Source organism: Cricetulus griseus, chromosome 5 (genome assembly GCF_003668045.3).
Source record: "Cricetulus griseus strain 17A/GY chromosome 5, alternate assembly CriGri-PICRH-1.0, whole genome shotgun sequence".
NCBI lineage: Eukaryota > Metazoa > Chordata > Mammalia > Rodentia > Cricetidae > Cricetulus > Cricetulus griseus.
Genome location: NC_048598.1, coordinates 178,886,866 through 178,958,954, shown reverse-complemented (window position 1 = coordinate 178,958,954; position 72,089 = coordinate 178,886,866). Strand labels below are relative to the sequence as shown.

The 72,089-nt window shown below is 41.9% G+C and overlaps 2 protein-coding genes, 1 pseudogene and 3 gene segments (V, D, J or C); all 6 read right to left on the bottom strand.

Annotated features, from left to right (window-relative positions):
• Positions 1-6,768: 6,768 nt before the first annotated feature.
• On the bottom strand, positions 6,769-13,679 carry LOC113838431 (signal-regulatory protein beta-2-like). The gene is made up of 4 exons (XM_035445902.1): positions 13,637-13,679; positions 13,146-13,554; positions 11,489-11,499; positions 6,769-7,148 (listed from the first exon to the last, which is right to left on the bottom strand). Exons 1-4 carry the CDS (start codon positions 13,677-13,679, stop codon positions 6,769-6,771), a joined length of 843 nt encoding a protein of 280 aa, XP_035301793.1.
• A 6,311-nt stretch (positions 13,680-19,990) lies between these two features.
• On the bottom strand, positions 19,991-20,438 carry LOC103164419 (the record flags this gene model as incomplete). The annotated part of the segment is given in 2 exon segments: positions 19,991-20,313; positions 20,396-20,438. Coding segments are annotated over 2 exon segments (366 nt in total), but the record flags the coding sequence as incomplete, so codon positions are not given.
• A 23,710-nt stretch (positions 20,439-44,148) lies between these two features.
• LOC113831629 lies at positions 44,149-49,636 on the bottom strand. The gene is made up of 4 exons (XM_035445901.1): positions 49,591-49,636; positions 49,174-49,508; positions 45,863-46,165; positions 44,149-44,184 (listed from the first exon to the last, which is right to left on the bottom strand). The coding sequence occupies exons 1-4, from the start codon at positions 49,634-49,636 to the stop codon at positions 44,149-44,151; spliced, it is 720 nt and encodes a 239-aa protein (XP_035301792.1).
• An 8,059-nt stretch (positions 49,637-57,695) lies between these two features.
• Positions 57,696-58,201, bottom strand: LOC113838436. The segment is given in 2 exon segments: positions 57,696-58,075; positions 58,156-58,201. Coding segments are annotated over 2 exon segments (426 nt in total).
• Positions 58,202-63,964: 5,763 nt separating this feature from the next.
• LOC113838437 lies at positions 63,965-64,620 on the bottom strand (annotated as a pseudogene).
• A 4,894-nt stretch (positions 64,621-69,514) lies between these two features.
• On the bottom strand, positions 69,515-70,005 carry LOC103161719. The segment is given in 2 exon segments: positions 69,515-69,879; positions 69,960-70,005. Coding segments are annotated over 2 exon segments (411 nt in total).
• Between the last annotated feature and the right edge of the window lie 2,084 nt (positions 70,006-72,089).

The following is a 72,089-nucleotide window of genomic DNA, read 5'->3' as shown; positions in this document are numbered from 1 at the left end:
ATGCACATGGTAGTCTCTCTTTTCCCTGCTGTTTTGGCTTGTTGTAATTGCCTGCCGGTTGGCTACCTAAGAAATATATATCCTGACCATCACAGGCTATGTATTAGTTATTAACTGTAATGTGAAAGTAGTACGGAGAGTCAGAGAGATGCCATGTAGATGTCAAGGAGGAATGAGACTTCGACATCACCTGTAAGGCAAGCCACATGGACATACACAGAAAAATAGAAATGGGTAAATAATTAGGAGTTTAGACAATAAGAAGCCTCAGCCTGCAGTCAAATATTTGATAAGTAATATACGATTCTGTGTGTTTATTTGCAAATAAACAAGTGCAGAACTGGGTCAGACAGAAACTTCCATCTACATAGACCCATCGAGTTGACCTGGTCTAGTTGGTTTGAAAAGCACATGTCAGAGTTTTTCAGGATAGAGACCTTGGCTCCTGGGGCACTGTGTGCTTTTTACTTTCTGAGAAACTGAGGCACTCCCACAGTCAGTGAAGATTCAAGCCACCCCTGTTTCTCCTTGTCCCAAGGAGTTTTCAAAGCATGTAGAAGCTTGACAGGAAAATTGGTCTTAAACATGAATTTAAACCCTACTGTGTTTACCTTGAAAATGTCATTGTGTCCTGACAAATACCATTGTATTGATCCTGGCAACCACCTTTATAGTCTGTTTGTGAAAAGAGGATGGATTCTCCGTTTGTGATAAGGGGATAGATTCTCTGTTTGTGATGAATATAGAAGTCAGATTGCTCACAACAAACTTGTCACTGCATCAGTCTTGTGGCCCCTCCATCCTGAACTGGTTAAAATTCAGCTCTCACTGACCATTATCAGTAAACTCTGGCTTGATGAGTAAACACTGGTATATACAAGGTTTGTGTCAACTGGATTTATAGGTTTATTCAACTTTTGATTACCAAATCAGAAAAATCTCAGTTCACATTCGTTAAATAGTGCTTATATATTTATCTCTTTTCTTCTCTAAGACACTGAGAATTTAATTCTCAGGTTTTTGGTGTCCATAATATGTCCAACCTGCATGTTCAATGTGGTCCTATGTCACTGGCGGCCATGTGGCCTGACCTCACCCTGTCATTTGGTACAGACATTGGATCTCTTTTTTTCCATCACACTGTGCTGATTATTAACTGTACTTTTCTTGATCTCTGTAATCCCACATTCTGTACTCTGTTTGTTCACCCTTAGCTGAGGTCACTATAATAGAATCCAAAGAAGACTCAGCCTAGACAGTACATTCTCTTTTCCTTTACAGATGCTGAAATCCGTGATCATTAACCCTGAACCAACACCATCACTCCTCCCATTTATCTTTCTCTAACTCACAGGTAAACACTCAAGCTTTCATACATTCAGCTGCATCAAAAAGTTCACTTCAGCAAGCAGGCAGGTAATGTGAGCAAGAAAACAGCAGTAAAAAGCAGAAAACTGACATAAGGAACTCTGTTGCTAATGGAAGGGAGATAGAACAGAGAAGAGATACCCATTAAATCTAACCAACATGGCTGCTGAATTGTGACCAAACATCAATGTCATCAGTGGATATGCTAACACAAAAGGAGGGCATCTCACCTGCTCTCAACCCTAGTCAGAGGAACACAGACAACTAAGGAACTTTGTGTCTGAGAAATACTCATCTAGAAAGAAGTATGCAGCAAAACAAAAAGCTCTGAAATCACATTTGCAAGTAACGTTATGTGGACTTAGAAGATTTTTCTTATTTATTTAGGTATGTAATGTATATGTAGATATATAAATACACATACATATTTAAGGAAAAGGGATTAAATATGAAAAAAAGCAGAAGCAGAATAAAATATAAAATTTTACTCACACATAATAATTTTTTGAAAAAAGATATTAATATTGAAAATTGAAGAAATTCTGATGAGTGTATAAATGATCAGGTCTCAGATGCCTGTGACTTCTCTTTGGACTCTTTTCCTTCTGCTGTTACCTTGTCCAACTTTGATGTCATGGTTCTTGTTCTGATTATTATATTTTATTTCATTATATTTCACTGTTAACAACAAAAATAAATGCATCACTGGAAACTATGGTCACAAACTATGAAAATTTTAAAAGAAATATTTGAAGAGAACAACACAGGGCTTGAAATCTAACTGGAATGTATAAGGAAACAGAAGCCATTGTTTTGTTTGGGTGTGGTTTTAATCATAGTTCCAGTGCTTCTAAAAGAATATATGCCACTCTCATTGATTTGGATTACTCCCAATATCATGATGATAAGACCTTAGTGCTTAACAGGTTATACCCTCTGGATATGAGACACAAGTAAGTCAAGGTGAAACTGATTTGTAGACTTCTTCAATGTTGACTGATGTTCCTATTTCCAAAAGTACTTGTTCAAGCTACAGAGGGTGAAAAGTCATCAAAGATTTCCCAGCTACTACAATTCCTACTACAAAGAATTCCTACTACAATTCTTCCCTGACAAGACAGAGATGTTCACTTGCAAACTAGTGGTAAGATTCCTTTGATTGGCAACTAGGCTTTGATTACTTGAAATTGAATTGTAAGACACAAGAGGGAAAAATGCCTTGTAACATCTTTTCATTTAAAAGAATGTTTATATACAATACATCTGCTCACAATTCTCCCATCTCCCCCAAGATTCTCACACCTCCCCACCATTCCAACTTCAGGCCTTCTTCTCCTCCTGTTTCTCTTTAGAAATTAAAATGGCAAATAAATTGAAATGTAAACAATCCATAAAAGAATAAAAAACTCAAGAAGTACATGCAGGTGCACATATGCAACACACACATACACACACATGCACACACATAACACACTCTCACACACACACATAAATACACACACATACACACACATGCACACACATACACACATTCTCACACACACATAAATACACACACTTACACACACATGCACACACATACACACATTCTCACACACACATAAATACACACACATACACACACATGCACACACATACACACATTCTCACACACACACATAAATACATACACACACACACACACACCAGCATAATCGCTGTCACCAAGAAATTGGTCTTGGGAAGTTTCAGTACTCTAGGCCTACTGTGTTGTGCAATGGCCCTAGCATCTTCTTTACATCATGTCCTCCATTGCAATTGAGGACCAGGCTCCAAAACTGCTGTAGCCAACTCTTTCCAGTCGCTCTGGGATAGTTCTGTTACTAGTTGACAATGAATTAAACATCTGCCTCACAAAGGGTAAATGCATACCATATGAGATGATCACTTCCGTAAATCTCCACAAATATATTATTTCCACAATAATCCAGTCAGCTCTTACACAGGCTGGGGATATCTGTCATTTGGCATGTGTTCTGTTAGGTAACTGGATAAGGGCGGTTGTTTGAAAGCATTGGGTTATTACTCTCTAATCTTATAATACTGATGTTGAATCTCCTTTCAGTTCCTCTGACTTTGTCTGAATATCTCTTAAGATTGTATCTTATCAGTCAAAATGGAATTATTTACTTTATTAACTCTTTCTAAGACCTATATGCTGGCATCAAATCAAGCAACTTGGCACACATTTAATTGTATTGTTTTTAAACCACATATCATATAACCTCACAGAGACATATCTCCTTCCATCATAATGGAGTTTCCAATTAGTTAACTTTGGAAAAAACTTTTTTTAAACAACACCCTCTCTGAGAATTTCCAATTCTGTCTCCAAATCAGTTGATGATGATCGTGGAATGTGACACTTAGCGAGACTGAGTGGAGATCAAAGGCTGTAAAGAGAGTGGTGAGTACATACAGCTGCCATGATGGCCTGTCAGCAGTCTGAGGAGAATGGAAGGGAGAGGGAACTGGGATTGATATGTAAATTAAGATTATTTCTAATTTAAGTAAAATATATATATATATATAATATATATATATATATATATATATATATAACAATGCCCTCATTTGCTACTGTTGGCATTAAAGGTATTTGGGTTTTTTTCTTCTTTTCTCATGTCACTAAAAAGGGGATAAATATCACCTGCTTAGTGTTGGTTTAAAGTTGTATAGAGTTGAGTATGGAAGGTGATGCTCAGTCTCTGGTATCTCTTTTAGATATGTTTAAGGGTCTGGATGGGAAGGGTATGGTTAGGGTTGGATATAGTTAGGTTAACATACTTCTTGTGAACTATTTTTAGCAACTATGAGCTATAAATAACCTAAATTGTTAGATTCTAGTATGTTGTCTGTAAAAGGTCTTCTTTTTGTTTACGATGTTTTGCACAGAAGTATAAAGACCTTTCAGTTCTATCTCTGTCATTCATATATATATATATATGAATGAATATATATATATAATTGTACCTGCTAAATTATTTTGGGAAGCTTCAGCCATTGCACAACTATGCTTCTGGGAATTACAGATCATAGTTATCCATGTTTCGTATAGCTATGAGATGAGTCAGACAGATATATAATCTTCAAACACTTCATAGAACATAAATGTTTAAATACTAGTACTCCGTTGATATGAGACACAATTGCTCCTGACAGCACCAAACTATTCCAGTGAGTATGGTGGGCACCATTGACAAATCCTTCTGGAGTTCATTCTCTCCTTGGCTACTGGCCTCTTGTGCAAAGACCTGACCCCACATCAACAGCTGACTCTGGACCTGATGTCCTACTGAACTTTCAGGAGATAAACTTAAAGAAGACTGCTGAACACTGCCAATCAGGGTAAGACAGTCTTTTAACCGCCCTGCTTCAGTTTTGGTCTGTCAGTTACTCTAGGTCTTAGCCAAAGCAGGTTGCCCCTACGCTGCTATGATACTCTGGGTGACTGTCCAGGTAGCCTGTTGGTTCTGTCTTCTCTGCACCTTTGGAAGTTGCTCACCTGCACTTCCTGCCTACCCTAGTATTGTTATCTTCATTCTCAGGTCTCTGATGAGGTTGATGATTAGACTGTCACAAGTATTGTTCTGTCTTCCTAGATAGAAATATTAGGTACAGGATTAAAATTTTTCAGTTTAGAACAACTTCATAATTTCTGTTATGTCTTTGCCCTAGTACTGGATATGTAGTTCATGGCAATTGCTCTATGTTGCTTCACTGGCCATACATAGGTCATAAATTGTGTATGATTTTACCATGCCTTCTCCAAGAGCATACTTAATATTTGCTATCATTTTGTATAGTTTTGTATCAAGTCTAAATCTTATTTAAACTAAAAGGGGACTTGTAGTGACATATTCATCTACTGTACCTGTAGGATTGACCATCCCCCTTTTGGGCGTGGTCAGAGGTGTGGATGTGATTGATTTAAAGGAATAGGATTGAGGCTCCCGAAGCCCCTTCTTCAGTTCTCAGAGAGCATCTGGATGTCAGGGTCTGCATCCTTGGAGTGGGAGTCCATGACAGTCACTTGTTTTCTGTGTAAGATTCTTTTCCCCAAATGAATTCCACTGCAACTTATTGGTCAAGCATCCTGATTACCATGTCCAATGTGAAGACTTGATGCTGGAACAGAAAACAGAAAGTAGGGAGTTCACAGGAAATCCTCACAGGATTCTGAGAAAACCATCTCAGTGCTCACTTTCCAGGGTGATTCTCAGAGAACCACCCCAATCAATGCACAGGGGAAAAGGGACAGGCGGCTCCTTCTGTAGTCTTTCCCTCCAACTTTCCTCATGACAGACCTGAGATCTGTGCTCTGAGCTCCTCTGGAATTCATCTCCTTCATGAAACTGAGGGAAAGCAATGAAAGAGAAACTTTGCCCACTAAGGGAGCCACTGTGATGGGGAGCAAGAGGTTCAAAGCCTTAAGGATCACAAGAATCATGAGGAGCAGAGGCAACGACCATGTCCTCTAGGAGAGACACTCACCTGTCTGAGAGAAGAGGCCCAGATGAGGGCAATGTGTTCTTGGACTTACCTGGTTTTTGGAAAATTCTACCTCATGTATTAATTCACTCAGATTTCTAAATGAATCTTACAGCCTGGGTTGTACAAACAGCAGAATAATTGCCATTTCATTTAAGAAAGCTTCAAATCCCACACTAAAGGCTGCAAGATTTCTAATGACACCTCTTCCCACAACTAGTCAATAGTCATGTGAGAACTTTGGGGCTCTGCTTCAGATGAAATTTGAATGTTAGAAAGCAGAGGTGGAGATGGGAAGAGGGACATGGGAGAAAGACAGAAAGAGAAAAAGACAGAGACTGGGACAGTGACAGGGACGGTGACAGAGAGACTCCAGTATCTACATATTTTCTTTCTCACACAATGACAGAGGTGTATTTTGTTGATTCAAAGTTGCCCTGGACGACTTTTAACTTTAATAGCATCCTAACAAGCCACAATCCAAAGGAGCCTACTTTGTCACTTAATGTTTCCCATGTTTGTTTTGTAGAGACGAAGTTCAGCTTATACTTCAATCGAGAGGCAATGAGAATCATGGCATATACTGATGCTCAAGATGGAAAAGGAGGCCAAATGATGATTGGTGAGGACAAATATTCTACTCATTATCCCCATCACATCTATGAAAATAATGACACTGTTTTCTTATGGCCATTACTGCCACCCGAGGATCTGTGAAAGCAGAAACACAATGCCAAGGAATAATGTCCCTTTGGGACAGCATGTGTTTGGTGGACATAACACACCCAAGCCCACAGGAAGTGGGTGGTCCTTCCTCACTGTGCTGCTTCCGGGCTGAGACCAAACTGCATGAATACTCAGTGCCAGGTGTCACAGAGGCACTCCTGTCCCCTGAAGGAAGGCTTGTTTTTGTGCAGGCTCACACTGAAGTCCCATCACTGTGCCCCTTGCACAGAAATACACAGCTGTGTCTTCAGTGGTCACAGCGCTCAGCCTCAGGGAAAACTGATTCTTCGATGTGTCTACTGTCATGGTTATTCGGCTCTTGAGAGACGGGTTGTAGTTGGTGTTTCCATTATTATAAATTTCACCCATCCACTCCAGCCCTTTCCCTGGATGCTGACGAATCCAATGCCACCAGTAACCGCTGCTAATGGAGTAACCAGTCACAGTACAGGTGAGGGACAGTGACTGCGAGGGCTTCAGCAGACCAGGCCCTGACTCCTGCAGCTGCACCTGGGACAGGACACCTGTGAACAAAGAACAACAGTGAGTCAGGAGCTCAGAACCAGCAGAACAAGGTTCTCCTCTGCTTCCCCGTGGAACTCACAGCTGGGAAACATCAGCAGGAAAATGAAGACCCACAAGGGTTTCATGTTCTTGGGGGTGAATTCAGTGCCTCCCCAAAAATATTCTCCAGGGTGTAGAAGGCTCTGAATTTAAGCAGATGCTTGACTTCTGGTGGCATTTCTACAAATTTGCATGTGGGATGTTCCTCTAAGTAAATGTAAGAGAGCATGCTGCATGACCACTTTCACCACATGTGTGAGAAGGCTGCAAGCTTGTCTCTCTGAGAACACAGCTCTCTCTTACTTAGCTCCTGGCATGAAATGGGGAAATGTGTACAGTGGGCTCATCTAAGGCCAGAGTTGTTATTGACACACAATATTTAGATAGATAGATAGATAGATAGATAGATAGATAGATAGATAGATAGATAGGTGAACGAATGAATGAATAAAGTATCAAATTTCACCATACAAATGAGGTTCCCCAGACTGGCCACTGAGTGACCACATTTGACTCACCAGTTGAACTATTAATATTATTGTCCCTTTTAGGAAATAGCAATGACCTAAGTTCTCAGCTCTGAGTGCACGGCCCAGGGACACATGTTCTGATTCTGCTCATGTCATAACCCACATAAGGCAAGTGACATCACATACCATCATCCCAGAGTCATCCCTAAAACACTCCCTGATCTGTACTCAGTCCTCTCAAGTTTCATGTTCATACAAGTTCATACACTTTACAGTGCAGCCTGGCTGTAAATAGTTTGCAACGAGTGTACTGAGGGAGAGAGAGAGAGAGAGAGAGAGAGAGAGAGAGAGAGAGAGAGAGAGAGAGAGAGAACCTGAGAGTGGAGTCCTAATCAGATCAGCAGTCGTGCAGTGAAGTGATCAGCAGTGTAGCTCAGGTAATAAAGTACTCACATATGAAATCCACTCAAAGTTAAATAAAACAAAAAGTTATGCTGTTTAAATCAGAATAAAAGGAGGAGAGAGAGTGGGGAGAGAGGGGAGGAGGGACGGGAGGAGGGAGATGGGGAAGGGAGGGATTGTTGTGATGAAGCAGCAGGAGGAGGGGGATCAGAAGATGAAGGAAGGAGGAGGAAGAGCTGAAGAGAGAGAGGAGGAGGGGTGGAGTCATCTTCACACAACTCACTGAAGTCTTGGGGATCAATGTGAAGGAGTGTGGGAAGAGTGTAAGAGTCAGAGAAACAGGGGGATTGCTGTGAGAGGATTTTTCCTAGAAATGCCAAAAGCTGCACCAAGGAGGTCTCTCCAGCATGAATAGCAGCTTCCTTTAAGACTTTGTAGTCACTTTCCTGTATCTCAGAAATGATGAAGTTTGGGCCCAGGAAATTGTTTGTCCTGGGCATTGTAGAGACAATCAGGAGCCACTATCCAGTAGAGGCCAACAGAACCCCACCACGATGGCAGACATTCTAAACTATTTTCATACAATGATGAATGCCCTTGGGTGAAAGGGTGTAGCCCAGCTGCAGTAAAGTGTGGCCCCCTTCTCACAATATACTACTTACCATATACATCTTTCAAAACACACTGCCTACTGCATCACAGTTAATTACCCACAGGATAGGACATTCTCAGCAAGATGCAAGCATAGTGAGACACATGTCACGGTGGAGGGTGTGAGCAATTAATGTTGAATCATTTAATATCTTTTGCTCACAGGTTTTAACAAACTAAGTTTTACCATCCTACCTAGATTTTGTTTATTATGTTTTTAAACTGTCCTTAATGTCAAGTCCAGGTAAATAAGGACTTTTTAAAATGATATTCTTCATCCCAAACATAATGTTCTTCAAATCTATATGATGTTATAACCTGAGCAAATAGTTCCATTATACATCTGTACATTCTTATTAGTAAATCTGTAAATCCGTAAATCCTTCCCTGGTCTCCGTCTCTTTGAACCTCTATCTATCTATCTATCTATCTATCTATCTATCTATCTATCTATCTTTATGTCACTATCTTTGTCTCTCTTCCCCTCTCTCTCTTGTTCTGTCTGTCTGTCTGTCTGTCTGTCTGTCTGTCTGTCTGTCTGTCTGTCTGTCTCTATGTATCCATGTTGACACAATGGTTTCAAGACCCTACAGTGGCCAAGAGAAAATCTTAGCCCCAGTTCAGTGGAAATGTTTCCTTGCTCCCCGAGAGACAGCTTCTTTCCATTTAAATCAAGGCTGTTGGCCTGCAGAGACCAGACAGAGGAGAAATATCTGAGACCTATTAAGGTGTGTAGATTACAGAGTGTGTCTGTGCTGACCTCCCCTAATCCCAAACTCTGTCCTAATCAGAATAACTTCAATTTTGTCCTGAAACTCATTGAGAGTGCAGCCTCACAAATACCTCTGATCTTCCTGAGCATGTGACCCTGGTGACATCTGCAGAGTCATTTCTGCTAACAGGAAACTGCAGGTCCATTTCTGGTATCAGGGTTGATTCAGTATTTACATCCTTTATACTGTGTGGTATATGTAGTTTCTTAAGTTAAGGAAAAAAAAAACAGAAATCTGTTTCCACAGATGTTACAGACATTTATAAACTACAAGTGCAGAGAACACCAGGGACATCATCAGATGGATTTGAGATCCAGGAACCAGGACTCCACTCTGCACCTGTTCCTGAGCTGTCCCTGTTCACCATGTGCTGACGTCGCCCCCTGCTGGTTCTAAACGCTCCTGCAGGGAGGTTTTTTGTCAGGCTTCACACTCCATTGTGATCCAGAAAATCATTAGTCATCACAAAGAAAAAATTATCCTATGGAAGTCTGGATATCTAGAAGAAATAATCTAACAAAGTAAGCCTGGAAGACATAAATAATGCAAACAGATCATTGTCAATGAGGTTGATGCTGGCCTCAGAAGCCTCGCCTTAAAGAAATGTCCAGGAGCAGACAGAGCCCATGTTGAATCCAACAAGAAGATTACAAATATATACAATAACCTATATAATATGAACCCATGTAGGGCAAGTTGCAGCAAATTTCATAAAAGACATATCACTAGTATTAAAAGCACAGACAGAGACCAATGTAGTGACTTTGGTTGAACGCAGTACCCTATTCTCACCAACACACAGTTCATTTTACACCTTACACAGAGAAGCATTGAAGTTTCATGTGATGTGCATATTCGTGTTATATGAAATGTTTATAGACAGCTATAAAGTCTCTCAGCAAGTTCACATATGGCAGGAAGATTGTCTTAACCTCATTCTGTTACTGTGATACATGAAACCAGAAATAAGATAGAATTTTGTGGAGGTCAGAAGCTTTGGATCTCCTTGTGAAAAACATGCCACCTCCTTGTAAGTGGGCCCTGTGTAATTCCATGTCCCCAGACAGTTTGAAACCAACAACAAACCAGCATTCACATCTGTGTTAAGTTTCCATGGATGTTTTCCCCAAGTTAATAGGTAAGGGAACCTCTCTTTCCTTTCTGTCCTGACTATGTGGTTTATATTTGAAAAACAGAGTCCGTGGTGACATTGGTTTTATACACATAACACAGAAGAGAGCAAAAGAGTGTTGGTCCTTGGAGGACAAGAAATTTCTGTCCAACTTACCTGGTGTAGGAGACACTTACTGAGTACCACATTGTCGGCAGGGATAAGACAAGTCCTTAAGCCCAGGTCTTAGAGCCTCTTGATAGACACCCTCGTGGGAGAGTGTCTATCTGAGAATCCCATTCAATACAGAGTCGTGAAAGGAAATAATTCCCCTACCTTCTGGTCAACCCCTGCTTTACAGATGGAGGAGAGAGCAGGGTTTTTCATAAAATCACTGATATTTCAAATGTTATTTAAAATTCAACATAGGTTTGTATGTTCTTTAACATAGAATTAGCCCAGGGGACTCATGTCTGCCACAAGATATTTCCATACAATTACATCCATATTAAGCATATAAAATTCATATTTGTCATAGAGAAGGAATGTCTACTAGAGAAACATCTAAAGTAAATTTTCTGAGCCAAAGAGACATCTCATGACATCAAAACATTGAGATTGCCAAGTATCACAGCATTTTTCCAAAACCCAATGCTCTAAAGAAGGAAAGCAACCAAACATGAACTGTGAGAGGTGATGCTGTGTCACTGTAGGTCCTTGTGCTGTAAAGGCTGAAGACAGTAGGGCAACATCCTGTGACTGGGAAAGAAGCACATTCGGGGGCCACAGAACTGTGTATGATCTCAGGACCTATCTAAATTAGCCTGCACTTACACTGAATCCCTGTGTGAGGTCTGTCAAAAGTGATTTAATAACACTTTTAACCAACTTACAGGAATTAAACCTGTAGGGGTGAAAAGGTCAAGGAGAAACACTCTGTCTCTGTCTTGATCCAAGTCATCTGCTCTTCCATGCTTCTGACTAAAGGCTGTTGATTGTGTGTTTTTATATGTGTTATGATAATCATTTACTGAAAACACAAAACATGATTTTGAATAAATCTTATTAAATGAATATCCAGAATCATTTAATAAATCATACAGATATTGTTTGATGAATAATGTTTGTAGTCTTTATTTTGAGTTCCTTGGAGTCGCTAACAAGGAGTCATCCTTGTTACAGTGTGTTAAAGATGACTTCATCTCCTCTGTTCATAGACCAAGCTACACCTTACTTCCATGCCCACTCTGCACTAATGAGTCTGAGGATTGGCTGTTATTAGAAAATCCTTACAACTGAGGACAGTCTGTGGGACTTTGGTGGACTTTTTGGATGCCAATCTTCTTCTTCACCCCTGGAAATCCCATATCTGAGTCTTTCCTTTTATATGAATGTCCTTTAGGCTCTGGGATCCCATGGTGGAGACAGATCTCATCAATGGAGAGACAGCTGTACAGTGCAAGTTCTGAGGGACTTCAACCTCTCTGTATTCTCTGTCACCTTGTGTGTGACACTACAATGATTTGGGGGCATTTATTTCAGACTTTCTTACTCATCTTTGGTTTGTTCAAATTTCCCTAATGTTCAGATAGAATTTGACAAAAATATCACAAAATGCAATGTAAGGCTTGTTAACTGAAGGGTTGATATGAGACCACTCACACTGCTGAGTTTATTTTAATTACATGAGTGGGGCTCTGTGTGTCATGGTGTGTACTTGGGTTAGATTTCCATTCTCAGGGCTCTGTGGGAGGAGAGCACAAATCACAGGCAAGGTCAATCTGACCACATAACGTTTACTTTTCTTCAACATCAGAGGTAGATTCTGCTCTGTCAAATTTTAAGATGTTAACAATTAGTGTGAAAACTTGAGTATTTACTTCATATGGTAATTTTAATCCTATCACCAATTGATATATTTTCTCACACAAAAGAGTCCATATTTGTGAGGAAGTAACCATTGACAGCAGAGTTCTTATCTATACTCAGCCCCACACACTTGACACCAGGAAATCCCCTGTTGTGCATTGCAAAGTGGGTAATGCAGCTGCAGGTGTGTGGACCCCCTTGTCACACTGTATGTCATTCCCTAGGCATCTCAGCAACTGTTTTGTGTGAGCAGACTAGGATGAACTCTAACACATAGATGTTACTGAGAGTACAGTGTGTGAGCGATCAAAAATGAAATTAAATTTTTATGTGAAAACTGATTCCATATGAGATCAGCTGAGATCCAAAAAGCTGCTTTCATCAAAACATATTCATCAACACAGAGAAATGGCTCAGTCTATAAAGATTTTATCCACATTCAGAGTGACAAGAAATATTACTGTACACCCTGGCCTGAGACTCACAGCGAAACAAAAACGAATGTGACTTTATATAAACACAACATTGCAGCATGAGAGAGAGAGAGAAAGAGAGAGAGAGAGAGAGAGAGAGAGAGAGAGAGAGAGAGAGAAAAGACCCCATGTCTTCTCTGTTCTTAAGGAGTGAGAAGCAAAGTCAGTGGAAACCAGGCATTTTTTCTTCCCTATTCTAAAAACTTACAGTTCCTCAGCTTCCTTAGGGCTGAGCGCCCCCTGCTGCCCGAGAGCTCCTTTGCAGGGAGGTTTTTGTCTGGGCTCATGCTGAAGTCCCCTCGCTGTGTATCTTGCACAGTAATATGTGGGTATGTCTTCAGTGGTCACAGAGTTCAGCTGCAGGAAGAACTGGTTCTTGGCTGTGTCTCTGGTGATGGAGATGCGGCTCTTGAGGGATGGGTTGTAGCCAGTGCCACCACTATAACCTATGGCCCCCATCCACTCCAGCTTCTTCCCTGGGAACTGCCTGATCCAGGTCCACCAGGAACCACTGGTGGTGATGGAGTCACCAGTGACAGAACAAGTGAGGGACAGCGACTGTGAGGGCTTCACCAGGCCAGGTCCTGACTCCTGAAGCTGCACCTTGGACAGGACTCCTGCAGACAGGAAGAGTCAATTCTGTCAATCACATGTTGTCACATCCCCTCATTGACACATGTATGAAATGGTCACACTCACCAGGAAGGGCTGTCACCAGGTACACAAGACCCAACAGTCTCATCTTCTAGGCTACACCCCCTTTTCTCAGAGGTCAGCCTCCTGTGAGAGAGATGTGAGCTCCCACAGCCCAGGAGGGGATTTAACTTAGAGCTAGAAGATGCATTTGCATGAGGGGAGTCAGCCTTGTCCTTATAAAAGAGAAGGGTGGATATCACTCCATTTCCTTATTACAATACAGACATCACTCAATGTCATTTTCTATAGTGTGTGTCTGAGGTAAAAGAGTTTGGGGACCACAGGGTTCACAGGACACACACACTGGCATGACCCCACCTCCACTTTCTAGACCAATACCCCCCACAATCTCCCTCCTCTCCCTTTCCCTCTCCCACTCCCCCCACCTCCCATCTGCTCCTTGTAGAGCATAAGTCCTTCCCTAGGAAGCTACTAATTCTGTCCATCATCTCCTTGAGGCTGACCAAGGAGCCTCCCCACCCCCTGGCACCCCTGTGTCTAGGCTGGGCAGGTTCTCTCTCCATTTAGAATGGGCTCCACTAAGTCTGATTGTGCATTAGAGTTAGATCTTGTTCACACCATCAGTGGCCTCAGGTTGAAAGACCCCTGTCCCTTAGCCCTTTCTTTCTCAAGTTTGTCTCCTCTTCCTCCTGTCGGCGGCTTCCCCGATCCCCACCCCCGGTGGCCTTTCCCCGCCCGGCCCGAGAACAAGCACCGGGTGGGGCCGGCCCGAGAATGAGCACCAGGTGGGCCAGCCCGAGAACGAGCACCGGGTGGGCTGGCACGAGGGCGAGCACCAGGTGGGTCAGCACGAGAACAAACACCGAGTGAGCCGGCCTGGAGCTCTGCCCCTGAGCCCCCGCCCCGCCCGAAGAGAAACACTCCGTCCCAAGGTCTCCGCCCCCAAGGTCAGCCATCAGGAAAGGGGGGGGAATTGAGTCTGCTGTACCAGACACCAGACCTTGAGAATATGCTGATCTGGAATGGCTCTGTGTCTCATTTGAACCATCCAATGGAAATGATTCTGTATTTCGCCTCATTTGAAAGACTCTGTGTTTCACCTCATTTGAATAACTCTGTACTTTGCCTCATTTGAATAACCCTGTATAGCGCCTCATATACATTGACCAATGGGAATAGCTCTGTATAATGCCTCATTAGAATTATCCAATAGAATCCCTGCTCCTAGCTTGCGCCTTTTTCCTATATAAGGACCCCTTTTCCCTTGGCTCGGGGCGCTTAGCCACACAGAAGCTAAGTCGCCCCGGGTACCTGCGTCTCCAATAAAGCCTCTTGTTTTTTGCATCCAGTTCGTGGCCTCGCTGATTCCTGGGTATTTGGGTCTCCCTCTACGAAAGTATCCCTTCGGGGTCTTTCAAGGTATTGTCCCAGCTGCACCACTGTCACCTATATTCAGGGAGTCTTGTTCAGTCTTATGCAGGTTCCCCATTAGTCAGACCAGAGTCACTGTTCTCTCACTGTCTCAGGTCTGCTGATTCTGTGGACTTTCCAATCATGATCTTGACCCCTTTGTTCATATTATCACTCCTCCCTCACTTTGATTGCACCCCAGGAGCTTGGCCCATTGGTTAGTTGTGGATTTCTGGATGTGCCTCTATCTGTTTATTGTAGAGCTTTAAAGCTTCTCTGGGGTGGAGGATTGTAGTCTGAGTATCTTTTGCTTCATTTCTGGTATCCACTTATGATTGAGTACATACTATATTTGTTTTGTGGGAATGGGTTTCCTCACTCAGGCTGGTTTTTTTTTTTTCTAGCTTAGTCCACTTGTCTGCAGATTTTAGGATGTCTTTTTTTCTTACTGCTGAGTAGTACTCCATTATGTAAATATATCACAGTTACTTCATCCATTATTTGGTTAAGGGGCATCTAAGTTATTACCAAGTTCCGGATTTTACAAATAATGCTGCTATGAATGAAATTGCTGCTTCTGTATTTTTGGGTCTCATGTCAACTCCAATCTACTATTAACACTTGGCTTCCTGAGTTCCTGGTTTCTGATTAGGAAGACCACACTGCTCAAGTTTTTCTTCCCTTTTCCAGACAAGTAATGTTTTCCCATCTTTCCTAGAAAGTTAGCAAGCTGTCATGTCATTGTAGCATGGGGTCCATACCTACTTCTGTTATGATAAATCTTTCTGCCAAAAGCCTCCAAGCCCCCAACACCACATGTGCACTCTATGCCAACCGCCTGCCTGAGTTAGGGCCCCAATTAATGCACAGAGACAGTTGTATTAGGTACAATGCTGCTTGGCCTATGACTAGGATTCTCATCTGTTAGCTCAGTCTTAATTATCATAAATCTATATATTTTATAAGACTTATTGCACGCCTTCCATTGGTGCTCTACCATTGCTGCTTCAGGAGGCAAAGGGGAAAAAAGGGACACTTCCTGTTTCTCCTTGCTTAAATGAGTCTCCTTGCTATGTCACTTCCTGCCTGGATCACCACTTCTCTACTACATTCCCCAGAATCCTATTTGACTCCTAGTCCTTTCTAATTTGCTGTCTCATTGGCCAAACAGTATTTTATTTATCATCCAGCAAGACAAACACATACACAGAAGCACTTCCCCATCATACTTCTTCCTCCTTCCTGACTGCAGAATGTAGAGGAAACACATGCTGATGGGAGAAGCTTCTTCCCATACTTCCTCCTCCCTCCTCAACTCCCAAGTCCCCCCATCCGTATTCACCACCTTGCTGTCTTTTGACAAAAAATAGAATTCTAGTGAATAAAATACACAAAGTAAAACGAGATAAAAATAACACATTTGAACAGGAAAAAACAAACCAAAAACTGAATAGCAAGAGCCCCAGAAAAGGCACTAGAAACAGGTGTGGTTGCAGGGACCACCAGATTTATTTACTCAGGAACCCCATAAAAAGACAAAATGAGAAGCTGCACCATATAGGCAAAGGAACTCTAGAATACAATAAGAAATAAATAGATAAATGTATAAAATAGAAATAAAGCCATATGATATCATGACACAGGAAACCTCCCAAAGGTATTTGAATTAGATCCTGTAAGCAACTTAAATTTGAATCTTTGTTTGCATTAATTATTAGTTTGGTGAAGTCTGTGTTTCAATTCGCACTACTGTACATCAGGGTCAGCAGATTTAAACATTTTCAAACATTTTCAAATAAAGGAACCATGTGTGTCTCTAAGAAATCTGGAGCCTCCCGGGACATGAAACTCTATCCTGATTTGGTGAGACTCAGCATGAAGAACCTTGAGTTGCCTCTCCATAAGATTAGACTGTCCAGTCCTGGCTCCCAATTATGGCTTTTATGAGATGTACTGTCTCCATGGTGACAGAGAGGGCCTTTGAACTGTGTCATTTCCTTTTCTGTAGTAGTCCCAGGAGAGTGACAGAGTCTAGAAACTAACTGATCTTGTGTCCTTCTAGGGGAGGATTCTAACTGCCATAGGAGATGGTGTCCTGGGTCTTGTATGTGGTTAACTGAGAGGAGTAAACTCTGAGTAGATTCAGGAAACACCCTTGCTGGCCCCTCTATACTTACCCTTCAGGCTATGCATAGCTAAATTATTTTGCTTTTACTTTCTGATGTCTCATGGCAAAAATACTTACCAATGTCAGTGACCATGTGGACTTGATGTCATTTGGAAAATCACAATATACAATATTTGACCTCTATAATTATTTGACAGATCTTGGTCTCCAATTGATTAATCTCACCCCATATAGGGATTGCTCTGAAATGTTTGTAGACAGTTTAATGTGCTCTCAGCAACCATGTACAGTTCAGGAAGGTTATCCTAGGAATCTTGTGTGACTGTGATGAATCATGGCAGCCATAAGATGAAGTTCTGTGGAGGATGGGAACTTTACCTCTACTTGAGAGAATCAGTGTGTCCCCACCGAAGTCAGGCCTATTCAACTTACATGGGTCCATCCAGTTCAAATATAACAACACCCAACATTCTTACCACTTTTGATCTTTCTGTGGATGGTTCCCTGGAATTCACAGATAACAGAACCCCTCTTCCCTTTCTATCCTGACCATGTGGTTTATATCTGAGTAAGAGATTTCATGATGTTGCTGAAACTTTATGTTGCACACAGGACATTGAGGGGACACTGGGCCTTGGAGGACAGGAACTTTCTATAATTAAAATACCCTGTAGCCATGCTATCAATGGCAGAATTATTTGTTCCGGTCATTCAGCCCTTGTAGAGACAAGGTATGTGTGTTCTCCTAATGAAAACAGAAGAAAAACAAAAATGCACAGATATAGAGAATTCATTAGATACAGATATTTGAAAGTTAGAGTCATAAATCAAGAGGGATTATAAGTGGCCCTTCACATCTCTAAAAACAAAAATCTCTCCCAGTTTCTCTTTCTCTCTCTCTCCCTCTCTTTCTTTTATCTGTCTCTCTCTCTCTCTCTCTCTGTGTGTGTGTGTGTGTGTGTGTGTGTGTGTGTGTGTGTGTGTGTTGGTGTGGGGGGTGCAGTTATCATGTGCAATACACTGATGTCCAGTCAGTGTCAATCAGTGTGAAAATAAAACTTGTGACAAAGACAATGAAATTGGGGGAAACAGGGGAATGATCAACTGGGCTCCTGATGACATCAACGCCTTTTACATCACCAGTTTCCAATCCCGCTCCTCTGGCCCATGTTATATGAGCAGAAGCCCAAAATGTCTCCAAAGTGACAGATTCTATATGGAGAGGACCTCACAAAATGATATTTGGCTCTGTCCTAATCTCTCTCAAATGATAGGAAATTTGATTGCTACCAACAAAAGCAATACAGGATTAGCCTTACCTATAAATGATTACATAGTATTTAAATTAAGAGGAAAGATGAAGAGACTCCGCACAAATCTATGGAAAAATCTTCCACCAAAGTATTTGGCGTGCTGTTAGCTACATCACTGAATTTTGAAAGGTGTTTTTGTTTGTTGAGCTATTGTTGACTTTTCCTAGCAGGTGTTGTTCAGCTACCAGACTTTAAGATGGGTGCCCACAGAGGCTCTGGAGTTCCCTCCAACCTCATCTGATATCTATCCTGGTGATTAATGGCTCCATTGTTGCCCAGGCAAATTGGAAAATCGAGGAAATTTTTCATTTTTGTTTTTATTCCGTCTGACAACAAGTGGCAAACAGAAACCTTAGTGCCCTCTGGAAATAATGGTTTGTTTAGGAGAATGGAAACAGGTGGTAACTGTGGTGGAATATGACAGGGCCAAGGGTCTGTAGAAGAGTATTTGAGCAGGAAGAGGAAATCACACGTTCTAAAATGTGAGCAGACATGCACTTGTTTAAAAGGAAGCCCATGGTGTCAGTTCAGAACTGGGGACCATCTAGTATTTCTGAGCAGCCTCAGCCATTCTTAACGGCCTGTGTTGCTCCCAAGCTGCTGTGTAGGGAGGTTTGTGTCTGAGTTCACACTAAATTCTCCTCCCATTTGTCTGGCAAGGTAAGTCATGGCAGGTGATTAATTCAGAAAACTTGGCCAATGGAGGTGTCCCTACCCATGCTCATGCTGGAGTATTTTACTTCCCAATCACAAACTGGGTCTCCACTAGTCCATAGTATGGTACCTGTGTGCACTTGACACATTTTTTTAAAAAATAGTAACTATCAGTATAAACACATGAGGATTTGTTTAATGTGATGCTTTTAATCACAATGCAAATTTAAGTAATGTTTGTACAATAAATCCCAACATTGGGCTTGAGTTTCAAAGTCACAACAGAGTCTTTGTACTTCAACCATGCTCATTTGACCTCAGGAAATTCCTGCCCTCTCTTATGGGTGGTAATACAGCTGCAGTGATGTTTGGCCCCAGTCTGTGGCACATTCCTTAGCCACAGGAGCAACTGCTTCCTGTCAGTACTCTAGGAAGTGCTATGGCATGCGGATGTATCAGAGACGGAAGGAACGGAGAATCGAACATAGAATTGACTCTTTTAATGGGACAACTACAGCAATGCCAAGGTAAGCTGCCTTTCAAAACGATGGTTTCATTAAAAAAAATCCTCAAACCACAGAGATGGCTCAGCTGGCAAATGCCAGAACCAAAAAGGGATAAGAAATGCTACTGCGCACACTGTGTCCAGACTCACAGTGAGAAACAAACAAATGTTTGTTTTACAAAGGCACAGCGTCTCAGAATCAGGGAGAGAAAACAACTTCTGTGTTCTCTGTGCTTAGGGAGGTGAAAGCAAAGTCAAAAGAAAACCAAATGTTTTTATTTCCCTGCTCTGAAGTCTTAGAGTTCCTGGGCTTCGTGAGTGCTGCGCGCCCCCTGCTGGCCCAGAGCTCCTCTGCAGGGAGGTTTTTGTCTGGGCTCATGCTGAAGTCCCCTCACTGTGTTTCTTGCACAGTAATATGTGGCTGTGTCCTCAGTGGTCACAGATTTCAGCTGCAGGAAGAACTGGTTCTTAGCTGTGTCTCTGGTGATGGAGATGCGGCTCTTGAGGGATGGGTTGTAGTCAGTGCCACCACTATAACCTATGTACCCCATCCATTCCAGCTTCTTCCCTGGGAACTGCCTGATCCAGTTCCATGAGTAACCATAGGTGGTGATGGAGTAACCAGTGACAGAGCAAGTGAGGGACAGCGACTGTGAGGGCTTCACCAGGCCAGGTCCTGACTCCTGAAGCTGGATCTGGGACAGGACACCTGCAGACAGGAAGAGTCAATTCTGTCAATCACATGTTGTCACATCCCCTCATGGACACATGTATGAAATGGTCACACTCACCAGGAAGGGCTGTCACCAGGTACAGAAGACCCAACAGTCTCATCTTCTAGGCTACACCTCCTTTTCTCAGAGGTCAGCCTCCTGTGAGAGAGATGTGAGCTCCCAAAGCCCAGGAGGGGATTTAACTTAGAACTAGAAGATGCATTTGCATGTGGGGAGTCAGCCTTGTCCTTATAAAAGAGGAGGGTGGATACCACTCCATTTCCTCATTACAACACAGCCATCACTGTGTCTCATTTGCTATAGTGTGTGTCTGAGGTAAGACAGTTTGGGGACCACAGGGTTCACAGGACACACACAATGGCATGACCCCACCTCCACTTTCTAGACCAATGCCCCGAAATCTTCTGCTCCTGTATATGTTTTTTTTTTTTTTGCTTTTTTCCATTCATTTATTTCTTAACATTTTACATATTATTATTCTTTAATTAATTAATTTTATATTCAAATTCCATTTTCTCCTCCCTCCTCTCCCTTCCCTTCTCCCACTCCCCCCACCTCCCATCTGCTCCTTGTAGAGCATAAGTCCTTCCCTAGGAATCTACTAATTCTGTCCATCATCTCCTTGAGGCTGACCAAGGTGCCTCCCCACCTCCTGGCTCCCCTGTGTCTAGGCTGGGCAGGTTCTCTCTCCATTTAGAATGGGCTCCACTAAGTCTGATTGTGCATTAGAGTTAGATCTTGTTCACACCATCAGTGGCCTCATGTATTGTCCCAGCTGCACCACTGTCACCTATATTCAGGGAGTCTTGTTCAGTCTTATGCAGGTTCCCCATTAGTCAGACCTGAGTCACTGATCTCTCACTGTCTCAGGTCTGCTGATTCTGTGGAATCCCAATCATGATTTTGACCCCTTTGTTCATATCATCCTTCCTCCCTCACTTTGTTTGTACCCCAGGAGCTTGGCCCATTGCTTAGTTGGGGATTTCTGCATCTGCTTCTCTCTGTTTATGGTAGAGGGTTAAAGCTTCTCTGGGGTTGATGATTGTAGTCTGTGTATCTTTAGCTTCATTTCTGGTATCCACTTAAGATTGAGTACATACTATATTTGTTTTGTGGGAATGGATTTCCTCACTCAGGCTGTTTTTTTTCTAGCTTAGTCCATTTGTCTGCAGATTTTAGGATGTCTTTGTTTCTTACTGCTTAGTAGTACTCCATTGTGTAAATATATCACAGTTACTTCATTCATTATTTGGTTATGGGGCATCTAAGTTATTACCAAGTTCTAGATTTTATGAATAATGCTGCTATGAACGAAATTGCTGCTTCTGTATTTTTATGTCTCATGTCAAATCCAATCTACTATTTACAATTGGCATCCTGAGTTCCTGGTTTCTGATTAGGAAGACAACACTGCTCAAGTTTTTCTTCCCTTTTCCAGCCAAGTAATGTTTTCCCATCTTTCCTAGAAAGTTAGCACACTGTCATGTCATTGCAGCATGTGGTCCATACCTACTTCTGTTACGATAAATCTTTCCGCCAAAAGCTGCCAAGCCCCCAACGCCATGTTTGCACAGTATGCCTTGTGCCTGCCTGAGTTAGGGCCCCAAGTAGGGCACAGAGACACTTGTATTAGGTATAATGCTGCTTGGCCATTGACAAGGATTCTCATTTGTTAGCTCAGTCTTAATTATCATAAATCAATATATTTTATAAGACTTATTGACGCCTTCCAATGGCACTCTCCCTTACTGTTGGATCATATCACTGCTGGAGGATGCAAAGGGGAAAAAGGGATACTTCCTGTTTCTCCTTGCTTAAATGAGTCTCCTTGCTATGTCACCTTCTGCCTGGATCACCACTTCCCTACTACATTTCCCAGAATCCTCTTTGACTCCTAGTCCTGTCTAACTTGCTATCTCATTAGCCAAACAGTATTTTATTTATCATCCAGCAAGACAAACACATACACAGAAGCACTTCCCCATCATGCTTTTCCTCCTTCCTGACTGCAGAATGTAGAGGAAACACAGGCTGATGGGAGAAGCTTCTTCCCATACTTCCTCCTCCCTCCTCAACTCCCAAGTCCCCCATCCGTATTCACCACCTTGCTGTCTTTTGACAACAAATAGGATTCTGGTGAATAAAATACAATCAAGTACACTTAGATAAAAATTGACACATTTGAACAGGAGAAAACAAACAAAAACTGAATGACAAGACTCCACGAAAAGGCACAAGAAACAGGTATGGATGCAGAGACCACCAGATTTATATACTCAGGAATCCCACAAAAAGCCAAAATGAGAAGTTGTAGTATATAGGCAAAGGAACTCTAGGACAAAACCAGAGATAAATAGATAAATATATAAAATAGAAATAAAGCTATGTGATATAATGATACAGGAAACCTTCCAAAGGTATTTGAATTAGATCCTGATGGCATCTGCTGATGGAAATGAAGCCTGTGCTTAGGACTATTTGGTTTCCTCCACCTGACACTCTTTGAGGAATGTCATTTTTCAATTTAAAGGTGTTATGAATTGGAGATAGGTTCTAAGTTAGTGATGGGACCACATGCACACCTCCTTGTGCTCTAGAACCCCATCTGCTGTGGACAAATGCATGTCCTGGTTTTCCAATAGAGAAATTCTTTCTACTCTGAGAAAACTGGCTTCATCGTGATTGAGAGAGTCTTTGAACAAGGTCATTTCTGTTATTATAGCATTCCCAGGAGAGTGACACAGATTCGAGGAACTAACGGATCCTGTGTCCTTCTAGGGGAGGGTTCTAACTGCCATAGGAGATGGTCTCCTGGGCCTTGTATGTGGTTAACTGAGAGGAATAAACACTGAGTAGAGTCAGGAAACACCCTTGCTGGTCTCTCTGCACTTACTCCCCAGGCTCTGCATGAATGATTTATTTTGGTTTTCCTTTTTGATCCCTCATAGCAAAAATAGAAATGTTATTGATCATATGGACTTGTCATTTTAAAATCATAATACACAATTTCAGACTGTGTACCTCTGTGTTTTCGTTGACAGAACATTGTCTCCAATTGATTATTTTCACCCCATGCAGGGATTGCTCTGAAATGTTTGTAGACAGTTTTATTCTCTATTAGCAATCCTTTATAGGTCAGGAAAGTTGTCTGAAGAACCTTGTGTGAATGGAATGCAGCAGGGTAGACATAAGAAGGAGTTCTGTGGTGAATGGAAGCTTTGACTATTCTTGAGAAATCCAGTCTCTCCCCACAGAAGTCAGGCCTATGAACCTTGCATTAATCCAGCAAGTTCATGTCTAACAACAACCCAACCTTCATATCACTGTTAGTCTTTCTGTTGAGAGTTCCCAGGGATATACAGATAAGGGAATCCTCTTTACTTTCTATCCTGAGGCTGTGGTTTATATCTGAGCAAGAGAGTTCATGATGCTGATGAACCTTTATACTGCACATAAACCATTAGGAGGACACTGGGGCTTGGAGGAAAATAAATTTTTATATTTAAATTGTCAGATCGTAGCCATGTTATCAATGGCAGAATTATTTTGCCCGATATTCAGCTTATGTACAGCCAAGGTATTGTGTTCTCCTAAATAAAACAGAACATAAACAAAAAGCCTACATAGACAGAATTGCTTAGATACAGATATATGAAAGTTACAAATGAGTCAAAATTAAGAGTGGATATAGCAGTTGTCCTCGGTAGTAGAGTGGTGAGTATCCCTGCCTGTCACTCGGGAGACCGGGGACCAGGGTTTGATTCCCCGAGGGGGAGACTAGCAGCCTCTTTCTGTCTTGGAGGTACATGCTTTAACCCCAGCACTCGGGAGGCATTGGCAGAGGCAGAGGATCTCTGTGAGTTTGAGACCAGCCTGGTCTACAAGAGCTAGTTCCAGGACAGCCTCCGTAGCCACAGAGAAACCCTGCCTTGACATACCAAAAAAAAAAAAAGAAAAGAAAAGAAAGAAAGAAAAGAAAACAAAAAACGAATGGATATAAGTTGGCCATGACACCTATACACCTATAAAAATAAAAATCTCTCAATCTCTCAATCTCTCTCTCTCTCTCTCTCTCTCTCTCTCTCTCTCTCTCTCTCTCCGTGTGTGTATGTGTGTGTGTGTGAGTGTGTGTGTGTGTGAGTGTGTGTGTGTGCGCGTGTGCGCTCGTGCATGCGTGCGTGCGTGTGTGCGTGCTTGTGTATGTGTTGGTGTGGAGACTGAGGTTATCATGTGCAATACACTGTTGTCCACTCAGTGTCAATCAGTGTCAAAATAAACCTTGTGACAAAGACAATGAAATTGGGGAAACAGGGGAATGATCAACTGGGCTCCTGATGACATCAATGCCTTTTACATCACCAGTTTCCAATCCCACTCCTCTGGCCCATGTCATATGAGCAGGAGCCCAGAATGCCTGCAAAGTGACAGATTCTATATGGAGAGGACCTCACAAAATGATATTTGGCTCCAACGTAATCTCTCAAATGATACAAAATTTGATTGCTACCAACAAAAGCAATACAGGATTGGACTTACCTATAAATGATTACATAGAATTTAAATTATGAGGAAACATAAAAAGACACCACAAATCTATGGAGAAAACTCCACCAAAGTATTTGGTGTGCTGTTAGATACATTACTGAATTTAATGAAAGGTGTTTTTGTTTGTTCAGCTATTGTTGACTTTTATTTTCCTAGCAAAATTCATATTATAGTGTATACCCAGATACGCCAATAACAATTCTAGAATCTTAGATTTAAAGGATACACACACACATACACCTCATAATGTATTGTCACAGAGTCTTTTTTTTCTGTTTCATTAAAGCAGAAGCATGTCAATGGAGGTGGTCACTGATAAAGTTCTCATCAATGTCTAGTTACAGCTGGAGTACAGGGCTTACTCAGTCATCACCACTTCATTCTCAGATGGCATTTGGAAAGCTTGACAAACACCCTATAGGACTGTTAGGAGGACGATGAAAAAGGGGCACCCAGATTTATGAATTCTGAGAAAGTCCCCAGGCTAATCTTCTGTATCATCTCAGCTTCCTGCTCCTCCAGGGTTTCTGACACACTCAGCATGTGGTTGCAACACTGTGTTTCTCCCACAGTAACAGACAGCAGAGTCAGACTGCTGAGCTCCATGTAGACTCTGCTGGAGGATTTGCCTCTTGTCAGTGTGGCCTTGCCCTGGAACTTCTGATTGTACTTAGTGTTACCACTATCAGGATCAATTCTTCCAATCCACTCCAGGCCCTGCCCAGGCTTCTGCTCAACCCAGTGCATATAACCAATAGTGAAGGTGTAGCCTGAAGTCTTGCAGGATATCTTCACTGAGGCCCCAGGCTTCACCAGCTCAGCCCCAGACTGCTGCAGCTGGACCTGGGAGTGGACACCTGGAGAGAAATGCAGAGTGGATGTCACTGTCACCTGAGTGCATTTTCCATCCTTAACTCTGGAACTTGGTGCCCCTTACCTGTAGCTGCTGTCACCAGGAAGAGGATGATCCAGCTCCATCCCACGGTGAGGACCTGTGTGCTCAGTGACTGTGGAGAGGACACTGATCATGTGTTGTTTGTGGTGTGAACATCCCTGTATTTACCACATAGACTCCTGTGATTTGCATATTCATGAGCAGGGTGCTTCTTAGATAAGGACCTGGTCCAGCTGGAGAATGAGGAGGTAGAGGAGACCTGGGTCAAGCAGCAGGATGCTGAGGTCCAAATCCTCATCCTGTCTGATGAAGGAGCCATTCCTGAGACCTGTGCAGACCCTACAGAAACATCAAGGCCTAATCATTCATTTACACATAGAATTGGAACCTGAGATATTTGGTCCTCGAGGTGAAGAGACTGGGTTCCGTTGGTACTATTAATTGTGATTGGATATTTCCAAAGCTCCTTAAATTAGCAGAATTAGTATTCTTCTCACATGGAGGAACAATATTTGCTTTGCTTTCCCAGCTGTTTGCAGCTCTGTGTTTCCCATGTTTGTGTGTCTGTGTCTCTGTGTGTGTGTGTGTGTGTGTGTGTGTGTGTGTGTGTGTGTGTGTGTGTGTGTGTGCATTTGGTCTTGTAGTCTTTGTTTTTGCCCATGTGTTTCTTTTTATAGAGACAAAGAAAGGCTGTGTAGTTGAGTGGTAAAGAGATAGTAAAAATCAGGGAGGAATTGGGCAGTGAGATTGTGATCTAAAAATACTATATGAAAAAATTTCAAATACCAAAAATAAATAAATCTTAATAAATCAAACAAGAAAATAAAATGTGCAATATTTAACAAAGAGTTTTACTGTATTTGAATATTGGGGAATTCACATACAACCTTCAGTATGTGCTGTTCATGTATAGGCTTTTATAAGAATTCCAGAGAACATGGAGTCCCCTCCTAACCTCATCTCATTTCTGTCCTGCTGATTTTTGGCTCCACTGTGACCCCTGCTGGTCCTGAGCACCAGTGCAAGTTAGTATGTATTAGTTTACACTCAACCTTCACAGTGTAGCTTGAGCAGTAAGACATTCATGCTACTTCCGTGTTCACAGAGCTCAGCTGCGTGGGAAAGGGGTGCTTGTTTTCCAGGAAAAACTGAATGGATGTGACAGAGAATGATTTTACGTGGTTCCTGTATCATTACTAATGTTCCTCTAAAGTGGCCGGGGATTTTCCTGCTGGCAGTTGGATCCAGCTCGTCATTACCCTCTGCTTCTACAGAGTGACTACAGAGAATTATGGCATGCTAACTCACTGCACTTTGAAAATTAATCTTCTTGTTATTGCTTGACCCATCACATTTTGTGAGGCATCATGGAGTTGGTCCAGTCCTGCTACATTGAGAGGAAAATGTCATAGGTTTCCAGGAAAGAGTCCTTGGCTCCTGGGATATTGTGTGCCTTCCAGTTCCTGATAAGCCCAGGTGGGATCTTCTTCACTGTCTGTCTCACTGTATTTGTCTCTGTCCTCATCTCCTGGTCTTGGATCCATCTTCTCTGATTCAGAAAGTCCATGGGCCTAAATTTTCAAATGTACACAGAGATAAAAATTTCCCTAAACCTCTTATTTGAGCTTTCTCCCTAGTCTATTTGTTGCATCACATTTAAACCAAATGCAGACTGCTCCAGGCTTTCCCTCAAAATTTGCATCCTGAAACAGGTTTAAAATGGCTCATCTCCTAGGGTCCAGGCCCAGAAATTGCTCCAACTAATGCCCACATGTCTCTAGCCTAGAAGTTTCCTTAGAACCTGATCAGCCTGCATTTGACCAGCATTCCAGCTTCTTCTGTCCCACCCTGTTGTGGGAATTCACCCACCCAATAGTCTTTTAGGTTCCAGCCCCTTCCTGTTGGACACTCAGGTGCTGCATGCAGACAGAGAGAGGAGCTCTTGTCTTCAACTGTGTTTGCAGATCAGGTCTCAGCTTCCAGATCTCTGGGCAGAAGACCTCAGTGGTTCTCTATCTATTTTTATTCATGAGTAAGTCCCAAATAAATACCTGACTTCCCTTTATCCAGGTTTTCATGGAATCTATTACAGTCAACCATTACAGCACCCAACAATGATGCCTCAGTGTGACAACATGTGATTGACAGAATTGACTCTTCCTGTCTGCAGGTGTCCTGTCCCAGATGCAGCTTCAGGAGTCAGGACCTGACCTGGTGAAGCCCTCACAGTCGCTGTCCCTCACTTGTTCTGTCACTGGTTTCTCCATCACCACCAGTGGTTATGACTGGAACTGGCAGTTCCCAGGGAAGAAGCTGGAGTGGATGGGGGACATAACTAGTACTGGTGGCACCTACTACAACCCATCTCCATCTGTAATACTAAAAAAATAAGAAATTGGATTATTACTACCAAAAACATTTCAATTAGCCTTACTTATAAATAAATGTCTAAAATTAGATTCATGATGAAAGGTACCATGACTCCCAAAAACCTATGGGAACAACTTCAAACAACGTACTTAGTGTGACAATAGGTACAGCAAACTGAGCTTTGAATAGGGGTTTTTATTTGCCCAGATATTGTTGATCTGCATTTTACTGTACAAATTCACATAGTAGTTTATTCACAGCTACAAAAACAAAGGTTCCATCATTATAATGATGAACTTTCCAACATTCATTGTGTAAAAATGTGAATTATCTACACCACATTAGAGCACTAACACATGGGGAGCTGGGAAAAAGTACAGGTCCTGTTTCCCATCTTTGTGGGGTAATAAAATTCATTCATTGAAGTACTCCATTCCACCCCTCATGATGGGAAACAAATACAAAATTGTTTAGATTATGTAAACTTCTCTGTGATTTCCAGAACCTATCATCACCAAGTCTGAATATTAGGACTTGAGAGGAAAAACATGGAGAGTTTTATTTTATGTGTATTTGACCTAACAGCAAGTGGCAGATGGGTATCTTAGTTGCTGCATGGGGTCATAATGATATGCTTATTACAAAATAAGCAAATATTAATTGTCACAAATAAGATGTGGCAAAGGGTCCATAGGATGTTTATTAAACAGCATGGGAAACCACGTATTCTAAAATGAATTTGAAATAGGCTTGTTTGTCTGGAAACTCATGGACACACACATATGTAATGAGAACATCCAGGTTTTGTGAGTAGTAATAAATAACCGTGTCCTCAGTTCTCAGGTTGTTCATTTACAGGTAAGCCATGCTTTGGGAATCAACTCTGGAGATGGTGAATCTTCCTTTCACCAAATCCACTTAGTAGGTTACATAATTATTACTAGTTTAGTTCTTATATGAGCAACCCACTCCAGCCGCTTTCCTGGAGCCTGGCGGATCCAGTGCACGGCAGAGTCAGTGAAGGTGAATCCAGAGGCCGCACAGGGGAGTTTCAGTGACCCTGCAGGCTTCACCAATCCTCCACCAGACTCAACCAGCTGCCCCTCACAGTGGACATCCTCAAACAGAGAGGATCCTGATGAAGAAACTGTCACAAAGTCTACTGTCTCTCTCACTCATGTCTCCTCACACACTCAGCATCCCGTGTTATCTACCTTTTAAAAGAGCAACAAAGAAAACCCAGTACAGCCCCAACCCCATGTTGATTGTCGTGTTTTCAGTGCTGCTCACTGAATGGGAAGACAGGGCTAGAGTCCTCTGCCTGACCTGCAGGGTGAGGGCAGGGCTGGTTTTCATGAGAAGAGAGAGGCTGTATTTGCATAGCTCCCTGCTATATATTACTCTCTGGTGTGTGTGAGCCTTAGAGGCAGCAGGTAATGGTGCAAATATCTTCGAGAAAATGAACCAGTGAGGACCATGATTCCATTAAAATATTTTACAGTATTTGCTTGTAAAAATATTCAGCATCCTGAATTTATTTTTCTTTTATCACATGAATTCTTCACTCCTTTTCTTACCAGATATAATACAGTAATTTCATAGAAGTTTAAAAATTAAACATAACAATTTGAAAATTCAGTGGGAACTAATGTAAAGATGGATGAATACTGACGTGTACATTACATTACAACATTGAAACTGGGCTGGGACAGCATGGAGGGAAAGTTTAACATGCACAAGACACAAGTTTTATCCTCATTGTAGAATACATATGCATATATATTTATATATTATATATATACATACATACATATGTATAATAAATATATATTAAATGAACACTAATAGTACAGAGGCTAATCCTTGTGAAATACTGAACACATCACAAACCACTTTTACATATATGCCACATGTTTGTGTTTGGGGTGTCTTAGTTAACATCCTTGGCAATTGTGCCATTAATTTCCTCAAACTAAATACAGGATCCCTCTCTGTGGTTACAACAGGACAGAGAGGAGTCTGTTTCTTGGTCTGTAGTGCCGTGGGTTATGTCTTCCCATCTCTCCAATCCCTCTCCAGATGTAGAATTTTCTTCGTGGTTGTGGGATCAGTCTCAAGTGGCCCCCTAAAATAGTCACTCTGTATTAGAAAGGAGAGTTGAGAGGTAATCATTTAATTAAGTTAATTAATTAATTGATTGATTGATTAATATAACTCTTAGAGAATCATTGTTATGGCTAAGAGATCTTACCGACTATGACATTATTGTTTCTGTGGCACTTGCAGAAAATTGGCTTCATTTAAAGTAAGTAAATGCAGTGAGCTGATGATCTGAAGTCATTTCTACTTTGAGTCCCTTGATGACCAAATCATTTCTCTGACAGTTTTCACTAATTTAGCTTGGTTATTTGTGGGTAAGCAAAAGGAAGAAACTCCTAACAGATGTGGTGACTACCCGTCAGCTGTTCTGTCTTTGCATTTGTTCCTTAGGACCCTGAATGGCTGAGGTATGGTCATCCCTGCTGCCTGTGCTCCGTATTCATCAGGTTGATCTCTTATGGGAGTTGCTTCTGATCGTGAGTAGGGCTGACCTATAGGATTCATCTCTGTCTAGAATGTGGATATCAGACATCTGCTACATGGTCTTTGTTCATCTCAGTGGGTTTCTTCTCACAAGATCAGCTGGACAACACAACACTCATGGATTCTGATAGATATGATCCAGCAGTGGCGTATGCAACACAACACTCACGGATTCTCATAGCTATGATCCAGCAGTGGCTTATGATTTGGCTCAGGCTCCCATATTGTTTTTAACATATGCACACTGGATTTTTGGATTTTAATGAACCAGAAAAAACTTCATAATAATTACTGTTTTTCACACAATACATTTTTATCATATACCACATCAATCTCTTGCCAGATATTTCTCCCCAGTATCCAGTCATCTTTAAGTTCTCTGCCTCTCTGTCTCTCTGACTCTATGTCTCTATGTATATAACTCTCTTTCCGTCACGATCTCCCCGATGCTTCTTATCTGTTCTTCTTGTTACAGATAGATGCTGATCCACTCTTACAACATCTCCCAAACTCTTACCCTGCCTACCATGCATTCATGGAAAGTCTATGAAGAGTGGGGTCTCTCCTATCATTGTGTCCACATGACACCTCCCCCCAAATCAATGAGTACCCTTCCAACAAACTGCTTTCGCTTGCTGTAAGCAAACAAAATTGGACTATGAAATAGGCTTTAATTTGGTCACATGCTATTGAATTGTCTCTTACTAGAGTAATCTATATTAGAGCTTATTTCCATTTACCCCAGCAACAGCTACAGACCCTTAGATTTAAGAGATATGTATTTCATGATTTTTTGCTATACATTGTATTATTTTGCTTTATTAGGAAGAAACATGTCAATGGAGGTGTTCACTGTCACAAGGCTGATCAAGGTATGTTGTATAATAAGGACAACCTGAAGCAACATAACTTCATTCCCAGCAGTCCTTTGAAAATCTGACAAACAGCTTCCTTATAAGACGGTGAATGACAAAGGGACATTCAGAATGATTATTTCTGAGCAAGTCTCCAGGCTGATCTTCTCTGTCATGTCGGTCCCAGGGCAGCTTCCTGCTCCTCCAGGGTTTCTGACACACTCAGGATGTGTTTGCAACACTGCGTCTCTTGCACAGTAATAGAATGCAGAGTCATCAGATGTCAGGCTGCTGAGCTCCATTTAGGCTGTGCTGGAGGATTTGTCTACAGTCAGTGTGGCCTTGACCTGGAACTTTTGATTGAGGTCAGTATTACCAATTCCAGGATAAATTCTTCCAATCCATTGCAGGCCCTGTCCAGGAATCTGCTTCACCCTGTAAATATAGTACCCAATGAAGGCGTACCCTGAAGTCTTGCAGGAAAACTGTGCTGTGGCTCCTGTCTTTACAATCTCAGGCCCAGACTGCTGCAGCTGGACTTGGGAATGGACACCTTTGGAGAGAAAGGCAGATTGGATGTCATTGTCATCATCAGCCCATTCTTTCTTCAGGTTAGGAACTGGGAATTCCTTACCTTTAATTACTGACAGGAGGAAGACAATGATCCAGCTCCATCCCATGATGAGGACCTGTGTTCCAAGTGATTATGGAGAGGACACTCATCATATGTTGTTGATTGTGTGAACATCTTTGTATATACCACCATAGATTTAGGTAATTTGCATATTCATGAGCACTATATTTCTTAGATAAGGTCCCAGTCCAGCTAGAGAAAGAGGTGAAGGAGACCTGGGTTGCACAGCAGGATGCTGAGGGCCAAGTCCGAATCATCTCTGAGGAAAAGGATAATTTACTCCTTCCTGGATCCAAGTGCACAAGCTGAGGATGTAACATCTGTACATTGGTACTATAAATTAGTGACTCAATTGTGGTAGAAACACATTCACATTGATATTGACAAGGGAATGTGTGGAACAAGCTCTCTAATTTAAAACTCCTGCTCTCTGAATCTTGGGTATAGTGTGTTCATTCCCTCAGTACTTGATCACACGTTTTGAGAAAGTCTTCAGGTAACTATTCCCTGCCCTTACACCCCAAGTTAGTTTCCTGCCACTTCAATGTTTCTGACACATCTCAGATGTCAGAACACAACTGAAGTGTTGATGAACAATAATAGATGGCAGAGACCTCAGAGGTCAGCCTGCTGAGCTCCATGTAGACTGTGCTGAACATTGTGATTGCAGTCAGTGTGTCTCTGTCCTGAAACTTCTGTACATACTTTGACCAATGCTTGGGAGGATCCATCCTTTCCTTAGAATCTCATTGAATTAGGCTCTGCCTAATTCAATCTATATAGGAAATTGGGAAGCTGTCTGTCTCAGTATCCTTGTAGGAAAATTTTGCTGAATCTCCAGGAATCCTCAGTCCAACTCCAGAGTGCCAAAGCTGAAGCTAAGTGCGGACATCCCGTGTAGAAAGGTTGCCATGATCACCTCACTGTCTGCATCAACCCTGCTCCTAGTAATGGGTTTGTCTGTAACTGTTGACACCAGGTGGAGGACAATCTGTCTTCATTCCACACTAAAAATCTGTGTTCTCAGGGACTGCAGACAAAAGAAGACTAATGTGGTAAAGTTCGTTCTATGGATAATCCTATATTTACAAACTCAAACTCTGTAATGTATGTAATCAGGAGGAATGGTATTTCTTACATCAAGACCTGATCATTTTGAGACAGAACAGGTAGAGATTTTCCTTGTTAGTCAGAGGGAGGATGAGGTTCAAGTCCTAAATCTGTCTGGTATAAAGAATTCCTGTTTCAATCCTAGCACCTTTGTGGACAGAGCTCTTCTATCCCAGTGAGAATCCAGTCACCAAATCCATGTTCATTAAAGTGAACTACACTTGACGAGTCCAAAGGTCACCTGAACTTCTATATGGTCAGCCATATGTGTGATGCTGAGGAGTTGCTTTGACCATCCTGGCCCCATCAGACACTGGCACAGAGCTGTGGAGGCTGCTGTCCATTCCACACCAGTGACCAGCAGGAATGTGCTCACCTCTGGTGTCAGCTGGGAACTTCTGGGACACTTTTCCCAAAATGTTGCCCAATGTCCTGGAGCTCAACTACCCTTAACCTTTACTATTTCTTTCATGAACTATTATCCTATCCAGCAGCTGTATGAATCTGTCTTGGAACTTGGTGCGCTCACTATGGATTTTATTTAACAAATAACCTCTCCAGTGTCGAAGCATGGAGATCTCAGATGTTAACTACACCAAGGTCTCTGAATGTACTGTGACTGGCAATGAACTTCTCAGATGTTGGGAGCTGCAGAATACCGAGCCTAAAAGATGGCGCCAGTTTTTGCCTTCTGCCAGCCCGACGGCGAGTGCTCTCTGTGATAAACAACTCCTAATTTGTTAAAGGCCACTTATCCTCTTAAATCTGCCTGGAGACAACCTATCCTGGCGCACCACATGGGGTTAGGTGATTGGTAGTTGTAGGCTATATCAGGCCCCGCCGTCTTCCTGGACCTGGGGCCACTCCCTGTAAATCAAGTTTCCTGAGTAAAACTGTAAGAAGATTCCTCGATGTTGTGTTGTTCTTGCTGGTCAAGGGTAGTTGCTACAAGTGGTGGCCCGTACAGGGAATCAGAACTTCTCATAGTCAGGGCAGCGCTGGTAAGTTCCCCAGGTAAGTGGGACATGTAGGTCAGTGGTGAATTCGGCAATACGGTCTCTGGTAAGGAGCAATAAGGACCTTGGTAAAGAGGCAATAAGGTCTCCGGATAGGAGCAAGACTGTTCACAGCCGAAGCGAACCAAAAGTAAAAGGCCTTACTCCTTCTTTAACTTGCAGAGTGAGAGTAAAGTGAATGGACCCGCTATTTTAGTGGTGATTTGGCTGCTCTTTAATATTGCAGTGTGGGCTTTTGTTTTTTGGTGGTGTTATCCAACTTGCACAAACTAAAACAAAAGCACAATGGGATCGTCACAGTCACAGCCAATATTTCTGGCTCTTCAAGAGCTGCTTCATTCTAAAAAAATAAAGTTAATTAAAGCCACGTTGCAGAGGTTCCTGAATGAATGCGACGCCATTGCACCCTGGTTCTCGGTTTTCGGCAATGTCTCGGTGGCTAGTTGGGATAAGTTAGGGAAAGACCTGGATTTTGCCTGGGAACAAGGAACGTTGAAGCCATGTGTTTGGCTGGTATGGTGACTGGTACGCAGCTGTCTAGAGGATCAAGAGGGAAATAAGAAAGCTATAGCAAATGGACAAGCTGCCCTTAAAATGCTTCAAAAAGAAAGATCAGAACAGTCAGAAAGTGAGGCTGGAAAGGAAAAATGGAAAGGGAATAAGAAGCGAGTCTATCCTTCTCTAGGAGAGTTGAGGAAGGAGATAAAAGAACGAGGAGAGGATTCAGAATCAGAGGAGGATATATATGAGGATGAGGACCTCACGGAGGATGAGGAGGGGGAGATTATTGAGCTCATGGAAAAACATTCCTTAAAAGTACCAAAAAAAACAGCGCCCTAAAATGTCAGCTGTAAAGCAAGGGCACCGCCCTACCGCTCCTCCCCACTACTGCTCACAAGAGGAAGTAGGAGCTCCTGGTTGCTCCACCTTCTGTCCGGAAGTGTGGTGCACTGTTCGCACTGAGTTTCAGATTGCCCGACCACTGGCTTATCCAGTTTTTATGGATGGTAACCAACAGAGATATCATCTGCCAATTGACTTTAAAATAGTCAAAGCTCTGGCAGAGTCGGAATGCACCTATGGGGTGACGGCAGCTTTTACAATTGCTCAGGTAGAAGCAATCACTGGCTTCTGTATGACACCTAGTGATTGGATGAATTTGGTAAGAGCTTGTTTATCGCCAGGACAATATTTGGATTGGAGAGCTTTCCAAATTGAATTTGCCAATGAACAAGGTGAGGCTAACCATGCGGCTGGTAATCCAGCCTGGGATGTGGACATGCTTCTTGGTCAAGGACATTTTGCACAGCAACAAACAGGATATCCTCCTCAAGTGTATGATCAGATTAACCAAATAGCCAATAGGGTTTGGAGGTATCTGCCTAACAAAGGTGAGGTCAGTGGAAATCTTACAAAGATATTACAAGGTCCTATGGAACCCTTTTCAGACTTTGTGGCAAGAATGGTAGAATCTGCAGGACGAGTGTTTGGGGATCCAGATGCTGCTATGCCTTTGATCAAACAGCTGATTTATGAACAATGTACAAAGGAGTGTAGGGCTGCAATAACTCCATATAAGGGTAAAGGCCTTGAAGTCTGGATGAAGGTTTGTAGGGTGTTAGGGGGTCCGCTGACCAATGCTGGCCTAGCAACTGCTGTGATGCAATTAACTAAGAAAGGCAGAAGTTCAGGAGCTTGCTTTAAATTCGGCAAGCAAGGGCATTTGAGAAAGCAATGCCCAGAGGGAGGAAACACTAAAGTCAATATCTCTACCCTGAGCCCTAAGCAACCTGGCTTATGCCCTAGATGTAGAAAAGGAAATCATTGGGCTAAGGATTGTAGATCAGTAAAAGACATCAGTGGACAGCCTCTTGTTCAGGGGTATGGAGGAGCCCGTCCAAAAAATGGACGAAGGGGCCCACGACCCCAAGGCCCACAAATATATGGTGCCATGGAGGATCAGAACCAGGAGCAGAGTCTTGAAACCTGGCCCTCTCTTCAACATCCGAGGGAACGAGAGCTACTACAGGCTCCGCGGGGCTGGACTTAGGCTCCACCACCAGACTCGTATTAACTCCCAGATTGAATGGGGGTCCAGCTCATTGACACTTATTTTAAGGGACCCCTTGAGCCTGGCACAGTAGGCCTACTTATAGGAAGATCATCTGCAGCCTTGAAAGGTCTATGAGTACATCCTGGAGTTATAGATCCTGATTACATGGGTGTGGTAAAGATCATGGTAGAATCTCCTAGAGGGATTACAGCTATTTCTCCTGGAGACAGGATAGCACAGCTACTGCTTTTGCCAAGTTTACATGACAAGTTTCCAGCTCAAACCAGAGAGAGAGGAGAGGGAAGCTTTGGTTCCACTGGATCAAACTTAACTTTCCTAGCTTTAGATCTTGATCAACGTCCGACCTTTGAGTTAATAGTGAATGGTAAGAAAATCCTAGGCTTACTAGATTCTGGAGCTGATAAGAGCATCATAGCCACCAAAGATTGGCCCTCTGGCTGGCCTATACAGGTTTCTTCTCAAACTTTACAAGGTTTGGGATATGCTAAGGCTCCTGATATGTGTGCTAGACAATTGCCTTGGAAAGATCAGGAAGGGCATTCAGGGACCATGCAGCCTTATGTATTAGACTTACCAATTTCACTATGGGGAAGAGATTTGTTAAAGGATATGGGTTTTAAACTCACAAATGAATACTCAGAAACATCTCAAGATATCATGAAATGAATGGGATACGTCCCAGGTCGAGGCCTCGGAAAACATCTGCAGGGTCGAACTAGTCCTATTATTCCACAACCGAGAGCAAAGAATCTAGGTCTGGGTTTTTCCAAGGGGCCACTGAGGGAGGTATTCCTATTACGTGGAAAACATAGGAGCCGGTATGGGTTCCTCAGTGGCCACTTTCCTCTGAAAAACTGGAGGCTGCTAGGACGCTAGTGCAGGAGCATCTGGATCTGGGGCATATAAAATCCTCTGTATCTCCATGGAATACTCCTATTTTTGTCATTAAGAAAAAAATCTGGTAAATGGAGATTACTTCATGATCTCAGATCACCTATGGGGTGACGGCAGCTTTTACAGTTGCTCAGGTAGAAGCACTCAATCGCTTCTGTAACAAGTTAAGATCCTTTGTGGAACTGTGGGTGATTGGGCCATTCTGCGCTGCAGATTTTCAGGTGAAATAGATAATCATTATCCAAAACACCTTCTAATGTCATTTTTTAAAGAACATCTGGTCATTTTTCCTAAAACGACTGCAGCGGCTCCTATTGCTGGAGCCACAAATATTTTCACTGATGGATCCAATACAGGCTATGGAGCCTATATGATAGAGCATCAGGATCCAGTGCAATTTCAATATCAGCCTGGCTCCCCCCAGATTATTGAATGTAAAATTGTCCTTGAAATGTTTAGAAATTGCCCGTTCCCCTTTAATCTAATTTCTGATTCGGCATATGTTGTGAATGCTGTTAAGGCCCTGGAGTGTGTGTGTGTGTGTGTGTGTGTGTGTGTGTGTGTGTGTGTGTATGTGTCTGTGTGTGTGTGTGTCTGTGTGTGTGTGTGTGTGTCTGTGTGTGTGTGTGTGTCTGTGTGTGTGTGTGTGTGTGTCTGTGTGTGTGTGTGTGTGTCTGTGTGTGTGTCTGTGTGTGTGTGTGTGTGTGTGTGTCTGTGTGTGTGTGTGTGTGTCTGTGTGTGTGTGTGTGTGTGTGTGTGTCTGTGTGTGTGTGTCTGTGTGTGTGTGTGTGTGTGTGTGTGTGTGTGTTGTGTGTGTGTGTGTGTGTGTGTGTGTGTGTGTGTCTGTGTGTGTGTGTGTGTGTATGTGTGTCTGTGTATGTGTGTCTGTGTGTGTGTGTGTCTGTGTGTGTGTTTGTGTGTGTGTGTGTGTGTGTGTGTGTGTGTGTGTGTGTGTGTGTGTGTGTGTGTGTGTGTGTTGTATGGAGGTGCTGGGGTTATCCTGTGCCATACACTGACGTCCAGTCATTGTCAGTCAGTGTCAATATAAACGTGCTGCAGAGACAATCCAATTTCATGAAACAGGCAATGATCACCCAGGGCTCCTGATGACATCAAGGCCTCTCCCATCATCAGGTCAGGATCCCCTGCTCTGGCCCAGTGTTGTGTGAGCAGGAGCCCAGAATGCTGAGAGAGTAACAGACTCTATACCAGAGGACTCCACAGTGTGACATTCGGGTCATCTTCATCTCTCAATTGATAAAAAAAAAATGTGATTACAACTAAGAAAAGCAATCCAGGATTAGACATACCTATAAATGATTACTTAGAATTGAAATTATGAGGAAAGGTAAAGGAACTCCCCACAAATCTTTGGTAATAACTTCTACTACAGTATTCGGTGTGCTGTTAAGTACATCAAACTGAATTTTGATATGTGTTTATGTTTGTTCTGATATTGCTGATCTATTTTCCTAGTCAAATTCTTGTTATAGTATATTCCCAGCTACAGAATTACACCATGCATACCCAAACTGTCACTATCAAATTCCTAGCCTCCTCCTCCTCCCTATGAGCTATTTATACACACACACACACACACACACACACACACACACACACACATTGCTGAGGTCACTATAATAGTATCCAGAGTAGGCTCAGGCCTGGAAAAGTAGATTTTCTTTTCATTTTCCAGATTCCTGAAACCTGTAATCTGTAACCCTGAACTAACACCAACCATAACTTCTCCCATTTATCTTCTTTAACTCACAGGTAAACACTCCAGCTTTTCTACCTTCAGCTGAGTCAACGAGTTCACACCAGTGAGCAAGTAGACAATGCGAACCAGGAAATAGCAGCAGAAAGCAGGAAACTGAGATAAGGAAATCTGTTGCCAATGGAAGCTGGGTTAGAACAGACACCTTAGATGACATCACCTGGCTTGTGCACAATGGTCACTCAGACTTTTCACAAGATGGGGAACAAGAAACTCCTGCAATGGAATCATTGCATGGGATTGAGTTGCATTGTAATCTTTACAAGGATGCGAATTTCCAGTATAGACAATGTGGAAAAACAAGCAGTTTTATTTTTGTTTGTATTCCATCTGACCACAGATTGGAAACAGATAGCTTAGATTCTCCATGGGGAAATAATTGTGTGCATAGTAAAATGGAAACAGTAGTAACTGTGATAGAATAGGACATGGCCAAGGGTCCCTAGAAGATTATTTGAACAGGAAGAAGAAACCACGTATTCTAAAATGTAATCAGACGTACACTTATTTACAGGGAAGTACATGGTGTCAAATGAGAACTGCCTGTCATCTGAGGGCCATCTAGTATTTCTGAGTAGCTCCAGCATTTCTTAAGGGCCTGTGTTGTTCCCAAGCTCCTGTGTAGAGAGGCTTGTGTGTGACTTCACACTGAAGTCTCCTCCTGTGCCTCTGGAACAGTAGGTCATGGCAGGAGGTTCATTTAAGAAAACTTGGCGATTGAGGTATCCCTACCAATGCTGATGCTGGGGTTCAAGTACCTATTGCAAATTCTGACTCCAGTAGTCCAGTACCTTCTTTTTGACACAGTTAAAGAATAGTGTTTATAAGTGTAAACACAGGAGGATTTGTTTAATTTGATGGTTTTAATTACATTGCAAGCTTAAGAACTGTTTGGACAATATATCCCAGCATTGGGAGTGAGTGCCAACCTCACAACAGACTTTATACCTCAGCCATGTGCAGTTCACCTCAGGAAATCCCTGCTCTGCCTTGTGGGGTGGGTCACACAGCTGCAGTGATGTGTGGACCCCACTCAGTCTGTGGCACATTCCTTAGGCATAGCCACAACTGCTTCCTGTCAATAATCTAGGAAGTGCTATGACATTCAGATGTATCCAAGGATGGAAGTAATGGAGAACCCAACATAGAATTAATTTTTTAATGGTTAAACTACTGTGAGGCCAAGGTAAGCTGTCTTTCAAAAACATGGTTTGATTATAGAAAAATAAATTCCCAAAGTAGAGAGATGGCTCAGCTGGTTTGAGTTAGATTCACAATCAAAAGTACAAGAAATACTACTGTGTATTCTGTCTTCAGAGACAGAATGAAGAACAAATAAACATAAACACGGCATCTCAGCAACAGAGACAAAAGACTCACTGTGCTCTCTGTGCTTAGGGAGTGGGAAGAAAAAATCAGAGCAAATCAGGTGTTTTGCATTCCCTGCTAGGTTTTCTTAAGGTTGGTAAGGGCTGAGCGCCCCCTGCTGGCCCAGAGCTCCTCTGCAGGGAGGTTTTTGTCTGGGCTCATGCTGAAGTCCCCTCACTGTGTGTCTTGCACAGTAATATGTGGCTGTGTCCTCAGTGGTCACAGAGTTCAGCTGCAGGAAGAACTGGTTCTTGGCTGTGTCTCTGGTGATGGAGATGCGGCTCTTGAGGGATGGGTTGTAGTCGGTGCCACCACTATAACCTATGTACCCCATCCACTCCAGCTTCTTCCCTGGGAACTGCCTGATCCAGGTCCACCAGTAACCACTGGTGGTGATGGAGAAACCAGTGACAGAGCAAGTGAGGGACAGCGACTGTGAGGGCTTCACCAGGCCAGGTCCTGACTCCTGAAGCTGGATCTGGGACAGGACACCTGCAGACAGGAAGAGTCAATTCTGTCAATCACATGTTGTCACATCCCCTCATGGACACATGTATGAAATGGTCACACTCACCAGGAAGGGCTGTCACCAGGTACAGAAGACCCAACATCTCATCTTCTAGGCTACACCCCCTTTTCTCAGAGGTCAGCCTCCTGTGAGAGAGATGTGAGCTACCACAGCCCAAGAGGGGATTTAACTTAGATCTATAAGATTCATTTGCATGTGGGGAGTCACCCTAGTCTTTATAAAAGAGGAGGGTGGATACCACTCCATTTCCTTTTAACAATATGGCCATCATTGCCTCTGACTTCCGACACTGTGAGTTTGGGATAGAGAGCATGGGGACTACAAGGATCACAGGAAACACATCTTTTCATGACCCCACCTCCAAGCCGTAGCCCAAACCCTCACCAAATTCTTCTGCTCCTGTATTTTTTGCTTCTTCTCAACTGCCTTATTTCTTAAAACTTTCTATATTTTTCTGTTTAATTTATTGATTTTTTTCAAGACAGGTTTCTCTGTGGCTTTGGAAGCTGTCTTGGAACCAACTCTTGGTCTGAAACTCACAGAGATTGATCTGTCTTGCCTGCCAAATGCAGGGATTAAAGACCAGGCACCACTAAAACCCATCTTTATCAATTTATATTTTAACATTCAATACCAGTTGCCCACCCTCCTCTCCACCTGTTCCCCCCACTTTCTCCTCACCTTCTATGTTCTCCTTGAACATGGTAAAGCCTCCCCTTGGAATTCTAAAAGCCAGTCCCATCATCTTATGAGTCAGGAAAACTGTATTCCCTGCCTACCACCATGCACCCCTGTGTCTTGGATGAACAACCTATCTCTCCATAAATAGTGGGCTCCACTAAGTCAGATTGTGCTACAGAGTTAGAATCTTGGATCCATTGCCAATGGCCTCATGTATTACCCCCTTCCCACCATCATCACCTACATTAAGGGAGTCTAGTTCAGTCTTATGCAGGTTCCCCATTTCTCAGAACAGAGTGAGTTATCTCTCACTAGCTCGGATCATCTGATTCTGTGGGGTTTCCCCATCGTGGTCTTGACTACTTTGTTCATGTAATCTCTCCTCCCTCACTTTGATTCTACTCCAGGGGCTTGGCCCATTTGTTAGTTATGGATCTCTACATCTGCCTCCATCTGTTTCAAGAATTAAGTTCTAGCTTTTCTGGAGTTGTAGATTGTAGGCTGGGTATCATTTACTTTATGCCTGGTATCCACTTATGAGTGACTAATACTATATTTGTGTTTCTAGGGATGGGTTTTCTCATTCAGGCAGGATTTTGCCAGTTCTATCCATTTGCCTGCAAATTTTAGGATGCCATCATTTCTTAGCACTGAATTCTACTCCATTGTGTAAATGTAACACATTTTTAATCCATTCTTTGGTTGAGTGGCATTTAGGTTGTTTCCAATTTCTGGCTTTTAAGAATAACATTACTATGAAAATAGTTGCTGTTCCTGTGTTTTACTGTCTGAGGTCAGTACTAACCTTCTTTTCACAATTGGGTTCCTATATACCTGGTTTTTTATTAGGAAGCCCACAAAGTTGAACTTTTCTTTCCTTTTGCACCATGAGATGGGTTTCCATCTTTCGCAGAAAGTTAGAACGCTGTCATCTTGTTTTATCATGGGATCCACAACAGAATTCTTGTTCCACCCAGACTCTGGAATGTAGAGCAAACACCTGCTGATAGAAGTGGCTGCATCCCACACTCCCTCCTCCCTCCTCAACTCTCAAGTCCTCCCCATCTGTATTCACCACCATGTTGTCTTTTGAAAACAAATAGCCTTGTAGTAAATAAAATAAAATAAAATAAAGCGAGATCAAATAAAAACTAACATGTTATAACAGGACAAAATAAAACAAATGAAGGAAAAGAGCCAAAGAAAAGGCACAAGAAACAGTTATAGACGCAGAGACTCCTGATTTGTATACTCAGGAATCCCCTAAAAACTCAAAGCTGTGCTATGTAGACAAAGGAATGTAAGGCATAAATAAATAAATATAAAAATCGTAATAAAGCCATGTGATATCATGAGACAGGGAATGTATTTGAATGGATCACTGATGACATCATCTGATGGACCTACAACCTATGCATAGGATATTTGTTTTCCTTGTTATGCTCCCTTAGAAAAATCTTATTTTTCATTTGAAAGATGTGATAATTGGAGACAGCTTTTGGATTACATGTACACTTCTCCTTTCTGCTCTAGAACCCCATCTGCTGTTGACCCACACAGGTCCTAATTTTCCAATACAGATTTTATTCTGAGACAAATTGTCTTCATGGTGAGTGAGAGAATCTTTGAACTGGGTCATTTCTGTTATTGCAGCATTTTCAGGAGAGCGACATTGATTCTAGGAACTAACTGATCTAGTAACCTGCTAGAGAAGGGTTCTAACTGCCTTGCTTAAAATTCAGTTCTCACTGACTGTAATCCAGCAACCCTGGCTCGGTAAGTAATCACTGGTGATTACTAGGTTTGCATCAAAGGGACTCATAATGTTGTTGAAGAATTATTAGCCCAAATGAAAGCAGAAACATGGCAAGTCACATTCATTAAATACTGTTCATGTATGTATGTCTTTTCTTCAGAGAAATGATGAGAAGTTAATACACAGAATCCTGGTGTCCAGAGTGTGTTTAAACTTCAGGTTCACTGTGGTCATCATATGTCACTGGCAGCCATGTGGGCTGACCTCATCCTGGTTTTAGGGAACAGACAATGGATCCCTTGGTTTTCACCTTCACTCTGTAATGTTCAGTGAGTCATGTTTGTCTTGATGTCAGTAATCCCATATTCTATAGTCTGATTGTTCACCAATAATTCTTGACACAAAGCTGAGGTCAGTATAAAAGAATCCAGAGGAGGCTCAGGCCTGGAGAAGTAAGTTTTCTTTTCCTTTTCCAGATTCCTGTGATTATTAACTCTGAACCAACATCTACCCTCACTTCTCCCATTGATCTTCTCTATCTCACAGGTAAACACTCCAGCTTTCCTACCTTCAGCTGTGTCACAGTCCACAGCAGTGAGCATGCAGGCAACATGAACAAGAAAACATCAGGAAAAAGCAGAAAACTGAGATAAGGAACTTTTTTGCCAATGGAAGGGAAATAAAAGAGATATATAAAGGACATCACTTGGCTTGTGCACAATGGTCACTCAGGCTTCTCCACAAGGTGAAGTACAAACATCTTCAAAAGAATCATTACATGGGACATAGGGTTTAAATTAATCTTGACAAGGATGCAAATTTCCAAGTTGCATTGTGGACATCACTTGGCTTGTGCACAATGGTCACTCAGGCTTCTCCACAAGGTGAAGTACAAACATCTTCAAAAGAATCATTACATGGGACATAGGGTTTAAATTAATCTTGACAAGGATGCAAATTTCCAAGTTGCATTGTGTGAAAATGTGAATTATCTGTGCCTTAGTAGAGCATTAACACATTGGTAGCTGGGGACAGTAGACAGATGGTTTCTCCATCTAGGTGAGCTAATAACATTTATTCATGGAAGATCAGGATTCTACTCCCCAAGATGGGAAATAAATAGAAAGGTTTTCAGATGATTTAAATTCCCTGTGATTTCCATCTAAACCTATCATCACCTAATCTGAAAATTGCAGATCATTGTGAGAAAACTTGGAAAGTTTTATATTCTGTTTATTTCATCTAATAGCAAGAAGCAAATGGATGCCATTGCTGTTCCATGGGCTCATAATGATACACCCATTAGAAAATAAGCAAATAGTAATTATCATAGAATAAGATTACCAGAGATCCATAGGATATTTTTTTTAGCAGAAAAGGAAGACCACATATTCTGAAGTGTAGGTGACATATGCTTATTTGTGGGGAAAATCATATAACATGAGGGCATCCAGTTGTTCTGAGTAGCCTCAGCGCTTCTTAAGAGCTATGCTTTCCTTGAACTCTTATGCAGGGAGGTTTGTGTCTGAGTTCACACTGACATTCCTCCCATGTCTCTGGCACAGGAAGGCACACCAGATGGTTCAGACGAAAGAAAACTTGGCTATCAGAAGCATTGTTTCTGACACTGATGCTGGGGTTGAAGTCCTAATTACAAACTCTGTCTCCAGTAGACCATATATGGTCCCAGATTTTTCTATGACACACTTATAAAATGTTAAATGTCAGTGTACACAATGGAGAATTTAATACGATGTTGTAATCACAATGCAAGTTTTGCATTTTTAATGAAAATCCAAAATTTGCTTGGGAGTAACAATCATGACACCACTCTTTGTACCTCACCCATGAACACTTGACCTCAGGAAATCCCATACTCACCTTATATCCTGTATTAACAGCTACAGATATGTGTGGATTCCATACTGTCTGTGGCACATTCCTTAGGCAGAGAGCAACTACTTTCTGTCAAGAATCTAGGAAGTGCTACTGCATGAAGTTATATCTGAGGATGGAGGGAAGATTTAACTTTTTAACGGGTCAACTACTGCAATACCAAGGTCAACTGACTTTCAAAAAGAGACATATATTTTCAAAATATATTCCTAAGACCAGAGGAATGGCTCAACTGCTGAATGCTACAACCACAACAAAAATGACAACAAATATTACTATGCTGTCTTGAGACACACAGTTAGAGGCAAACAAATAAGACTTTACAAAAACACAGCATTTCAGAATCAGAGAGAGAAAGACCCCCTGCCTTCTCTGTGTTTAGGAGGGTGAAAGCAAAGTCATAGGAAACCAGGTGTTTTTCTTGCCAGTCTAAAGTTTTGGAGTTCCTGGTCTTGGTTAGTGCTCAATGACCCTGCTGGCCTAGAGCTCCTCTGCAGGCTGTTTTTTTTTTTTTTGTCTGGGCTAAGCTGAAGTCCCCTCACTGTGTGCCTTTCACAGTAACATGTGGCTGTGTCCTCAGTGGACACAGAGTTCAGCTGCAGGAAGAACTGTTTCTTGGATGTTTCTCTGGTGATGGAGATTCCGTTCTTGTGGGATGGGTTGTAGTTGGTGCTACCACCATAATAATTTACGTACTCCATCCACTCCAGCTTCTTCCCTGGGAACTGTGTGATCCAGTGCCAGACATAACCACTGGTGGTGATGGAGAAACCAATGACAGAGCAAGTAAGGGACAGCGACTGTGAGGGCTTCACCAGGCCAGGTCCTGACTCCTGAAGCTGGATCTGGGACAGGACACCTGCAGACAGGAAGAGTCAATTCTGTCAATCACATGTTGTCACATCCCCTCATGGACACATGTATGAAATGGTCACACTCACCAGGAAGGGCTGTCACCAGGTACAGAAGACCCAACAGTCTCATCTTCTAGGCTACACCCCCTTTTCTCAAAGGTCAGCCTCCTGTGAGAGAGCTGTGAGCTCCCACAGCCCAGGAGGGGATTTAACTTAGAGTTAGAAGATGGATTTGCATTATGGGGGTTTATCTTTTCCTTATAAAAGAAGAAGGTGGATACCACTCCATTTCCTCATTACAACACAGCCAGCACTGTGTCTGACTTCCTACAGAGTGAGTCTGGAATAGAGAGCATGGGGACTACAGGGATCACAGGAAACACATATTTGCATGAGCCCATCTCCACTGCCTAGGCCAAGGCCCCAGCAAATTCTTCTGCTCCTGTATATTGCTTAGCTTTTTTCCATTCATTTATTTCTTAACATATTATAATTATTTTTCTTTAATTAATTAATTATGAATTATTTTTTGTATTCTAATCCCAGTTCCCACTTCCTCCTCTCCTCTGGTTCCTCCCACTCCCCCACCTCCCATCTGCTCCTTGGAGAGCCTAAGGCCTCCCCTAGGAATCTACTAATTATTCAAATACTTAATTCATTTTTCTTTTTATACATTAACTCTTTACAGATACATGCTTATCTTTCCAGATATTATACCATAATTTCATCAAAATTTAAAAATTAAAAATCACTGTTTGATAATTGAAGGGGAACTAATGTAAAGATCAATGAATAATGAAGCATACATTAAATTATTGTAATGAAACTGGACTCAGAACAGCAACAGGGGGAATTTTAACATGCACAAGGACTCAAGGTTCATCCTCATTATATAATACATATTTATGTGCATATAATAAAAATTAATATTACATAAACATAACAATAATAGGCTGTTCCTCGAGAAACACTAAACCCAACACAACTGCTTTTACTTATATGCCACATGTTTGTGTTTGGGGTGTGTTAGTTAAAATCTTTGGCATTTGTACCATTATTTTTCTTCAAAGGGAATATAGGTTCCTTGTCTTTGGTTACCACAGGAAGGAGAGGAATATGCAACCTGGTTTTTAGTGCCATGGTTTTAATGTATTTCCATCTCTCCAATTCACCTGAGGATGCAGGAATTTCTTGGTAGTAATGGTATCAGTCTCGAGGAGGACCCTTGGAATAGTCCCCCCTGTATTAGGAATCGGCAATGGAAAGTAGTTGTTTAAGAGATTAATTAATTCAGCTATTACAGAAACAATGTTATGGCTAAGAGTTCTTATGGACTATGACATTTTTGGTTTTGTGCCATTTGCAGGAAACTGACTAATATAACTGTGTAAGTTTGGTTTGCATGTCAGTATAAATGTCTGAATTATAACTACACATATTAAAACAAAACTGTATGCTACAGAATCAACTGACTCCTGTTTGCTTTGCTCTAATTTCAATATCAAGAAACAGATGCACCCTCTGTTACAGGAGAGAAGCAGCAAGAACCAGTCCTTTGCATGACTTCTGTTCTACCTGCACCACAGACTCTGAATATAATGATATTGGCAATGAAATCTGCACAGGCTGATGGAATTTCCTCAGTCACAACTTTCTTATCAGCTTCTGCTACCATTGACTTCTTAGGGACTTGTAGATCAACAATGCCGCCTGCTGGTTTGGAGAATCTACTACTGTAAGTTTGTCTATGGGCTCACACACAGTGCCCAAACTATGGCTCTCTCTCCTGTGTTTATTGACTTGGGTTATGTTGAGCAGATATGCAAAGGATGAATGGTTGCCATGAGTTTTGGCCTGGGGGGGGGATGGACATGGAAACTCCTAGCAACCCAAAGGTGATAAAGACCAAACACCGGCATCTTGTCATCTTTAGAGAGCTCTCAGTTCCATGCTGCAAAAGTGGACTCTGTTCTTTATTCAGCATCTTCCTGGCTGTTTCTAACCATGCTTCCTTAGCCAGGAGGCCATTATTCTCTCCTGCCATCGACCCCTATGCTTGGTTGCTTCTAACTCTCTGTCCTCACTTGTTACTTCCACACCTAGCCCTCTGTCCAGGTACAGGCCTATTCAAATGCTTAGTCTTGTAGAGATGCAAACTGAGGTTTTTACCTTGGGATATTTCTTAATAATATTTCCTGGCCCCCGGCAGTACAGAACTAAATAGACAATTCTCAATGGAGGAATCTAAAAGGGCTGAAAGACACGTAAGAAAGTGTTCGACATCCTGAGTTTCATTTCATCAGGGAAATGAAAATCAAAACAACACTGAGATACCGTCTTACTCCTGTCAGAATGGCTAAACCAAACACACCAATGACAGTTTATGCTGGAGAGGATGTGGAGAAAGAGGAACACTCCTCCACTGCTGGTGGGAGTGCCAACATGTACAGCCACTTTGGAAATCAGTATGGTGTTTCCTCAGCAAAATGAGAATGAGTCTACCACAAGATCCAGCAATTTGACTCTTAGATGTATACCACAAAAAAACACATTCCTACAACAAGGACATCTGTTCAACCATGTTCATCACAGCATTATTTGTAATAGCCAGAACATGAAAATATTTTTGTTTTCCCAGAATATTTATTTGGAATTTCTGAGCCAATTCACAATTTAGTTGTTTAAGAGCTATACCAACAAAGGTCCCAGTCTCATATAATCCAGAGATAGTTTTATTATAATGTGCAACCACAATTTTCACTTTTATTGTTTTATTAATAAAGAAAAATATCAATAGAGGTGGTCACTGGAGAAGATTTTGTCAAGGTATGGTAAACAATCCGGCATCCTAAATCGGCATCACTTCATGCACAGTTGTGATTTTGAGAATTTGGTAAGACTGTGTCAACTGACAGACACTCAGATTGCTTGTTTCTGAGCCAGTCTCCTGGCTGGTCCTCTGTGTCATCTCAGCTTCCTGCTCCTACAGGTTTTCTGACACACTCAGGATGTGGTTGCAACACTGTGTCTCTCGCACAGTAATAGACAGCAGAGTCCTCAGATGTCAGGCTGCTGAGCTCCTTGTAGGCTGTGCTGGAGGATGTGTCTGCAGTCAGCGTGGCCTTGCCCTGGAACTTCTGATTATCCTTTGTATCACCATCTCCAGGATAAATCCATCCAATCCAATCCAAGCCTTGTCCAGGCTTCTGCTTCACCCAGTGCATAAAATGATCAGTGAAGGTGTAGCCTGAAGCCTTGCAGGACATCTTCACTGAGGATCCAGGCCTCCTCAACTCAGTCACAGACTGCTGCAGCTGGACCTGGGAGTGGACACCTGTGGAGAGAAAGGCAGAGTGGACTTCAGTGTCACCTGAGTGTGTGACCTCTTCTCAAGACTGGAACTGGGTACCCCTTACCTTTAGATGCTGTCACCAGGAAGAGGATGATCCAGCTCCATCCCATGGTGAGGACCTGTGTGCTCAGTGACTGTGGAGAGGACACTGGTCATATGCTGGTCATGGTATGGACTTCTCTTATTTACCACCATGGACTCACATCATTTGCATATTCATGAGGCAGTTTTTTTTAAAAAATAGGCAACTGGTTTAGTTGGAGAAGACAGGGTAGGGTACAACTAGCTCAAACAGCAAGATGCTGATTCCCAAATCCTCAACATGTCTCAGGAAGTAGCCATTCCTGAGACCTATGCAGACCCTGTGGAAACAAGAAGGCCTGCTCTCTCAATTTTCGAATAGAATCCCAATCTGAGATACCTATCCTCTTGAAATAAAATGTTTCTCAGGTCGTGGTAATAATTGTGTCTGGAAATTTCAAAAATTCTGAAATCAGGAGAACTTGCCATCTTCTTTCATATACAAAAAATTAATATTTGCTTTTCCAGGAGGTTGCAGGTATGAGTTTAGTGTGTGTGTGTGTGTGTGTGTGTGTGTGTGTGTGTGTGTGTGTGTGTGTTTCCTTTTCTTTTTGTCTGTTTGTTTTCTTCTATAGGGATAAAAATCATTGCATACTTGAGTGGTATGGAGGTGATTAAGATCAGAAAGGAATAGAGCAGTAAATCTATTATCTGAAACAATTATATGAAAAAAATAACTATCAAAAAATCAATAAATCTTAATACACCAAATAAGAAAATAGCAAATTATGCCATATTTAGCAAAACATATTTTACTGTGTCTTAAAATTCAAGACTTCACGTATCAACTGCAATAGATGTTGTTCAGAAAACAGATTTTTAAAAAGATTCCTTAGAGACTATGATGTCACCTCCTCTCTTCAACTAATTTTTGTCCTGATGATTTTTGGCTCCATTGTGACATTTGTTGGTCCTGAGCGCACCTGCATGTTGGTATGTCTTGGCTTAGACTCAAATTTCACTGTGTAGCTTGAGCATTAACACATCCATGCTACCACAATACATACCAAGCTCAGCTGCAGAGAAAAATTGCTCTTGTTTTCCTGGAGATCCTGCACACATGTCGCTGAAATTGATTTTCAGTTGGGCCTCTATTGACACTAATATTCCTCACAATGCCATGGTCTTTCCTGGGGGCAGATGGATCCACATCCAGCACTACCCACTGGTACTACAGAGTCACACTCCAAAGAATTACAGCATGTTAAATCACTGCTCCTAGGAAAAATAAACATCTTATTCATGGTAGACCTGATGAGGAATGCCTTTCTGTATTCTGTGAATATATGTTTCTCTTATTGGTCAGTGAATAAATCTGTTTCAGCCAATGGACTGGCATGATTTAACCAGGCGAGAAATCCAAAAAAGGATAAAGAAACGTGTAGGGAGACACTTTAAACAGGCCTCCCTAGGGCTGGCTACAGGTGTGCCTGCCTATGCCCATCAGGGTGTGGTCAAGGTGATGTCAGTGTAGCATGGTAAAGGTTTAAGGAGATAGGGACTGCACATGGTAGTCTCTCTTTTCCCTGCTGTTTTTGCTTATGTAATTGTCTGCCGGTTGGCTACCTAATAAATATATATCTTGACCATCACAGGCTATGTATTATTTATTAACTGTAATGTGAAAGTAGTAGGGCGAGTCAGAGTGATGCCATGTAGATGTCAAGGAGGAATGAGACTTCAAATCACCTGTAAGGCAAACCACATGGAGATACACAGATTAATAGAAATGGGTTAATGTTTAGGAGTTTAGACCATAAGAAGCCTCAGCTTGCAGTCAAATAGTTGATAATTAATATAAGATTCTGTGTGTTTATTTGCAACTTAAACAAGTGCAGAACTGGGTCAGACAGAAACTTCCATCTACATAGACCCATTGTGCTTTGTAGGGAATCATGGAGTTGACCTGGTCTAGTTGGTTTGAAAAGCACATGTCAGAGTTTTTCAGGGTAGAGACCTTGGCTCCTGGGGCATTTTTTTTCTGAGAAACTGAGGCACTCCCTCAGTCAGTGAAGATTCAAGCCACCCCTGTTTCTCCTTGTCCCTAGGAGTATTCAAAGCATGTAGAAGCTTGACAGGAAAATTGGTCTTAAAAATGAATTTAAACCCCACTGTGTTTACCTTGAAAATGTCATTGTGTCCTGACAAATACCATTGTATTGATCCTGGCAACCACCTTTATAGTCTGTTTGTGAAAAGAGGATGGATTCTCTGTTTGTGATGAATATAGAAGTCAGATTGCTCACAACAAACTTGTCACAGCATCAGTCTTGTGGCCCCTCCATCCTGAACTGGTTAAAATTCAGCTCTCACTGACCATTATCAGTAAACTCTGCCTTGGTGAGTAAACACTGGTATATACAAGGTTTGTGTCAACTGGATTTATAGGTTTATTGAACTTTTGATTACAAAATCAGAAAAATCTCAGTTCACATTTGTTAAATAGTGCTTATATATTTATCTCGTTTCTTCTCTAAGAAACTGAGAATTTAATTCTCAGGTTCCTGGTGTCCATAATGTGTCCAACCTGCATGTTCAGTGTGGTCCTATGTCACTGGCAGCCATGTGGCCTGACCTCACCCTGTCATTTGGTACAGACATTGGATCTCTTTTTTTCCATCACACTGTGCTGATTATTATCTGTACTTTTCTTGATCTCTGTAATCCCACATTCTGTACTCTGTTTGTTCACCTTAGCTGAGGTCACTATAATAGAATCCAAAGAAGACTCAGCCAGGACAGTACATTCTCTTTTCCTTTACAGATGCTGAAATCTGTGATCATTAACCCTGAACCAACACCATCACTCCTCCCATTTATCTTTCTCTAACTTACAGGTAAACACTCAAGCTTTCATACATTCAGCTGCATCAAAAAGTTCACTTCAGCAAGCATGCAGGTAATGTGAGCAAGAAAACAGCAGTAAAAAGCAGAAAACTGAGATAAGGAACCCTGTTGCCAACAGAAGGGAGATAGAACAGAGAAGAGATATCCATTAAATCTAACCAACATGGCTGCTGAATTGTGACCAAAACATTAATGTCATCAGTAGATATGCTAACACAAAAGGAGGGCATCTCACCTGCTCTCAACCCTAGTCAGAGGAACACAGACAACTAAGGAATTTTGTGTCTGAGAAATAATCTTCTAGAAAGAAGAATTCAGCAAAACAAAAAGCTCTGAAATCACATTTGCAAGTAACATTTTATGGACTGAGAAGATTTTTCTTATTTATTTAGGTGTGTAATATATATGTAGATATATAAATACACATACATATTTAAGAAAAAGGGATTAAATATGAAAGAAAGAAGCAGAATAAAATATAAAATTTTACTCATGCATAATAATTCTTTGAAAAAGATATTAATATTGAAAATTGAAGAAATACTGATGAGTGTATAAATGATCAGGTCTCAGATGCCTGTGACTTCTCTTTGGACTCTTTTCTTTCTGCTGTTACCTTGTCCAACTTTGATGTGATGGTTCTTGTTCTGATTATTGTATTTTATTTCATTGTATTTCACTGTTAACAACAAACATAAATGCACCACTGGAAACTATGGTCACAAACTATGAAAATTTTAAAAGAACTATTTGAAGAGAACAACACGGGGCTTGAAATCTAACTGGAATGTATAAGGAAACAGAAGCCATTGTTTTGTTTGTGTTTGGTTTTAATCATAGTTCCAGTGCTTCTAAAAGAATATATGCCACTCTCATTGATTTGGATTATTCCCAAGATCAAGATGATAAGACCTTAATGCTTAACAGTTTTTACACTATGGATATGAGACACAAGTAAGTCAAGGTGAAACTGATTTGTAGACTTCCTCAATATTGACTGATGCTCCTATTTCCAAAAGTACTTGTTCAAGCTACAGAGGGTGAAAATTCATCAAAGATTTCCCAGCTGTGTACTATTCCTACTACAATTCTTCCCTGACAAGACAGAGATATTCACTTGCAAACTAGTGGTAAGATTCCTTTGAGAGGCAACTAGGCTTTGATTACTTGAAATTGAATTGTAAGACACAAGAGGGATAAATGCCTTGTAACATTTTTTCATTTAAAATAATGTTTATATACAGTACATCAGATCACAATTCTCCCATCTCCCCCAAGATTCTCACACCTCCCCACCATTCAAACTTCAGGCCTTCTTCTCCTCCTGTTTCTCTTTAGAAATTAAAATGGCAAATAAAATGAAATGTAAACAATCCATAAAAGAATAAAAGACTCAAGAAGTACAGGCAGGTGCACATAGCAACACACACACATACACACACACGCACACACACACACACACACACACACACACACACACACACACACACACACACACACACACACACACACACACACACACACACACACACACACACACACACACACACACACACACACACACCAGCATAATCGCTGTCACCAAGTAATTGGTCTTGGGAAGTTTCAGTACTCTAGGCCTACTGTGTTGTGCAATGGCCCTAGCATCATCTTTACATTATGTCCTCCATTGCAATTGAGGACCAGGCTCCAATACTGCTGTAGCCAACTCTTTCCAGTCGCTCTGGGATAGTTCTGTTACTAGTTGACCACGAATTAAACATCTGCCTCACAAAGGGTAAATGCATACCATATGAGATGATCACTTCTTTAAATCTCCACAAATATATTATTTCCACAATAATCCAGTCAGATCTTACACAGGCTGGAGATATCTGTCATTTGGCATGTGTTCCTGTTAGGTAACTGGATAATTTAAGGGTGGGTGTTTGAAAGCATTGGGTTATTCCTCTCTAATCTTATAATGTAATACTGATGTTGAATCTCCTTTCAGTTCCTCTGACTTTGTCTGAATATCTCTTAAGGATTATATCTTATCAGTCAAAATGGAATTATTTTCTTTATTAACTCTTTCTAAGACCTGCATCCTGGCATCAAATCAAGCAACTTGGCACACATTTAATTGTATCGTTTTTAAACCACATATCATATAACCTCACAGAGACATATCTCCTTCCATCATAAAGGAGTTTCCAATTTGTTAACTTTGGAAAAAACTTTTTTTAAACAACACCCTCTCTGAGAATTTCCAATTCTGTCTCCAAATCAGTTGATGATGATGGTGGAATGTGACACTTAGCGAGACTGAGTGAAGATCACAGGCTGTAAAGAGCTTGGTGAGCACATACAGCTGCCATGATGGCCTGTCAGCAGTCTGAGGAGAATGGAAGGGAGAGGGAACTGGGATTGATATGTAAATTAAGATTATTTCTAATTTAAGTAAAATTTATATATAAAAAAGGAAACAATGCCCCCATTAGCTACTGTTGGCATTAAAGGTATTTGGGTTTTTTCTTCTTTTCTCTTGTCACTAAAAAGAAGATAAATATCACCTGCTTAGTGTTGGTTTAAAGTTGTATAGAGTTGGGTATGGAAGGTGATGCTCAGTCTCTGGTATCTCTTTTAGATATGTTTAAGGGTCTGGATGGGAAGGGTATGGTTAGGGTTGGATATAGGTAGTTTAACATACTTCTTGTGAACTATTTTTAGCAACTATGAGCTATAAATAATCTAAATTGTTAGATTCTTGTATGTTGACTGCATAAGGTCTTCTTTTTGTTTATGATATTTTGCACAGAAATATAAAGACCTTTCAGTTCTATCTCTGTCATTCATATATATATATATATATATATATATATATCATTGATTATATATAATTGTACCTGCTAAATTATTTTGGGAAGCTTCAGCCATTGTACAACTATGTTTCTGAGAATTACAGATCATAGTTATACATGTTTCTTATACCTATGAGATTAGTCAGACAGATATATAATATTCAAACACTTCATAGACCATAAATGTTTAAATACTAGTACTCTGTTGACATGAGACACAATTGCTCCTGACAGCACCAAGCTATTCCAGTGAGCATGGTGGGCACCATTGACAAATCCCTCTGGAGTTCATTCTCTCCTTGGCTACTGGCCTCTTGTGCAAAGACCTGACCCCACATCAACAGCTGACTCTGGACATGATGTCCTACTGAACTTTCAGGAGATAAACTTAAAGAAGACTGCTGAACACTGCCAATCAGGGTAAGACAGTCTTTTAACCTCCCTGCTTCTGTGTTGGTCAGTCAGTTACTCTAGGTCTTAGACAAAGCTGGTTGCCCCTACGCTGCTATGAGACTCTGGGTGACTGTCCAGGTAGCCTGTTGGTTCTGTCTTCTCTGCACCTTTGGAAGTTGCTCACCTGCATTTCTTGCCTACCCTAGTATTGTTATCTTCCTTCTCAGGTCTCTGATGAGTTTGATGATTAGACTGTCACAAGTATTGTTCTGTCATCCTAGATAGAAATATTAGGTACAGGATTAAAATTTTCCAGTTTAAGACAACTTCATGGTAATTTCTGTTATGTCTTTGCCCTAGGACTGGATATGTAGTTCATGGCAATTGCTCTGTGTTGCTTCACTGGCCATAGGTCATGAATTGTGTATGATTTTACCATGCCTTCTCCAAGAGCATACTTAATATTTGCTATCATTGTGTATAGTTTTGTATCAAGTCTAAATCTTATTTAGACTAAAAGGGGAATTGTAGTAACATATTCATCCACTGTACCTGTAGCATTGACATCCCCTTTTGGGCGTGGTCAAAGATGTGGATGTGATTGGTTAAAAGGAATAGGATTGGGGATCCAGAAGCCCCTTCTTCAGTTCTCAGAGAGCATCCAGATGTCAGGGTCTGCATCCTTGGAGTGGGAGTCCATGACAGTCACTGTTTTCTGTGTAAGATTCTTTTCCCCAAATGAACTCCACTGCATCTTATTGGTCAAGCATCCTGATTTTCATGTCCAATGTGAAGACTTGATGCTGGAAGAGAAAACAGAAAGTAAGGAGTTCACAGGAAATCCTCAAAGGAAAACCATCTCAATGCTCACTTTCCAGGGTGATTCTCAGAGAACCACCCAATCAATGCACAGGGGAAGAGGGACAGGCGGCTCCTTCCATACTCTTTCCCTCCTGCTTTCCTCATGACAAACCTGAGATCTGTGCTCTGAGCTCCTCTGGAATTCATCTCCTTCATGAAACTGAGGGAAAGCAATGAAAGAGGAACTTTGCCCACTAAGGGAGCCACTGTGATGGGGGACAAGAGGTTCAAAACCTTAAGAACCACAAGAATCATGAGGAGCAGAGGCAACGACCATGTCCTCTAGGAGAGACACTCACCTGTCTGAGAGAAGAGGCACAGATGAGGGCAATGTGTTATTGGACTTACCTGGTTTTTGGAAAATTCTACCTTATGTATTAATTCACTCAGACTTCTAAATGAATCTTACAGCCTGGGTTGTATAAAGAGCAGAATCATTTCCATTTCATATATAAAAACTTCAAATCCCACACTGAAGGCTGCAAGGTTTCTAATGACACCTCTTCCCACAACTAGTCAATGGTCACATGAGAACTTTGGGGCTCTGCTTCAGATGAAATTTGAATGTTAGAAAGCAGACGTGGAGACGGGAAGAGGGACATGGGAGAAAGATGGAAAGAGAAAAAGACAGAGACGGGGACAGAGAGACTCCAGTATCTGCATATTTTCCTTCTCACATAATGACAGCGGTGTATTTTGTTGATTCAAAGTTGCCCTGGACAACTTTTAACTTTAATAGCATCCTAACAAACCACAATCCAAAGGAGCCTATGGTGTCACTTAATGTTTCCCATATTTGTTTTGTAGAGACGAAGTTCAGCTTATAATTCAATCGAGAGGCAATGAGAATCATGACATATATTGATGCTCAAGACGGAAAAGGAGGCCAAATGATGATTGGTGAGGACAAATATTCTACTCATTATCCCCATCGCATCTATGAAAATAACGACACTGTTTTCTTATGGCCTTTACTGCCACCCGAGGATCTGTGAAAGCAGAAACACAATGGCAAGGGATAATGTCCTTTTGGACAGCGTGTGGTTGGTGGACATAACACTCCCCATCCCACAGGAAGTGGGTGGTCCTTCCTCACTGTGCTGCTTCCGGGTTGAGACTAGACTGCATGAGTTCACAGTGCCCGCTGTCACAGAGGCACTCCTGTCCCCAGCAGGAAGGCTTGTTTTTGTGCAGGCTCACACTGAAGTTCCATCACTGTGTCTCGTGCACAGTAATACACAGCTGTGTCTTCAGTGGTCACAGAGCTCAGCCTCAGGGAAAACTGATTCTTCGATGTGTCTACTGTCATGGTTATTCGGCTCTTGAGAGATGGGTTGTAGTAGGTGTTTCCATTGTTATAAATATCACCCATCCACTCCAGCCCTTTCCCTGGATGCTGACGAATCCAATGCCACCAGTAACCGCTGCTAATGGAGTAACCAGTCACAGTACAGGTGAGGGACAGTGACTGCGAGGGCCTCAGCAGACCAGGCCCTGACTCCTGCAGCTGCACCTGGGACAGGACACCTGTGAACAAAGAACAACAGTGAGTCAGGAGCTCAGAACCAGCAGAACAAGGTTCTCCACTGCTTCCCCGTGGAACTCACAGCTGGGAGACATCAGCAGGAAAATGAAGACCCACAAGTATTTCATGTTCTTGGGGGTGAATTTAATGCCCCCCAGAAAAAATATTCTCCAGGGTGTAGGAGGCTCTGAATTTAAGCAGATGCTTGACTTCTGGTGGCATTGCTAGGAATTTGCATGTGGGATGTTCCTCTAAGTAAATGTAGGAGAGCATGCTGCATGATCACTTTCACCACATGTGTGAGAAGGCTGCAAGCTTGTCTCTCTGAGAGCCCAGCTCTCTCTCACTCAGCAACTCTCACAAGCTACTGACATGAAAGGGTGGAATGTGTACAGTGGACTTATCTAGGGCCAGAGTTGTTATTGACACACAGTAGTTAGATAGATAGATAGATAGATAGATAGATAGATAGATAGATAGATAGGTGAATGAATGAATGAATGAATGAAGTATCAAATTTCACATTCACATGAGGTTCCCCAGAATGGTCACTGAGTGACCACATTTGACTCACCAGTTGAACTATTAATATTATTGTCCTTTTTGGGAAATAACAGTGACCTAAGCTCTCAGCTCTGAGTGCAGGGCCCAGGGACACATGTTCTGCTTCTGCTCATGTCATAACCAACACAAGGCAAGTGACATCACATACCATCATCCCAGAGTCATCCCTAAATCACTCCCTGATCTGTACTCAGTTCTCTGAAGTTTCATGTTCATACACTTTACAGTGCAGCCTGGCTGTAAATAGTTTGCAATGAGTGTACTGAGGGAGAGAGAGAAAGAGAGAGAGAGAGAGAGAGAGAGAGAGAGAGAGAGAGAGAGAGAGAGACCTGAGAGTGGAGTCCTAATCAGATCAGCAGTAGTGCAGTGAAGTGATCAGCAGTGTAGTTCAGGTAATAAAGTGCTCACATATGAAATCCACACAAAGTTAAATAAAACAAAAAGTTATGCTGTTTAAATCAGAATAAAAGGAGGAGAGAGAGTGGGGAGAGAGGGGAGGAGGGATGGGAGGAGGGAGATGGGGAGGAGAGGGATTGTTGTGATGAAGCAGTAGGAGGAGGAGGGGATCAGAAGATGAAGGAAGGAGGAGGAAGAGCAGAAGAGAGAGAGGAGGAGGGGGTGGAGTCATCTTCACACAACTCACTGAAGTCTTGGGGATCAATGTGAAGGAGTGTGGGAAGAGTGTGAGAGTCAGAGAAACAGGGGGATTGCTGTGAGAGTATTTTTCCTAGAAATGTCAAAAGCTACACACAGGTCGTCTCACCAGCATGAACAGCAGCTTCCTTTATGGCTTTGTAGCCACTTTCCTGTATTTCAGGAATGAGGAAATTTGGGCCCAGGAAATTGTTTGTCCTGGGCATTGTAGAGACAATCAGGAGCCACTATCCAGTAGAGGCCAACAGAACCCCACCACGATGGCAGACATTCTAAACTATTTTCATACAATGATGGATGCCGTTGGGTGAAGCGGTGTAGACAAGCTGCAGTAAAGTGTGGCCACACTTCTCACAAAAATACATCTCACAATATACATCTTACAAAATACAAATAACCCCATCACAGTGATTACAGACAGGATAGGTCATGCTCACCAGGATGCAAGCACAGTGAGACACATCTCAAGGTGGAGGGTGTGTGCAATTAATGTCAATGATTTACTATCAAATGCTCACAGGTTTTTTTCAGGGGAATTGAGACAGGGTTTATCTCTGGCTTTGGAGGCTGCCCTGGACTTTGCTCCTACAAACCAGTCTGGTCTTGAACTCACAGAGATCTGCCTGCCTCTGCCTCTGGAGTTCTGGGATTAAAGGCATGTGCCAACACTGCCCAGCAAGTGCTCACAGTTTTTAACAACCTACATTTTACCTATATTGGGTTTTTATACTTTTAAACTAACCTTAAAGTCAAGGACAGTTAAATTAGGGCTATTTTAAATGATACTCTTTATTCCAAACATAATGTTCCTTACATCTATATGAGGCTATAACATAACCAAATACCTTCATATAGTCCTGTACATTTATATTAGTAAAAATGTAAATCCTTCCCTCTCTCTGTCTTTTTGAGTCTATCAATCTATCTGTCTCTCTATCTTTTCTATCTATTTATCTAGCTAGCTAGCTAGCTAGCTAGCTATCTTAGCACTCTCTGTCTCTCTTTCTCTGTCTCTCTCTTTCTCTGTCTCTCTCTCTGTCTCTGTCTTTGTCTCTCTCTCTCTGTATCATATATATCCATATTGACACAATGTTTTCAACACCCCACTGTGGCCAAGAGAAAGTCTTAGCCCCAGTTTAGTGGAAATTTTTTTCATGCTTCCTGAGAGACAGGTTCTTTCCATTTAAATCAACTCTGTCCTAATGAGAATAACTTCAGTTTTGTCCTGAAACTCATTGAGAGTGCAGCCTCACAAATACCTCTGAACTTCCTGAGCATTTGACCCCGATGACATCTGCAGAGTCATTTCTGCTAACAGGGAACTTCAGGGCCATTTCTGGTATCAGGGTTGATTCAGTATTCACACCTTTAGACTGTGTGGTATATATAGTTTTTTAAGTTAAGGAAAAAAAAACAGAAATCTGTTTCCACAGGTGTTACAGACATTTATAAACTACAAGTGCAAAGAACACCAGGGACATCATCAGATGTATTTGAGACCCAGGAACCAGGACTCCACTCTGCACCTGTTCCTGCACTGTCCCTGTTCACCATGTGCTGACGTCGCCCTCTACTGGTTCTAAGCGCTCCTGCAGGGAGGTTTTTGTCAGGGTTCACACTCCTTTGTGATACAGAAAATCATTAGTCATGACAAAGAAAAAATTATCCTATGGAAGTCAGGATATCCTAGAAGAAATGGATCCACTTCTGAGTTCAAATAATCTAACAAAGTAAGCCTGGAAGGCATACATAATGCAAACAGATCATTGTCAATGAGGTTGATGCTGGTCTCAGAAGCCTCACCTTAAAGAAATGTCCAGGAGCAGACAGAGCCCCTGTTGAATCCAACAAGAAGTTTACAAATATATACAATAACCTATATAATATGAATCCATGTAGGACAAGTTGCAGCAAATTTCATGAAAGACATCACTAGTATTAAAAGCACAGACAGAGCCCAATGTAGAGACTTTGGTTGAACGCAGTACCCTATTCTCACCAACACACAGTTCATTTTACACCTTACACAGAGAAGCATTGAAGTTTCATGTGATGTGCATATTCGTGTTATATGAAATGTTTATAGACAGCTATAAAGTCTCTCAGCAAGTTCACATATGGCAGGAAGATTGTCTTAACCTCATTCTGTTTGTGATACATCAAACCAGAATAAGATAGAATATTGTGGAGGTCAGAAGCTTTGGATCCCCTTGTGAAAAACATGCCACATCCTTGTAAGTGGATTCTGTGAAATTTCATGTCCCCAGCCAGTTTGAAACAAACAACAAACCAGCATTCACATCTGTCTTGATGTTTTCCCCAAGTTGATAGGTCAGGGAACCCCTCTTTCCTTTGTGCCCTGACTATGTGGTTTATATTTGAAAAACAGAGTCCATGGTGGCATTGGCTTTATACACATAACACAGAGGAGAGCAAAAGAGTGTTGGTCCTTGGAAGACAAGAAATTTCCGTCCACCTTACCTGGTGTAGGAGACACTTACTGAGTACCACATTGTCTGCAGGGATAAGACAAGTCCTTGAGCCCAGGTCTTAGATCCTCTTGATAGACACCCTCCAGCATATCTGAGAATCCCATTCAATACAGAGTGCTGAAGGGAAATAATTCCCCTACCTTCTGGTCAATCCTGCTTTACAGATGGAAGAGAGAGCAGCGTTTTTCATAAAGTCACTGATATTTCAAATGTTATTTAAAATTCAACATAGGTTTGTATGTTCTTTAACATAGAATTAGCCTAGGGGATTCATGTCTGCCACAAGATATTTCTGTACAATTACATCCATATTAAGCACATAAAACCCATATTTGTAATAGAGAAGGAATGTCTGCTAGAAAAACATCTAAAGTAAATTTTCTGAGCCAAAGAGACATCTCACTGACATCAAAACATTGAGATTGCCAAGTATCACAGCATTTTTCCAAAACCCAATGCTCTATAGAAGGAATGCAAACAAACATGAATTGTGAGAGGTAATGCTGTGTCACTGTAGGTCCTTGTTCTGTAAAGGCTGGAGACAGTAGGGCAAGATCCTGTGACTGGGAAGGAAGCACATGCGGGGGCCACAGAACTCTGTATGATCTCAGGACCTATCTAAATTAGCATGCACTTACACTGAATCCCTGTGTGAGATCTGTGAAAAGTGATTTAATAACAATTTCAACCAACTTACAGGAATTAACCCTGTAGGGGTGAAAAGGTCAAGGAGACACATTCTGTCTCTGTCCTGATCCAAGTCATCTGCTCTTCCATGCTTCTGACTAAAGGCTGTTGAATGTGTGTTTTTATATGTTATGATAAACATTTACTGAAAACACAAAACACGATTTTGAATAAATCTTATTAAATGAATATCCAGAATCATTTAATAAATCATACAGATATTGTTTGATGAATAATGTTTGTAGTCTGTTTATTTTTTGAGTTCCTTGGAGTCGCTAACAAGGAGTCATCCTTGTCACAGTGTGTTAAAGATGACCTCATCTCCTCTGTTCATAGACCAAGCTACACCTTACTTCCATGCCCACTCTGCACTAATGAGTCTGAGAATTAGCAGTTATTAGAAAATCCTTACAACTGAGGACAGTCTGTTGGACTTTGGTGGACTTTTTGGATGCCAATCCACTTCTTTACCCCTGGAAATCCCATATCTGAGTCTTTGCTTTTTTATCAATGTCCTTTAGGCTCTGGCGTCCCATGGTGGGGACAGATCTCATCAATGGAGTGACAGCTGTACAGTGCAAGTTCTGAGGGACTTCAACCTCTCTGTATTCTCTGTCATCTTGTGTGTGACACTACAATGATTTGGGGGCATTTATTTCAGACTTTCTAAGTCATCTTTGGTTTGTTCAAATTTCCCTAATGTTCAAACAGAATTTGACAAAAATATCACAGAATGCAATGTAAGGCTTGTTAACTGAAGGGTTGATATGAGACACTCACACTGCTGAGTTTATATTGATTACATGAGTGAGGCTCTGTGTGTCATGGTGTGTACTTGGGTTAGATTTCCATTCTCAGGGCTCTGTGGGAGGACAGCACAAATCACAGGCCAGGTCAATCTGATCACATAACCTTTACTTTTCTTCTACATCAGAGGTGGATTCTGCTCTGTCACATTTTAAGATGTTAACAATTAATGTGAAAACTTGAGTATTTACTTCATATGTTATTTTTAATCCTATCACCAATTGATATATTTTCTCACCCAGAAGAGTCCATATTTGTGAGGAAGTAACCATTGACAGCAGAGTTCTTATCTATACTCAGCCCCACACGCTTGACACCAGGAAATCCCCAGTTGTGCATTGTATGGTGGGTAATGCAGCTGCAGGGGTGTGGACCCCCTTTTCACACTATGTCTCATTCTCTAGGCATCTCAGCAACTGCTTTGTGTGAGCAGACTAGGATGAGCTCTAACACACAGATGTTACTAAGAGTGGAGTGTGTGAGCAATCAAAACTGAAATCGCAATTTTATGCGAAAACTACTGCCATGTGAGATCAGCTGAGTTCCATAAAGCTGTTTTCATCAAAACATATTCCTCAACATAGAGAAATGGCTCAGTCTATAAAGACTTTATCTACATTCAAAGTGACAAGAAATATTACTGTACACCCTGTCCTGAGACTCAAAGTGAAACAAACAAATATGACTTTACATAAACAAGGCATTGCAGCATGAGAGAGAGAAATAACTCCAGGTCTTCTCTGTTCTTAGGGATTGAGAAGCAAAGTCAGTATAAACCAGGTGTTTTTCTATCCCTGTTCTAAAGACTAAAAGTTCCTGGGCTTCCTTAGGGCTGAGCGCCCCCTGCTGTCCCAGAGCTCCTCTGCAGGGAGGTTTTTGTCTGGGCTCATGCTGAAGTCCCCTCACTGTGTCTCTTGCACAGTAATATGTGGCTGTGTCCTCAGTGGTCACAGAGTTCAGCTGCAGGAAGAACTGGTTCTTGGCTGTGTCTCTGGTGATGGAGATGCGGCTCTTGAGGGATGGGTTGTAGCCGGTGCCACCATCATAATTTATGTACCCCATCCACTCCAGCTTCTTCCCTGGGAACTGCCTGATCCAGTTCCAGGTAACCACTGGTGGTGATGGAGAAACCAGTGACAGAGCAAGTGAGGGACAGCGACTGTGAGGGCTTCACCAGGCCAGGTCCTGACTCCTGAAGCTGGATCTGGGACAGGACACCTGCAGACAGGAAGAGTCAATTCTGTCAATCACATGTTGTCACATCCCCTCATGGACACATGTATGAAATGGTCACACTCACCAGGAAGGGCTGTCACCAGGTACAGAAGACCCAACAGTCTCATCTTCTAGGCTACACCCCCTTTTCTCAGAGGTCAGCCTCCTGTGAGAGAGATGTGAGCTCCCACAGCCCAGGAGGGGATTTAAGATAGAACTAGAAGATGAATTTGCATGTGGGGAGTGAGCCTTGTCCTTATAAAGAGGAGGGTGGATTCCACTCCATTTCCTCATTACAACACAGCCATCACTGTGTCTCATTTTCTATAGTGTGTGTCTGAGGTAAGACAGTTTGGGGACCACAGGGCCCACAGGACACACACACTGGCATGACCCCAGCTCCACTTTCTAGACCAATGCCCCCCCAATCTTATGCTCCTATGTATATTTTTGCTTTTTTCCATTCATTTCTTAATATTTTACATATTATTATTCTTTAATTAATTAATTTTATATTCAAATTCCAGTTTCTCCTCCCTCCTCTCCTTTTCCCTCTCCCACTCCCCCACCTCCCATATGCTCCTTGTAGAGTATAAGTCCTTCCCTAGGAAGCTACTAATTCTGTCCATCATCTCCTTGAGGCTGACCAAGGTGCCTCCCCACCCCCTGGCACCCCTGTGTCTAGGCTGGGCAGGTTCTCTCTCCATGTAGAATGGGCTCCACTAAGTCTGTTGTGCATTAGAGTTAGATCTTGTTCACACCATCAGTGGCCTCATGTATTGTCTCAGCTGCACCACTGTCACCTATATTAAGGGAGTCTTGTTCAGTCTTATGCAGGTTCCCCGTTAGTCAGACCAGAGTCACTGATCTCTCACTGTCTCAGGTCTGCTGATTCTGTGGAATTCCCCATCATGATCTTGACCCCTTTGTTCATATCATCCTTCCTCCCTCACTTTGATTGCACCCCAGGAGCTTGGCCCATTGGTTAGTTGTGGATTTCTGGATCTGCTTCTATCTGTTTATGGTAGAGGGTTAAAGCTTCTCTGGGGTTGAGGATTGTAGTCTGTGTATCTTTTGCTTCATTTCTGGTATCCACTTATGATTGAGTACATACTATATTTGTTTTGTGGGAATGCGTTTCCTCACTCAGGCTGTTTTTTTTTTCTAGCTAAGTCCATTTGTCTGCAGATTTTAGGATGTCTTTGTTTGTTACTGCTGAGTAGTACTCCATTGTGTAAACATATCACAGTTTCTTCATCCATTATTTGGTTAAGGGGCATCTAGGTTATTACCAAGTTCTGGATTTCACAAATAATGCTGCTATGAACGTATTTGCTGCTTCTGTATTTTTAGGTCTCAAGTCAACTCCAATCTACTATTCACACTTGGCTTCCTGAGTTCCTGGTTTCTGATTAGGAAGACCACACTGCTCAAGTTTATCTTCCCTTTTCCAGCCAAGTAATGTTTTCCCATCATTCCTAGAAAGTTAGCATGCTGTCATGTCATTGCAGCATGGGGTCCATACCTACTTCTGTTATGATAAATCTTTCCACCAAAAGCTGCCAAGCCCCCACCGCCACGTGTGCACTCTACACCAGCCACCTGCCTGAGTTAGGGCCCCAAGTAATGCACAGAGACACTTGTATCAGGTACAATGATGCTTGGTCAATGACTAGGATTCTCATCTGTTAGCTCAGTCTTAATTATCATATACCTATTTATTTTATAAGACTTATTGGACATCTTCCATTGGCGCTCTCCCTTACCGGTGGATTACATCGCTGCTGGAGGACACAAAGGGGAAAAAAAGGATACTTCCTGTTTCTCCTTGCTTAAATGAGTCTCCTTGCTATGTCACTTCCTGCCTGGATCACAACTTCTCTCCTACATTTCCCAGAATCCTCTTTGACTCCTAGTCCTGTCTAATTTGCTGTCTCATTGGCCAAACAGTATTTTATTTATCATCCATCAAGACAAACACATACACAGAAGCACTTCCCCATCATGCTTCTTCCTCCTTCCTGACTGTGGAGTGTAGAGGAAACACATGCTGATGGAAGAAGCCTCCATACTTCCTGCTCCCTCATCAACTCCAAAGTCCCCCATCCGTATTCACCACCTTGCTGTCTTTTGAATACAAATAAGATTCTAGTGAATAAAATACAATAAAGTAAAATTAGATAAAAATTGACACATTTGAACAGGAGAAAACAAACAAAAAACTGAATGACAAGAGCCCAAAAAAGGCACAAGAAACAGGTGTGGTTGCAGAGACCACCAGAATTATACTTAGGAATCCCATAAAAAGACAAAATGAGAAGCTGTTCTATATAGGCAAAGGAACTCTAGGATAAAATAAGAGATAAATAGATACATGTATAAAATAGAAATAAAGCCATGTGATATCATGACACAGGGAACCTCCCAAAGGTATTTGATTAGATCCTGATGGCATCTGCTGATGGATCTGCAGCCTGTGCTTAGGACTGTTTGGTTTCCTCCACCTCACACACTTTGAGAAATGTCATTTTTCAATTTAAAGATGTTATGAATTGGAGATATGTTCTAGGTTAGGGATGGGACCACATGCACACCTCCTTGTGCTCTAGAAACCCATCTGCTGTGGACAAATGCATGTCCTGGTTTTCTAATAGAGAAATTCTTTTTACTCTGAGTAAACTGGCTTCATGGTGATTGGGAGAGTCTTTGAAAAGGGTTATTTCTGTTATTGTAGCATTACCAGGAGAGTGACACAAATTTGAGGAACTAACAGATCCTGTAACCTTCTAGAGGAGGGTTCAGACTGCCATAGGAGATGGTCTCCTGGGCCTTGTATGTGGTTAACTGAAAGGAATAAACTCTGAGTAGAGTCAGGAAACACCCTTGCTGGCCTCTCTTCACTTAGTCTCCAAGCTCTGCATGAATAATTTATTTTGGTTTTCCTTTTTGATGCCTCATAGCAAAAATACTTAGCAATTTTATTGATTATATGGACTTGTTGTGATTTGAAAATCACAATACACAATATCAGACTGTGTACCTCTGTGTTTTCTTTGGCAGAAAATGGTCTCCAATTGATTATTTTCACCCCATGTAGGGGTTGCTCTGAAATGTTTGTAGACAGTTTTATTCTCTAAAAGCAATTCTTTATAGGTCAGGAAGGTTGTCTGAAGAACCTTGTGTTACTGTAATGCAGCAGGGTAGACATAAGATGGAGTTCTGTGGAGAATGGAAGCTTTGACTGTTCTTGAGAAATCCAGTCTCTCCCCATAGAAGTCAGCCCTATATACTTTGCATTAGTCCAGCAAGTTCACATCTATCAACAACCCAAGCTTCATATCACTGTTAGTTTTTCTGCTGAGAGTTCCCAGGGATATACAGATAAGGAATCTTCTTTACTTTCTATCCTGAGGCTGTGGTTTATATCAGAGCAAGAGAGTTCATGATGCTGATGAACCTTTATGCTTCACATGAGACATTGGTAGGACACTGGGCCTTGGAGGAAGAGAAATTTTGTATTAAAATTGTCAAATCGTAGCCATGCTATCAATGGGAGAATTATTTTTCCTAATATTCAGCTTATATAGAGCCAAGGTCTGTGTGTTCTCCTAAATAAAACAGAACAGAAACAAAAAGCCTACACAGACAGAATTGCTTAGATACGGACATATGAAAGTTATAACTGAGTCAAAAATTAAGAGTGGATATAGCAGTTGTCCTTGGTAGTATAAAGGAGAGTATCACTTCCTGTCACTTGGGAGACCAGGGTTCGATTCCCCGAGGGGGAGACTAGCAGACTTTTGCCGGGCATTGGAGGCACACACTTTAACCCCAGCATTTGGGAGGCAGAGGTAGAGGATCTCTGTGAGTTCGAGGCCAGCCTGGTCTACAAGAGCTAGTTCCAGGATAGCCTCCAAAGCCACAGAGAAACCCTGTCTCAAAAAAACCAAAAAAAAAGAAAGAAAGAAAAACAAAAACAAAAAAGAATTGATATAAGTTGGCCATGACACATAAAAATAAAAATCTCTCTCAATCTCTTTCTCCCTCTCTCTCTCTCTCTCTCTCTCTCTCTCTCTCTCTCTCTCTCTCTCTCTGTGTGTGTGTGTGTGTGTGTGTGTGTGTGTGTGTGTGTGTGCTTGTGCATGAGTTGGTGTGGGGGGGTGGGGTTATCATGTGCAATACACTGTTGTCCAGTCAGTGTCAATCAGTGTGAAAATAAAACTTGTGACAAAGACAATGAAATTGGGGAAAACAGGGGAATGATCAACTGGGCTCCTGATGACATCAACGCCTTTTACATCACCAGTTACCAATCCCGCTCCTCTGCCCCATGTTATATGAGCAGGAACCCTGAATGTCTGCAAAGTGACAGATTCTATATGGAGAGGACTTCACAAAACGATATTTGGCTCCATCATAATCTCTCAAATGATATGAAATTTGATTACTACCAACAAAAGCAATACAAGTTTAGACTTACCTATAAATGATTACATAGTATTTAAATTATGAGGAAATGTAAAGAGACTCCCCCAAATCTAGGGAGAAAACTTCCACCAAAGTATTTGGTGTGCAGTTAGATACATTACTGAACTTTTTGAAAGTTGTTTTTGTTTGTTCAGCTATTGTTGACTTTTATTTTCCTGGCAAAATTCATATTATAGTTTATACCCAGATACACCAATAACAATTCTAGTATCTTAGATTGAAAAACACACACACACACACACACACACACACACACACACACACACACACACTCTCATAATGTATTGTCACAGCGTCTTTTTCTCTGTTTCATTAAAGCAGAAGCATGCCAATGGAGGTGGTCACTGAGAAAGATCTCCTCAATGTCTAGATACTGTTGGATCACAGGGCTTACTCAATCAGCACCTCTTCATTCTCAGATGACATTTGGAAAGCTTGACAAACACCCTATAGGACTGTTAGGAGGAGGATGTAAAAGAGGCACTCAGATTTTTGTATTCTGAGAAAGTCCCCAGGCTAATCTTCTGTGTCCTCTCAGCTTCCTGCTCCTCCAGGGTTTCTGACACACTCAGGATTTGGTTGCAACACTGTGTTTCTCGCACAGTAATAGACTGCAGAGTCCTCAGATGTCAGGCTGTTGAGCTCCATGTAGACAGTGCTGGAGGATTTGTCTCTAGTCAGTGTGGCCTTGCCCTGGAACTTCTGATTGTACTTAGTATTACCACTATCAGGATCAATTATTCCAATCCACTCTAGTCCCTGCCCAGGCTTCTGCTCAACCCAGTGCATATAACCAAAAGTGAAGGTGTAGCCTGAAGTCTTGCAGGATATCTTCACTGAGGCCCCAGGCTTCACCAGCTCAGGCCCAGACTGCTTGAGCTGGACCTGGGAGTGGACACCTGGAAAGAAATGCAGAGTGGATGTTACTGTAACCTGAGTACATTCCCCATCCTTAACTCTGGAACTTGGTGCCCCTTACCTGAAGCTGCTGTCACCAGGAAGACGATGATCCAGCTCCATCCCATGGTGAGGACCTGTGTGTTCAGTGACTGTGGAGAGGACACTGATCATACGTTGTTGGTGGTGTAGACATCCCTGTATTTACCAACATAGACTCCTGTGATTTGCATATTCATGAGCAGGGTGCTTCTTAGATAAGGACCTAGTCCAGCTGAGAATGAGGAGGTAGAGGAGACCTGGGTCAGGCAGCAGGATGCTGAGGTCCAAATAGTGATGCTGTCTGAAGGAGGAGCCATTCCTGAGACCTGTGCAGACCCTACAGAAACATCAAGGCCTAATATTTCAATTTACAAATAGAATTGGAACCTGAGATATTTGGTCCTCCAGGTGAAGAGATTAGGCTCCATTGGGACTAATGATTGTGATTGGATATATCCAAAGCTCCTGAAATTAGCAGAATTTGTATTCTTCTCTCATGGAGGAACAAGATTTGCTTGGATTTTCCAGCTGTTTGCATCTCTGTGTTTCCCATATTTGTGTGTGTGTGTGTGTGTGTGTGTGTGTGTGTGTGTGTGTGTGTGTGTGTGTGTGTGTGTGTGTGTGTGTGTGTGTGTGTGTGTGTGTGTGTGTGTGTGTGTGTGTGTGCATTTGGTATTGTATTCTTTCTTTTTTGTCCATGTGTTTCTTTTTATAGAGACAAAGAAAGGATGTGGAATTGAGTGGTAAAGAGATAGTTAAAATCAGGGAGGAATTGGGCAGTGAGATTGTGATCTAAAAATACTATATGAAAAAATTTCAAATAACAAAAATAATTAAATATTAATAAGACAAACAAGAAAATAAAATGTGCAATATTTAACAAAGAGTTTTTCTGTGTTTGAATATTGGGGACTTCACATACAACCTTCAATAGTTGCTGTTCATGTATAGGCTTTTATATGAATTCCACAGAGAACATTTAGTCCCCTCCTATCCTCATCTTATTACTGTCCTGCTTATTTTTGGCTCCGCAGTGACCCCTCCTGGTCCTGAGCACCAATGCAATTTAGTATGTATTAGTTTACACTCAACCTTCACAGTGTAGCTTGAGCAGTAAGACATTCATGCTAATTCCGTGTTCACAGAGCTCAGCTGTGTGGGAAAGGGGTGCTTGTTTTTCAGGGAACACTGAATGGATGTGACAGAGAATGATTTTACATGGTTCCTGTATCATTACTAATGTTCCTCTAAAGTGGCCAGGGATTTACCTGCTGACAGTTGGATCCAGCTCGTCACTACCCTCTGCTTCTAAAGAGTGACTACAGAGAATTATGGCATGCTGAGTCACTGCTCTTTGAAAATTAACCATCTTGTCATTGCTTGACCCATCACATTTTGTGAGGCATCATGGAGTTGGTCCAGTCCTGCTACACTGAGAGGAAAATGTCATAGGTTTCCAGGTCAGAGTCCTTGACTCCTGGGACATTGTGTGCCTTCCAGTTCCTGATAAACCCAGGCACTCCCTCAGTGAGAGAATCTTTCAGGACACCTCTGCTTCTCCCTGTTTCCCAGAACACCTACTTGATTTCCCGAATCCTGAGAGTGGGATCTTCTTCACTGTCTGTCTCACTGTCTCTGTCTCTGTCCTCATCTCCTGGTCTTGGATCCCTCTTATTTGAATCACAAGGTCCATGGGCATAAATTTTCAAATGTACACTGAGAGAAAAATTTCCCTAAACTTCTTATTTGAGCTTTCTCCCTAGTTTATTTGTTGCATCACATTTAAATCAAATACAGACTGCTCCAGGCTTTCCCTCAAAATATGCATCCTGGAACAGGTTTAAAATGGCTCATCTCCTAGGGTCCAGGGCCACAAATTGCTCCAACTAATGCCCACATGTCTCTAGCCTAGAAGTTTCCTTAGAACCTGATCGGCCTGCACAGGACCAGCATTCCAGCTTCTATTGGCCCCACCCTGTTGTGGGAATTCACCCACCCAATAGTCTTTTAGGTTCCAGCCCCTTCCTGTTGGAGACTCAGGTGCTGCATGCAGACTGAGAGGGGCGCTCTTGTCTTCAACTGTGTTTGCAGATCAGGTCTCAGCTTCCAGATCTCTGGGCAGAAGACCTCAGTGGTTCTCTATCTATTTTTATTCATGAGTAAGTCCCAA

Bases quoted from the DNA above. Each gene is read 5' to 3' on its own strand.
- LOC113838431 (XM_035445902.1), bottom strand. From the start codon at position 13,679: ATGAGACTGTTGGGTCTTGTGTACCTGGTGACAGCCCTTCCTG. The intron at 13,555-13,636 runs GTGAGTGTGACC...TCCTGTCTGCAG, and splicing joins CCTGGTGACAGCCCTTCCTG to GAGTCCTGTCCAAGGTGCAG.
- LOC113831629 (XM_035445901.1), bottom strand. From the start codon at position 49,636: ATGGGATGGAGCTGGATCATCCTCTTCCTGGTGACAGCATCTAAAG. The intron at 49,509-49,590 runs GTAAGGGGTACC...TTCTCTCCACAG, and splicing joins CCTGGTGACAGCATCTAAAG to GTGTCCACTCCCAGGTCCAG. The intron at 46,166-49,173 runs GTCAGAAAACCT...GTCCTGTCCCAG, and splicing joins TGCAACCACATCCTGAGTGT to ATCCAGCTTCAGGAGTCAGG.